Raw genomic sequence first — 71,644 nt, 5'->3', positions numbered from 1 at the left:
ACTACTATCACTGTCTCCTTCTTAGCAGGGTAAGCTTCTACCCACCCAGAAAACGTATCAACCAAAACTAACAGGTAACGGTACCCATACTTGCCTGGCCTTACCTCAGTGAAATCTATCTCCCAATGATGTCCTGGCCTTTCCCCCTGATATCTTACACCTGTGTGCTGTCCTTTTCCCGGTCTCATCATCTGGCAGGCCTTGCAGGTGCGGACTATATCCTGGATGGTTTTCTTCTGTTGGGGAAACCGCAGCTGCGCTGTTTGTAGGAGTGTCGAAGTCTTTTTCTCTCCCAAATGGGTAGTTTGATGTAAATGGGTACAGAGATGCCTGCCCAGGTTGGCAGGAAGCAACAAGTTGTCATCTTGGTCCTGATACCATTCGTTTGTGCCAGCAGGACGGGTGGTATTATCTTGCACCCAGCGTAAATCAGAGGGGGAGTATATGGGGCTTGGGGGGAGCATTCCCATCCCCGGCGGTGGCAATCCCACAGTCAGTATATGGGCTTCGTGGCCTCCAGCAGCTGCCTCACAGGCTGCTGCATCGGCAGCATGGTTGCCTCGGGCCCTGGCACCCTCTCCTTTCTGGTATCCCGGGACATGCACTATGGACACTGCCCGGGGCAAGTGGACCGCTGCCAAGAGTCTGTGAATCTCAGGCACGTTTTTAATCTCTTTTCCCTCCGCCGTCAAGAGCCCTGCTCTTTATATATGGGGTCTTGAATGTGCACAGTGCCGAATGCATATCGGCTGTCAGTGTAAATAGTGATTCTTTTTCCTTTTGCCCTCTCTAGTGCTTGTATCATAGCTATCAGTTCTGCTTTTTGGGCTGATGTTCCAGGGTGCAAGGCCTCAGCCCAGATGGTCCTTCCAGTGTCATCTACTATGGCTGCCCCCGCTTTTCTCTGTCCATCCTTTATATAACTGCTCCCATCCGTGAACCATACCAGCTCACTGTTTCCTTTTTTTTTTTCAGCTCACTGTTTTCTAATGGCAAGTCGCTGAGGTCTTTTCGTATGGCAGTTACCTCAGCTAACACTTGGGGCCCATCCTCCTCTGGGATGGGTAGCAAAGTGGCAGGGTTCAGAAAACAAGGTGTTTGAAAGTGTATCAGGGGAGCATCCAGCAGCAGGGCCTGGTAATGGGTTAAGCGAGCATTAGAAATCCACTTACCCGGTGGCTGTTTGAGGATCCCCTCTATGGTGTGAGGAGTGTAGACCAGGAGACGCTGTCCATAAGTCAGCTTGTCAGCATCATGGACAAGGAGAGCAATGGCCGCAATGATATGGAGACAGGGTGGCCATCCCGCAGCTACTGGATCCAGTCGTTTAGAGAGATATGCCACAGGCCGTCTCCATGGTCCCCATTGCTGCGTCAGGACTCCCTTCCCTACTCCCTGCTTTTCATCCACAAACAGTTGAAACGGCTTTAGCTGGGTCCGGAAGAGCAAGGGCTGGGGCTTCCAGTAACGCCTGTCGAAGTTCCTGAAATGCCTGCCTGATTGGCTCAGTCCAAGTCCAGTCTCTATTTTCTCTGCTTCCTTCATATAGAGGTCGGGCCTTTTCAGCAAACCCCATAATCCATAGCCTGCAGTACCCAACCATCCCTAAAAACTCCCTCACCTGCCGGGGAGTTGTTGGCTCGGGGATCCATAGAATAGTCTCTTTCATAGCCTGAGTCAACCATCTTTGTCCCTGTTTTATTTTATATCCCAAATAAATGACTTCCTGTCTAGCAATTTGGGCCTTCTTCACACTTGCCCGGTACCCCAGTGTCCCCAAAGTCTGGAGGAGATCGCCTGTGGTCTTTAGGCATACCTCCTTAGTCGTAGCGGCCAGCATTAGGTCATCTACATACTGCAACAGAACGACTTCGGGGTGGCTGGTTCGATACTCACAGAGATCTTCGCCTAGAGCCTCATTGAACAACGTCGTTGGCGAGTTTTTGAACCCCTGTGGGAGGCAAGTCCAGGTCAGCTGCCCCACAGTTTGGCTGTCCTCGTCAGCCCATTCAAATGCAAAGATTTCCTGGCTCTGGGGTGCCAAAGGCAAGCTGAAAAAGGCATCTTTCAAGTCTAAAATTTTATACCAGACATAGTCTGGTGGCAAGCTGCTCAGGAGGGTGTATGGGTTAGGGACAGTGGGATGAATGTCACTCACCCGTTTGTTGACTTCACGAAGATCTTGGACTGGTCTAAAGTCTGCTCCCCCGGGCTTTTTCACAGGCAACAGGGGAGTATGCCATGGGGACCCACACTTTTTGAGAATTCCTGCCTTTAGGAGGCGCTGGATGTGTGGCATAATTCCTTGCCGGGCCTCCTGGCTCATGGGATACTGTTTCACCCTCACAGGAATAGCATTTGCTTTTAATTCAACAACAATGGGAGGTCTTTGTTTAGCCAGTCCCATTCCCGCTATCTCTGCCCAGGCCAGAGGGTATTTCTGAATCCACTGTTGCATAGCAGGATCCACCGCTGCAGGGGGTTTTGGTGAATATAGTCTGTATTCATCTCTCAGTGCCAGGGATAAAACATGAATTGGTTGTCCAAGCCCGTCTGTGACTGATATCCCCCCAGAGTCAAAGTTAATTTGCGCATTGACTTTGGCCAATAGGTCTCTTCCTAATAAAGGGGCCGGACATTCCAGGATCACCAGAAATGAGTGGGACACCCGTTGGGCTCCCAAGTCCACTTTTCGTTTAGTAGTCCAGTAATATCTCTTTGTCCCAGTGGCTCCCTGGACCAAGCTAGTCTTTTTGGACATCGGCCCAAATTTTTGGTTGAGAACTGAGTATTGGGCTCCCGTATCCACCATGAAGCCGACCGGTTTCCCCTCCACATTAATAGTTACCCAGGACTCAGGGAGAGGTGCCGGGCCCTGACCCCCCTAATCACTATCTTCCCCTGCATATAAGGCGTGGGTCCCCAGGGAAGAGTCTTCCTGTCTTACAGTCTTTTTCTTCAGCTCTCTCTTGGGGCACTCATTTTCCCAGTGTCCCTGCTCTTTGCAGTACGCGCACTGGTCTCTCTTTAGGGCAGGTCTAGCTGCCTTTTCCTTTCCTCCCGACCGGGTGTCTTTAGTTCTTGGGGCTTTGGGCCCCTTTCTCATCCCCGCAAAAAGGATCTGAGCCAGCTCTTTCTGATTTCTCCAGTTTTCTTCAGCCCTATATTCCCTTTCCTCCCATCTAATCCGTTCCTCATATTCTCTTTCTTCCCGTCTAATCCGTTCCTCCCTCTCCTCAGGGGTCTCTCTGTTATTAAACACTGTCTCAGCTGCCCTCACCAGATCCTGTATTGACAGTTCCCCCAGCCCTTCTATCTTCTGTAACTTTCTCCTGATATCTGGAGCTGCCTGGTTCACCAAAGCTAACAGAACTGCTGCGCGTGACTCATCAGCCTGGGGGCCCATGGGCATATACTGCCTAAAGGCTTTCATTAACCTCTCTAAGAAGGCTGCTGGGCTCTCGTTTGGCTCCTGTCTTATCAGATTCACCTTAGATAAATTTGTCGGTTTCCTGGCCATTAGAGTCTGGCGAAAGACCCGAAGATGCTCCCTACCTTCCGCACGCTCAAAGTCCCAGTTCGGCCGCATAGAAGGAAACCCTTCCTCCACTAGGTGGGGCTGCATGGTCGGTCTCCCATCTGCTCCTGGAACGTGTTTCCTCGCTTCCGACAGAATTCGCTCCCGTTCCTCTGTGGTGAAAAGCACCTGTAACAGCTGCTGACAATCATCCCAAGTAGGATTGTGAGTAAACAGGATAGTGTCTAAAAGATCAATAAGGCCTTGGGGCTTTTCAGAAAAAGAGGGGTTTTGAGCTTTCCAGTTATATAAGTCGCTGGTAGAGAACGGCCAATATTGGTAATTCCGTTCTCCGTCAGGATTTACCCACCCGACCCAGACAGGAAGCGCTCGAATGGTAGGCGAAGGGGCCTCTCGGCTCCTGTAGTCAGATGAGTCCCCGCCCCCTCGGGTCCTTCCGCGAGTTCCCTGGGCTGGCCCCCCTTCCTGCTGAGGAGCCGAGTGTTCTGAGTTCCCTCTTTGTTCTCCGGACGACACCTGAGGTACCTGCGGGAGCAGGGGTGGCGGGATATACGGGGGAGGCAAGATTTCAGTGTCTAAATCAATCAGACTAGGGTATAGAGAAGATTCCTGGGGTATCGGTTTCTTCCGGCTCTCCTGTGCCTCCCAGTTTTCTTCCTTAGAGCTCTCCATGACCAGGACCTGTGGAACAGAAGCACTGGGTGGGGGGGGGGGGGTGTGAATAAAGGGTTTCAGCCAGACAGGAGGGTCTTCTACTAGATTTTCCCAGACCAGGATGTAAGGAGCTCGGTCCGGATGGCCCCGAGGGTCAGGAGCCATTATCTTTTCTTTAACAGCCTGGATGACCGGCAGTTCCCTCCAGCAGCCAGCCAACCTGAAATGTCAGCCACTCAGATGAGCATAGGGTTTTTAGCTTGCTCTTCTTTACTAGCAGGGATAGATTCTGAGCCTTGGACTTAAAATCGGGAAAATGGTCAGTCATTACAGATAGCGGTGTAGAATAACTTTGACCCATGGCGGCGACACCCACAATAAACACACAAAAAGCACGGCACCAGCACACAAAGACAAGCGACAGACAGTAGACAAACAAATATCGGCCGAAAACACTGAACTAGGTTTATCCCGGGTTGCTGTTGTCCTGTTCCCCAAAATTACCTTACCGAAGGGTGTCCACTGCCCACCAGACTCAGGATCGGGAGAAACGTTTTCCCCCATTCCTTTACAGAACAGCTAACAGAACCAGCTGCCTTCCAGCTCGAATGCTGGGCCCCAGACTTATGCTGGCTGGGCGACTCTTTCCCCCCTTGACCTGATGCCAGTGTCCAGATATACTTCCTACTAGTGAGGCTTCCCTTATGTCTGGAAAGTGTTGTTCTTCTCAGTCAGGGGATCCCGGACGAGCCCCCAAATGTTATGCCCAAGGTCCCAATCCCAAGAACTGAGAGAACAAGACATCCACAGCAATGCAAACGCAAAAAGGGAATTTATTGCTAGCTCGAGCCAGGGCCCAAGTTTCATCCAACGCAGTGGAGTGGAACAAGGGCCCCGAGCCCTGAATTACAGCAGTATTTATAGGGTTAAGACAAAGACAGGCAATTGGCAGGGGCGGATTGGTTGCAAGGGTTCCTTAGCATCTACTAACTGGCTAGATTTTCTCGCGCAGGCTTTCTCGGGGGGTTTTCGTCCTTGTCCTGATAAGCTTGAACCAGGCTACAGGGAGTATACTGATTGGTCGAGTTCTGGTGCCGGTGGAGGATGATCTCAGCTCCTCCTTGAGAATAACTCAGCCCCTCTGTGAAGGAGACTTAGGCCTACCTTGGCCCCCTGAAGCCTGTCATGGTGTCTATTTGATCCTAACAATGGTCTCATGAGGTCCTCTCCCACAAGCGAAAGAGAGCTTGCTTCCAGGCAGAGTTGGCCAAAGAGGAAATGGACTGCTTCTTAAGATGCTGAATTTCCGCATTGGAAAATTTTTCTGAGGATATGCGATGATGTTTGGGGGCAGGACTATTTGAACAATGAATAGGGTGTTGGCTACTTTCAATGAGCCCTTCAGGGAGCCTCTAAAAAGCACTTCATGACCTGTGTTTAGCTTCCTTCCAGCTCTGTGCAAGCAGAGGAGCAGGGACAGCTTGCACGGCAATGAGCATGAACAAACATGAGCTGGGATTTGCCTTGAATCTCATTCTGTGACATCAAGTATTTCCTATATCTCAGCCCTCACAGTCTCTCCGGGGGGCAAATGTTATAGCCGTTTTTTGTTGTTCTTGTCCAGCTCTTTGCCACCTCATGGACTGCAGCACGCCAGGCTTCCCTGTCCTTTACCATCTCCCAGAGTTTGCTCAAACTCGCATCCATCGAGTCGATGATGCCATACAACCATCTCATCCTCTGTCGTCCCCTTTTCCTCCTGCTCTCAGTCTTTCCCAGCATCAGGGTCTTTTCCAATGAGTCAGCTCTTTGCAGCAGGTGGCCAAAGTATTGGCGTTTCAGCTTCAGCATCAGTCCTTCCAGTGAATATTCAGGACTGGTTTCCTTTAGGATTGACTCATTTGATCTCCTTGCTGACCAAGGGACTCTTGAGAGTCTTCTGCAGCACCAGAGTTTACAAATAAGGAAACTGAGGCTTTAAAAAACTGAAAGATTTGCCCAATATCGCACAAAAGACAAGCAGTTCAAACCCAGGTTTCCTAACTTTTAATCTGATGTTCATAGTATAATATCATGATCTCTATTCCATTCAGACACAGTAAGAGCTGGAAAAATCCCCGAGTATTTATTTAAGAAAGAAAATGATCTCAAAGAAATGGATTTGGTGGAATGGAATGGTGGTTAGCTCAAGGCAATGTCATGAGTCGCCAGCAGAGGGCAGAAGCCTGCCATTCTAGATGCTTACATCCTTGAAAGCCCACAGGCACCTGGGAATGAGTGAAGTAAGAATTTTTCACTGAGAGGGCACCCAAAGAAAGAGCAGAAAAGCGCCAGAGTGGACTGCTGTAATTTCAGATGGCATCTGGGAGCCAGGGGCACTGAAAGAAAATCCCTCCCCACTCTGGTCCCCTGCACCCAGAAGGAAAGAGGCCTGCAGCAGCAAAAGACACTGGAACACGAGCAGGATTCTAACGAGAACAATCTAAGGTTTGGGTCTGAGTCTAGCTAGGGTCACTTTCCTTCTGGATGCCTGCCTATGCACCCATGAAAAGAAGATGACGACTGCCTCGTAGGAGTCTTAGGACAATCAGCTAAAGCGTTAAGAAAACTGTTAAATGTGCTGACAGGTTAGTGGAGGTGGGTTTGAAGGAAGGTTGCTCCCTCTAGTCTCTGACTAGCACGTGAGCTGTTGACAAGGAGGCCAGGTTGACACCTGTGGTGGGAGGTGGGTGAGGGACGCGGGGCTGGCACGAGGTGGTAGGCAGAGGAGGGGATGCCACTGCCCCCATTCTCTGGTTTACGTCACTCTGACCTCAGGACACTGCTCTCCAGTTGGCACGCTTCACATGGGCTGCCTGTCCCTGGGGTCCTGTGTCCTCAGAGGAGAGCCCAGAACGTCCCAGGTAGCAGCTGGGTTCAATGATGTGGCCTAACTCCCTCAGCCCCACGGGTGCTGGGCAGAGTCCCCTCCCAGCCAGACATCTCAGAACTGAAATGCCGCTGGTAAGGCTGAGTACAGCAGACCAAGGGCCCCATGGCTGCTCACCCCCAACCCGGCACTTGTCATGTAACAGCACTTTACAGTTCTTCCCAGGAGCACAACCTCCTGTCTCATTCGTGATTTTGTTCATCAGCCCAACAGTCCTGAGAAGACAATAGGACAGATACGGTTTAATTCCCATTTTTTAAGATAAAAGAGATTCTCAGCCAGCTTAATGATTTGCCCAAAGTCATGCAGTGGTTAAACAAAACCCAGAAAATCCCAAACTCAGAATCTGGTCTTATGGCCCTAAAGATACCACCTTGTGCCAATGATTCAAATCAGAGATCTTCCATCTCTCTCCGTCTGCTCTCCCTCTTTTTAAACTCCTGGGATTCCCAGATGGCTCGGTGGTCAAGAATCCGCCTGCCAATGCAGGAGACACAGTACGATCCCTGAGTCGGGAGTATCCTCTAGAGAAGGAAACTAGCAACCCCTCCAGCATTTTTGCCTGGGAAATCCCACCAACAGAGGAGCCTGGAAGGCTATGGTCCATGGAGTTGCAAAGAAGTCTGACACAACTTAGTAACTGAGCAACAAAAACAACATAGACATAAAGATCGTCATTCTCAACTTGTCAAGCTAGGCAAAGACCTCTTGTTTTATTTGATTTAATTTTCTCATCATCCCCAATTTGTGTTCCTATTCAACACCTCTTCTTACCCGCTAAACGGGCACCACATCCCATTTGGTTGATTGGTTCTTTCATTGATTGATTGAGTTATTCATTCATTCATTTGTAGGCTTGAGTCAGAAACATTTCTAATACTGTGTTTATGATGTTATTAAAACAAGCATTTTTTGTTAGTATTGTTCACAACTCATGGACTCTAACTTTTTTTTTTTTACATTCCTAGTCATTTCCCATTTCTATGTGTATGCTTTACTCATTCCCTGCTTCTGCCATCCCTAATTGTATTACCTGCTACTTGTGCCTACTTAATTTGCTTTATTTTTACTGGCTTCTAATTTTTTTTGTACTATTCTCAACTTTATCACCTCGGAGGTATTTCTCTGCTCGTTTTATATTATTTGCTTATTTGCTATACATGCTTATGAGTCCTGCATCCACATTGGTGATGGTGATGTCCACAGTCAGCCACGTTAGTCAGTCCTCACCATCACCTAAAGTCTGCGTAAACTCCTTACAAGGCTGACAGTAAATCACTTAACTCTTGCTCTGATCTTGATCCTTTTATAAGTTTCACGTACCCCGTAATAGTTGAATGCTGGAACAGTGGTGTTCAGTAGATCTTTCCACGGTAATGGAAATGTTTTATATTGCTGTGCTGTCCAATACGGTAACCACTAGCAATGTGTGGCTATTTAAGCAGCTGCAATGTGGTTTCTGTGACTGAGGAGCTAAAAGTTAATTTTAATTAATTTAAATTAAAATGTAAATAGCCTCATGTGACTACCTAGTAGAATACACAGACCTATCGCATTACTACTCAAAATGTGGTCCCCAGACCAGAAGCATTGCCATCTGGAAGCTGGGAGCTTGTTAGAAATGCGGAATCTCAGGCGTACTGAGGTCTGCTGAATTAGCTCTGCATTTAAACAAGATTCCCCATATGATTTCTAGGCACATGCAATTTTCTGCCCTTCCTCCAGAACTATTGAGATATAATTGACATATAATTGTCTAAGTTTTTAAGATATACAATGGTGTTGATCTGATATACTTGTATATTGAGAATGACCACCAGAGTGCTAACACCTGCATCATGTCACATAATTACCATCTCTTTTTTGTGGTGAGAACATTCGAGTTCTACCCTCTTGGCAACTTTCAAGTGTATAATACAGTATTCTTAACCATAATCACCATACTGTATATTAGATTTGCAGAACCATTTCATATTATTACCAGAAGTTTGTACTCTTCAAGCAACATTTCCCCATTTCCCTCACCCCCAGCCCTGGGAACCACCACTGTAGTCTATTTCCATGAGTTCAGCTCTTTAGATTCCACATATAAGTGATATACAGTATTTGTCTTTCTCCGTCTGACTTGTTAGTCACTTAGCATAATGCCCCCAAGTCCTATCCATATTGTCACAAATGACAGGATGTCCCTCTTTCTCATGGCCAAGTAGCATTCATAGATCTGTATTTCACATACAAATGGTTAGAGGAGATGTGAGATTATATCTGTATCACATCTTCTCTATCCATTCATCTGTTGATAGACACTTAGATGCTTTTCAATTTGGGCTATTTCGAATAAAATACTGAAAGGAACATGAGAATGCAGATTTCTTTTTGAAAGCCTATTTCCATTTCCTTTGGATATATACCTAGAAGTGGGGTTGTTGGGACCATATGGTAGTTCAATTTTTAATTTTTTTGAGGAACTTCTATAGTGGCTGTACCAATTAACAAGCTTACCAATAGTACAAAATGATAGCTATCTTTTGCCTTTTGGAGGATAGTCATTCTAACAAGAGTGAGGTAATATCTTACTGTTGTTTTGATATGAATTTCCTTGATGATTGGGGCTTCCCTCATAGCTCAGTCAGTAAAGAAGAGTCTGCCTGCAATGCAGGAGACCCAGGTTCAATCCCTGGGTTGGGAAGATCCCCTGGAGAAGGAAATGGCAACCCACTCCAGTATTCTTACCTGGGGAAATCCCATGGACAAATGAACCTGGCAGGCCACCATGGGGTTGCAAAAATTGGACATGACTTGGTGTCTAAACTACCACCTTTCCTTGATGACTAGTGATGTTGAATGCCTTTTCACCTGTTGGCCATTTATGTGTCTTCTCTAGAAAGATGTCTTTTTTTAAAAAAGAAAAAAAAAAAAGAGTGGCTCTTCTGTTTGTTTTTGCCATTGAGTTGTATGAACTCTTTACACTTTGGGATTCTGCTGCTGCTGCTGCTGCTAAGTCACGTCAGTCATGTCCAGCCCCTTATCAAATACATGATTTGCAAATATTTTCTCCCGTTCTATAGGTTTAAATTTTTTTGTTTAATTTTTTTCTTCTCTTTAAAGGTGTGATGCTTTTTTGTAAGACTGATACTCAAATACCCCATCGTTTGTTTTGGCTATTCTGAAGAAAACAGTATGCTTTTCATATATTTTCTATTTTAATATAATTTTTGGTGATGTAGAAGAAAGATATTTGTGATAGCTTTATCGAGCAAACTTGCTGAGCTGTCTAATTAGTTCTAATAATATAGTGGATTTTCAATGTGATTGGTCACCATTCTCTCTCTTTCCTTCCTACAGCTCTTTTTTATTCTTCTGATAAATGCTTTGGCTAAGTCTCTAGTATTCAGCTGAACCATAATAGTTATAATAGCCACCCTTGGTTGTGGGGATGAGTCTAACTTTCTTCATGTAACATCTGTAACCTGGGTCTCCTGCATTGCAGGTAGATTCTTTACCATCTGACCCACCAGGGAAGCCCCAGATACTTAATATAAAGGCTTCATCAAGTTGAGAAAATATACATTTATTCTAACTTAGTGAGAGACTTAAAAAAATTCAGAAGTGTTTATTTGATATAAATGCTTTTCAAATTAAAAGTTCAAATATTTTAAAAAACATTTATTGAGATAATCATGGGAATTTTCTTCTTCAGCACATTAATGGTAAAAATTACATTAATAGTTTTTCCTCACACCATACTTTCCCATGTTCTAAAAATAAACCTTACTTTGGAAATAACTTTATAAATATATTGTGGATAAAGTTAGCTAATATTTTATTTAGAATTTTGTATCCATATTCCAACATGAAATAGCTGTATATAGTTTTCTGTTTGTTTTTAACATCTTTATCTCACTTTGCTATGAAGGTTAGACCTATGTTATAGCAAAGGAGAAACTGACTTCTATTTTCTGGAACAATTTGTATATATCAATATCATCTCATTCTTACAAGTGGATAGAGCTTATCTATAAAATCATTGGAGCCTAGGGCTTTTCAGGAATAGGGGACATCTTTGATTATATTGTAATTCTTAATTAACCCTTGACAATTCAGTTTGCTATTTAATGTTGCAATTTTAGAATTTCATATTTTTCCAAAATTGTATCAGTTTTACTGTCTCCAAATTATAATTCTTCATGACATTGTTAATCCAAAATTTTTCATGTTCATGCTTCTTTCGATATTAATTGCATATTTACATCTTCTCTTCCTTTCCTTCACTAATTTTGTTACATATTATTTGTATATTTTATAACCTTTTAAAGAAACCAGCTTGTTTTATGTCTTGTTGTTTCTGCACTCTTTGTTTATCATATCTCTGATATTATATGTATGTTTTCTTTCCCTCTCCTCCTCCTTCTTCTAGGTTTATTTTGGAGCTTTTTTCTAGTTTCCTGCATTGAAAACTTAGCTCTAAGAATGTTTCAAAAAGGGTTTGGATATAAACTATCTTAATAATTATATACTTGATATGATTTTAATTGCATCTTTTAAACTTGCATTTGAATGATATATTCATTGGATATAAAGCTCTAGGTTTGAAGTCTTTCTCCATCAACATTTAAAATATTACTTCATTGTCTTCTTATATCCATTTTCGTTATTGTGGCTTCATGTTATTCTGATTCTTTTTCCTTTTTACTTCATCTATTTTCTGTTTATAAATACTTTGAGAATTTTCCTTGTTGTTAATATTCTTAAATTTCATTACAATATTTCTAGGTGTGACTTCCTTTTTCATCTGTCTTGTTTAGATACACTGAATCCTTTCAACAGAAGCTTTTTATTTATACAAAATCCTCAGTTATTATACTTTCAAATTTATCCTCTCCCCTTAATTCATTTCCCATTCTGACTTCAAAGCCTGTGATACTAACCACTACAGTGTCCTCCCTCTCTGAAAATTTAAGCCAACATTTTGTTGCTCTTGTCTGTTTAGGCATGGCTTCCCTCCCCGACACCATGAAAGGCAGTGGTAGGGGCTTGTTTTGCCTCAGTATTCTTATTGCATCTGTGCTCACTGTGTGTTGAATGAATGAATGAATTTAGAGAACAGAGGAGTGGCAGTGGCCGCAGGATTGGAGTAGGAGCTGCTGTGGAGCCAGGGCAGCAACCAAGCTTCGTGACACTGTGCCCACACCGGGCTGTATCTCCTCTACAGGGTGGCAGCCCCTTTAGCAGACCCCTCCCTCTGGGAGGAAACACCTGCAGCACCCAGCACAGCCCAGTCACTCTCCAAGATAATGACCTGGGATAAGAGTCAGCATATCTTCAAGCAGCTCTCCACTCGGCCCAAAGCTCCTTTCAGACAGCCATGGGGATCCCAATGGGTTGCTGGTCTGAGTCCTCCCTGTCCAGCTGTGGGATCTATGGCAAACTGCCCTCCTCTTTGATCCTCAGTTTTCTTTTTCATAATTTGGGGATAATGTCACTATCCTATCCAGCTTCCAGGGGAGTAAGGAGCAGCAAAATAGATGTTTAAGTGTCTGTGAACAGGGTGCTGCTGTCCTCAAGGACATAGTATAGTGTACGTAAAAAATCTCTGACCCTGGAGCCTGTGTTCTGAAGGGAGCGCCCACATGGTGCTACATAGTTCTTGATAAAATCCTGCTTCCTTGGAGAGGAGCAAGACTCCCCACAGGTCTGTGGCTTTCCAGATCACTTGAAACTTCTGAGAGCTAGAGCCAACTCCAGGTGGATGATTCCAATCACTCTTCACCCTCCCCTTCCACACCTTCACTCATACCTCTAACCCTAACTCCATCCCCTCACCGTCCTGCTCTGGTTTCATTGAGTTTCCATTCTGGCCTTCTCTGCTTGTAAGAGGGTCCCACATTCTGAGCATTTTCTTTCCCCTCTGCCCAGAAGAACTGCCTTTGCTATGTATATATCTTATGACCTGCTCTCAGGTAGGCCTAAGCTGAGGAATTCAATCTAAGAGTTCCTTGGATGACATGGGTTTACTCCTCACAAAGTATATATATTTTATTTCCATAGGAGACCCAAAGTCTTAACACAAAAGGTAGAAATACCAGGTCTCTCGGCAGCCTGGTAGCAGAAAGAGAGGAGAGGGTTGTTCCAAGCCCTTCAACTAACCCAGTTAGGCAATAATGTGGACTCTTGAGAATATGCCCTTGGTTTCCCAGGCACAGACATCTTTCTGAATGAGATTCTTTCTTTTGGACTAAGGCTATCAGCTCTCTAGAACCATGCCCTTACTTTCAACTTCTCTGAGTGGCCAACGTCAGAAAATTTTTTCCTTTTTTTGGCTACACTGGGTCTTCACTGCTGCACGCAGGCTTTCTGTAGTTGTGAAATTCAGGCTTCTCATTGCAGAGGCTTCTTTTGGTGCAGAACACTGGCCGTAGGCGTGGACTTCAGTAGTTGTGGCGCATGGATTCAGTTGCTCCAAGGCATGTAGGATCTTCCCGGACCAGGGATAGAATCCATGTCCCCTGCATTGGCAGGAGGATTCTTAACCATTGGACCACCAGGAAAGTCCTCTTCAGTTTTAGTTTTTAAGTAGATCTGATGCCCTTTTAGTATTCCTGCTTTTCTAATCTTTTTTCATAAATGTCTTCCTCTTCTATAGCTTTAAGAGGTTTCAAGCATGAGATAAGAAATTGGATTTGATTTTCTTGGGCACCATCCAACCCTGAATTCAATGATTCTTTGAAATTTGCAAACATGATTAACACTAAACCGGCACCACTGAGGACCACTAGTGATTAAACCACAGCGATGTGGATGGTAACCATCTACTTGATGAGAAGAAACAAACCTAACCAGTAAGTTATTTATCTGGTGTTAAGAGATGGGAATACCAGACCACCTGACCTGCCTCTTGAGAAACCTATATGCAGGTCAAGAAGCAACAGTTAGAACTGGACATGGAACAACAGACTGGTTCCAAATAGGAAAAGGCTGTATACATCAAGGCTGTATACTGTCACCCTGCTTGTTTAACTTATATGCAGAATACATCATGAGAAACGCTGGGCTGGAAGAAGCACAAGCTGGAATCAAGATTGCCAGAAGAAATATCAATAACCTCAAATATGCAGATGACACCACCCTTATGGCAGAAAGTGAAGAGAAACTAAAAAGCCTCTTGATGAAAGTGAAAGTGGAGAGTGAAAAAGTTGGAGTTAAATGTTAAAGCTCAACATTCAGAAAACTAAGATCATGGCATCTGGTCCCATCACTTCATGGGAAATAGATGGGGAAACAGTGGAAACAGTGTCAGACTTTATTTTGGGGGGCTCCAAAATCACTGCAGATGGTGACTGTAGTCATGAAATTAAAAGATGCTTACTCCTTGGAAGGAAAGTTATGACCAACCTAGATAGTATATTGAAAAGCAGAGACATTACTTTGCCAACAAAGGTCTGTCTAGTCAAGGCTATGGTTTTTCCAGTAGTCATGTATGGATGTGAGAGTTGGACTGTGAAGAAGGCTGAGTGCTTCTCAAAGAAGCACTCAAAGCACTCTTCTTCAAAAGAATTGATGCTTTTGAACTGTGGTGTTGGAGAAGACTCTTGAGAGTCCCTTGGACTGCAAGGAGATCCAACCAGTCCATTCTGAAGGAGATCAGTCCTAGGTGTTCCTTGGAAGGAATGATGCTAAAGCTGAAACTCCAGTACTTTGGCCACCTCATGCGGAGAGCAGACTCATTGGAAAAGACCCTGATGCTGGGAGAGATTGGGGGCAGGAGGAGAAGGGGACAGCAGAGGATGAGATGGCTGCATGGCATCACCGACTCGATGGACATGAGTTTGAATGAACTCTGGGAGTTGGTGATGGACAGGGAGGCCTGGCGTGCTGCAATTCATGGGGTTGCAAAGAGTTGGACACGACTGAGTGACTGAACTGAACTGAACTGAAGATTATTGAGTTTCTCTGACATTATCTAGGTTAAATATTCAAACTGACTACATTCCTAGTGTGCCATGGAAATTCTTAGTAATGACAACCATAGATAACACACAATAAACCAGGCACTGTCCCAAGTACATTACATTCATTAACTTATTTATTTCTCGTAATACTACTTTGAGATAATTAATACTTTCATCCCTACATGACAGAAGGGAAAACAGGCCAAGTAAGGTTAAGTCATTTGCCCAAAAGTGAAGCTGGTAAATGACAGACTCAGCTTAGCAGAATGGCTTCTTTCCCACTATGCATAGTTCCTCCTGAAGCTCAGAAGAGGTTATTGTGCACCCCCTGTATGTAATTATGCTCTTATATTTCCTCATATGAGACTACTGGAACCCTTTTCTTTGCCTCTTGTCATTTTGTGTATGGGTTTTAGCTTTTGCACACCAGGAACAGTTGGAAGAATTAGGAGACCTTCGAAGGAGGTAAGAACTGCAAGTGCAAATTATGAAGCTGCAATAAGAAGTAAGCAATGTTTGAATCAAAGTGAGAAAGGTTAGAGAGGGGAGTGAAGGAGGAAATGAGGGGTCTTATGGAGAGTCTGGAATCATAATCACATGTCATACAAAATGAAATGAATAAATAGGAACATTCAAAATCATAAGGATGTCAAATTATCTGTGGAATTTTAATCAAAGTCCAACAGGGGGTTTTGTTTCATTTGGAACTAGACAATCTGATCCCAAAAGTGATTTGGAAGAGGAAAGAGCCAAGAATAATGGAGAAGCAATTTTGAAAAAGTACAGGGTAAAACTTGCCCTACCAGATATCAAGACTTATTATCAAAATATTTAGTAATGAAGACACTATTGTTTGGGCAAAAAGATACACCAGTGGAACAGAATAGAGAGCCCCGCCACTGGCTTACCCATACTTGGAGACAATACAAGACAGAAATGTCACAAATCAGTGTACATCTATTTAATCAATGAGTCTAAGGAGCAACTGTTACCCATATGGAAAATACAGAATTAGATTTCTACCCTAGATCAACTCCAGGTAGATTAAGGAACTAAAAACAAAAAGCACAAGTTTAAAATACAAGATGAAAGTATGGAAAAATTCTTCATGACTTCAAGATAAAGATTTCTTTCAGAAACATACACATACAAATAGAAACCATAAAAAAAAGGATAATCTTGGCTGCTACAGTAAAATTAACTTCTCTATAACAAAAGGCCACTATAACAAAGGGAAAATCAAACCATAGTCTGGGAGAAGATATTCACAGTGACTATAACATGTAGAGAAATCTCTAAGATTAATTAGAAAAAGATAAACAACACATGGAGGGAAATGGGCAAAGAATATAAACTATCGATTTGCAGACAGGAACTCTGGAAGGTCAATAAAAATACAGAAAGATGCTTGCTCTCACTATTAATCAAAGAAATACCAATTAAAATAGTAATGTAATACCGTACACACCCACCAGATCAGCAAAAATTTATGTTAGCCAATGCCAGGTGCTGGCAAAGATGCTAAGTTATGGAGCCTCATTCACTGCCAGTGGGATTGTAAACTGATACAAGTACGCTGGAGAGCAATTTGGCAGTGACTAGTAAAGTTGTAGGTGGTCACGTCCAGAAATTCCACTTCTAGGCGTATTGTCTTGTATGTGTGCACAAGGAGATATGCATTAAGATGTTCGCTGCAGCATGCCCATCAAGAGAATGGATGAAAAAATTGTATTATAGTTATACAATGGAATACAATACAGTGTGTGTCAGCACAGATAAAAATCTCATAATTGCAATGCTAGGGGAGACATACACATTGCAGAAGATTATGATAATATATATGTTCACACACATACATATATTAAAAGCTGGCTCAGCATAATAACAGTTTATAATGTTTATGTATACATAAAAATGCAATAAATATAGTAAAAAATATAAAAACATGCAGAAAGATGATCTAACACTGAATTCAAAATGGTGCTTCAGCCTGGGAAATGTGGGAGGAGAATGGGGTGGGGAAGAGTATGGAGGGAAACTCAGTTGTGTCTCTAATATTTACTTTCTTTGAAGTAAAAAGACCTGAAGCAAATAAGACAATATGCTAATATTTGCTAAAGCTGATGTGGCCATTATTAATGCTGTCTACCAAATATTTCTGGCTCTCTGCCTTCCAGGCCCACGGTCAGATTGCATTTTCCATTCACTTTGAAGTTAGGGGTGGCCTGGAGCCTTTGGCCAATGAACTGGAGTGGAAGTGACTTGCATTTCTGGTCTCATGAGCCCGCACACGAAAGTGTTGCCCAACATGGTAGCCTAGGGGCAAAGCCTCAGGCCCTAAGCAGACATGATATCTCCAGGTAACCTGGGAAGGACAGGTAGATGAGTGAGAAATGAACTTTTGTTCCTTTCAGTCACTGAGATTTGGGGATGTTTGCTATCACAGCACAACAAACTCTGTCCTGACTGATATAGCTGGAAAGTATGTCCACAGGGGTTCACTGTATTAGTCTCTGATTTTATCTACATGTTGAAATACTACAAAGACATTTTAAAAACAGCTTTCACATTGGACTGGATTAATCACATTTCTCAGTTCATGACATTATCTTTATTGGTCTGCATAGGTCTCCTCTCTTAGTTTATCAATGCTTGTTTTCTTAGTGTCTCAGACTGTGGACGGAAGCAATGCTGAATGACAGGAGATCTAGATCCCTTGACAGGGGGAATGAATGATGGGCTTGCCTTCCTAGCCTGAGTCCAGAGTTCCTGCAGCTCTGTTTGGTAGCCTAGAGCATCTCTCATCAGCTTGTGGGAGTCAGAAATTCAATTAGAAAGTCTCAGCTCTTCTCCAGCGAAATGTAAATAAGAATTATGCTGAATGCAATGGTTCCAACTGTTGCTGACTCTTTGTCTGGTTTTAGAAAAATCATTTCACCCTTTGTTCCTAATTCTCTGATGTGTCAGAAAACGCTAACCTTGCCCCCAGGGAGTCCTTCCCCTACCCCCTCAGAGCCCAACGTCTGCCCTCCATCCCCACCAATCAGCAACTGTTTCCCCAGACGCAGGTCATCTCTGCAAGAAAGGCTAAGAGAACTTTCCCACACTTTGTGGCTCCCAGGTTGCTTTTCAGGGCTGCCTCCAGGGACAGGGGACAGAATGCTGGCAGAAGGAAGAGAAACTCGTGCTTCTGGACAATTCTGCCCTGTACCATGCAGCGAAACCCAAGTGGTGCCTGGAAGTCACCGTGAAATGCGATGCCTTTGAGAAGTTCCGTGGAAAGAATGACATCATGACCAACCACTCCCCCCACCCCACCTTTTTTCCAGTGGGAGTGAGAAATAAATAGACTGACACATTTTCCAGTCAGGGAGCGATTCTGGAGAGCAAGTTTACCTTGGCACAGGAGCTCAGGTGGGGCTGTGAGAAACCTTATCTGTGCTTGCCCTGTAAACAAGGAGCCTTCCAGCTCCCCGGAGCCTTGGCCACTGGACAGGTGACTGCGGCAGGCAGGTGAGCAAGGTGAGCCATGGGCTGGCTGGAGTCAGTGCAGAGTCAGCTTGGCCCCGAGCAGGCCATGTTAAGTAAATATTGCCTAGATTTGACTGACGGACTCATTTACTGACTGTCGGTTGCCAAGAGAAATGCCATCAACTCCACCAGATTCAAAGGTAAAACTGATTTCCTTTAATTTGATGTTTTTCCACCTGTAATGTGCATATGGCTCCCCATGGGGATCTCATTAAAATGCAGCTTCTGATGCAGCAGGTAAGGGCAGGGCTCAGAAACTGCATGTCTAACAAGCTGCTAGGTGATGCTGATAGTGCTGGCCTGTGGACCACATGGTGAGCTAGCAAAGCCTGAATGTTTCAATGACTGTACATTTTACAGTCGAAATAGTTACCATTTAAGGAGCTCTGTCTGACTCTGTGACAAGTGTTTGCTAGGTGTTTTCTGTCCTCAGGCTTTTTTAATCTTCTTACCAGTTCTACAAGGTGGGCATTGTTATCCCTACTCCTTCCTTGGCAGGCAAGGAAGTTGAGGTCTAAGAGAGGTTAATTCCTGCTATGTAAGTGTCATTTCCAAGAGCTTTCATTGCTGCCTTCCCTCCCCTTCGCAGCCATCTGAAATAACCCAAAGACAAAGGATAACAAACACCCCATGGAAGGGCCGGGCGTTGTCTGCTTGTGGTGATCGGCCCTCTTGACAACCAGAGAATGAGTAATACATTTTGTTCAGAGTCAACAGGGCCAAGTACGGGAATTCAGGAATCCTGGAATGAATGTTTGGCCCATAATCCCTGGTCTCAGTAGAGACAGTTGCTCAGAAAGGTGGACATGTCTGGATTTCAGATCCCTCTGGTATTGATGTGTTCGCCCCTAGGACATGCGGTTTGAGATTCTTAATACCAGGAGGAGACGCTTTGATGTGTCAGCTTGGAAAGAATGCCTCTTAAGGGCCATTCAGTACTGCAGGAGGGGGAAAAAAAATGCCCCAGCTTGTGGAAACACCAGAGTGAAGGCAATTATAACTGACTGACCCACCTGGAGATATTTAAATACCTCGAAGAACTGTGATGTGCCCTTGTAAAACCTAGACAGCTTCCTGGTAGGCACTTGCATCACGTCTGCATCTCAAGAAGCAAGGCAGTCTGACTCGTCCCCACCACACACAGGCAAAGTAGGAAAAACATGAAACTCTCTCCCAGACCCTTGGAAGACCTATATTCTGTGACCATTCAGGAAACTGGACTGCTGTAGGACTCCCATTAGTATCTGAACCTCATCCATGGTGGTTCTAAGAGGCAACTGCAATTTGTACTGCAGGGTGGAGAAGGCCAGGTTCAGGCCCTCTGGCCTGCAAGGAGATCAAATCAGGCTATTATAACTCCATCACAGAAGAAAATACTCCGAGAAACAAGTCCCAAGACAAACTGAAGCCCTCCAAACTATGAGCAAAGCTAGCGGAGGTGATGGAATTCCAGTTGAGCTGTTTCAAATCCTATAAGATGATGCTGTGAAAGTGCTACACAATCTGCCAGCAAATTTGGAAAACTCAGCAGTAGCCACAGAACTGGAAAAGGTCAGTTTTCATTCCAATCCCAAAGAAAGGCAATGCCAAAGAATGCTCAAACTACCGCACAGTTGCACTCATCTCACAACCTACCAAAGTAATGCTCAAAATTCTCCAAAGCCAGGCTTCAACAATACATGAACCGTGAGCTTCCAGATGTTCAAGCTGGATTTAGAAAAGGCAGAGGAACCAGAAATCAAATTGCCAACATCTGTTGAATCATCAAAAAAGCAAGAGAGTTCCAGAAAAACATCTACTTCTGCTTTATTGACTATGCCAAAGCCTTTGACTGTGTAGATCACAACAAACTGAGGAAAATTCTTAAAGAGATGGGAATCCCAGACCACCTGACCTGCCTCCTGAGAAATCTGTATGCAGGTCAAGAAGCAACAGTTAGAACTGGACATGGAACAACAGACTGGCTTCAAATTGGGAAAGGAATATGTCAAGGCTGTATATTGTCACCCTGCCTATTTAACTTATATGCAGAGTACATCATGTGAAATGCTGGGCTGGAAGAAGCACAAGCTGGAATCAAGATTGCTGGGAGAAATATCAGTAACCTCAGATATGCAGATGACACCACCCTCATGGCAGAAAGCAAAGAAGAACTAAAAAGCCTCTTGATAAAAGTGAAAGAGGAGAGTGAAAAAGTTGGCTTAAAACTCAACATTCAAAAAACTAAGATCATGACATCTAGTTCCATCACTTCATGGCAAATAGATGGGAAACAATGGAAACAGTGAGAAACAATCTTTTTGGGCTCCAAAATCACTGCAGATGGTGACTTCAGCCATGAAATTAAAAGATGCTTGCTCCTCTGAAGAAGTTATGACCAACCTAGACAGCATAGTAAAAAGCAGAGACATTACTTGGCTGACAAAGGTCTATCTAGTCAAAGCTATGACTTTTCCAGTAGTCATGTATGGATGTGAGAGTTGGACTATAAAAAATGCTGAGTATCAAAGAATTGATGCTTTTGAATTGTGGTGTTGGAGAAGACTCTTGAGAGTCCCTTGGACTGCAAGGAGATCAAACCAGTCCAACATAAAGGAAATCAGTCCTGAATATTCACTGGAAGGACTGATGCTGAAGCTGAAGCTCCAATACATGGCCACCTGATGTAAAGAACTGACTCACTGGAAAAGACCCTGATGTCGGGAAAGGTTGAAGGCAGGAGGAGAAAGGGACAACAGAGGATGAGATGGTTGGATGGCATCACGGACTTGATGGACATGAGTTTGAGCAAGCTCTGGGAGTTGGTGATGGACAGGGAAGCTGGCATGCTGCAGTTCATGGGGTCGCAAGGAGTCGGACATGACTGAGAGACTGAACTGAAAAATTCATACTTAATTTGGCTATTTACATATTACATCATCCCAGAAAGAAATGATATTTGAAGGAGTTTTCAGAAACCATATAAAATAGAACAAAATAGGAAAAAAAAAAAAGCAGTGGAACTATGAGAGGAAGGGAAAGTAAAAGATAAAAGAGGATTAAGTCCAATGCGGTCAATAACTTAACAGATGTTTTAAGGTCCCATGCGCAGGACTTAGGTATCTTAAATCCAGCTGTGACATCCTAACCTACAAAGCAAAAAAGAAAAACACCGACAGTATTTACTATACCTACGCTGTAAAAATGAAGCAGTGGCTGCTCCTGGTGTTGAGGCTCCCCCATGGGGCTTCAGGATAGAGAATCAAGACACAGCAGAATGTCATAGACAGTGTCCTCAACACCAGCTCTATGGGGAATCCCACAGGCTGTTTCCTGGGGACGTTTCCTCTACTGCAGCCAGTGTGGGCTGATGGCTGTGCCAGTGCCTAATCCATTGAGAGCAACTGTGAAAGATTCCAGAGTGACCCCTTCAGAGCTGGCTTAGTCCCAGGATAAAAATCAGAGGCAAAGAACTGCTCTGGGAATCTGACAGTGTGCTTTCTAAGCACTCCCCAGGCCTGACTCTCTGGGAAAATGAATTCTGTCTGTCCTCCAGGTCTCCTGCCCACCTCACTCAATGCCCTGGCGTGTGAGTCCTTAGCACTCCTGGTAAATCTGCAGACAATGAAGGCGATGGAGCCCTTCCCTGAACTGGGAGTGGTGTGCCCCCATGGCTCGCTGGGCACGGAGCAGTCTCTTTTCCTAGCAAGCACAGGCCGAGGAGCCAAGGGCCAGGGCTGGTCCTGAGTTCATGCTGTCAGAACTGAGGAAAGTCAGCTCCTTTCTCTGGGCCTTAGCTCTGCTGCCAGCAAAACGGAGAAGGTGGGCTGGCATCTAATCTGCCCCTTCCCGGAGGATTCCTCCAGCCGCTGTTCTATGTGATGCATGGCAGACTGAAGAGCAGTCAGAAAGCAGGGCTGCTAGCTTTGGGGTCTGTGGTGGAAATGGAAACGTGCCACCTGGATCGCCTTCAGGAAAGGACCTGCTGCCAGCTGCTGCAAGCGGGGTGAGCAGACTCTCGCCAGCTGCTGACTCCTGCAAGGTCAGCCCCAAGCCTCCTCTCCCAAGATCAGGCCCTCCTCAGGACAACTCACACTGCAGATGCAGGAGGAAAAAGGCCCAGGTAAGTTTTGTCCCAGTGTAGGACACTCTAAGGGCTTCCCTGATGTCTCAGCAGGTAAAGAATCCGCCTGCAATGCACAAGAAGCAAGAGATGCTGATTCGATCCCTGGGTCAAAAAGATCCTCTGGAGGAGGGCATGGCAACCCACTCCAGATTTCTTGTCTGGAGAATCCCATGGACAGAGGAGCCTGGAAGACTGCAGTCCATGAGGTCACAAAGAGTCGGACGGGACTGAAGTGACTAAGCGCAGCACAGCACAGGATACTCTAACAGGCAATATTTGCCCCAAAGCTCCCCATAGGCTTGGCTGAGATCTGTTGAGGCTGCATCAATGTCAGACTTCTTTCTCAGCCCAAGTCGACTTCTTCCCCCTCCTTTCATCAGTGTTGGTCCCAAGTCCTCTCTCCACAGCTGTCTCTGAAGAACCTAATCAGAAACACGTTCAAAGCACTCACAGCATAGAGACTTGCCAGGCACTTGACCTTCAGAACAGAAGCCTTAGTCACCAAGGACCAGAGGGAGAGAAATAGCTAGTGTTGATGGTATGACAGCACTCGCAGCCACAGCTGCATCTCAACACACAGTCATCACATGGACACCCCACCCATCTAAAAACCAACATGACTCTCTTCCCCCCAAGACCAGCCCCTTCTGGGCTTTGCTTTTCCAGCAGATGGTAACAGTTTTCCAGTCATGCAAGCTCAAGGACTCCAAGACTCTTCCAATTCCCTCTGCCTTCTGCTCCTACCTCCAAACAATCACTGAGTTCTAAAGCCTTCATCTTTGTATGGCCTCTCACCTTGTCATCTGCATCTCCCATGGACACAACCTCCCTCTTGGGCCATCACACCAGATCTCCTTCTGACCTCCCTTTCTCCAACTTGCCCCTCCTTTCTTACTGTTGGATGGTTATCCCCATGCGGGCTCCTGTCAAGAAGACAGCCCCGGCTGCTCCCCATCATCGCTCTACAGAAGGGAGAGAACATTAGAGAGAGCGGAGTCACACTGATCCTTCACACCTGTTTCCCCTGAAGTCACTGGGAGGTATTTGCTGCTGCTTGTGACAAAGACTCAGACACAAACAAAGGTGGTTAAACGACATGAATTGGATAAGAAGTTTCTGTTTCTATCTGGACTGAGGTCAGCGTTATTTCCCTACCTTAGACCCAGAAAACAGAGCACTTGTTCAACAGCCGAGGTGCCCCTGGCACGTAAGTGTATGTGCCTGTGTGGACATGTGGAGGTCCCAAGAACAAAAGAAGAGCTGGGTGACTTGCTGGCATTCGATACCAGGGTATTTCTTAATGTTCTTTGTTGAATGAATAGCTTTCATCTGCCCATGTCCCTGTGTGCCAAAGGGCAGGCTGGCTGTGAAGGTGGGAAGCCATTTGCCTGCCAATGAAGGCCAGTGGAACCTCCCTGGGCTTTGATGGAAATGCAGCAGTTCATATACCATGCGCTTCTAGCTAAGACACTGGCAAGTGTGAGACCAGCGCAAATATTCCATGAAATGTGCTGGGAAGAAGGAGAAATGGGTTATCAACAATTATATTTGGCATCATTCTCTTCTAAGACAACTGCCTTGGCCTTTCTGTCTCAGGAAATAAGAAAAGGGTTGCTGCCTTTACTATGTTTTCCTGTTAACAAGCAACAGAATGAAATAATTGATGCAGGTTTTACTTTCCCTTCTTTTTCCTGCTCATCTTTAAGCAGATCCAGTAGAGGCTAATTTACACCACACCACCAAGGAAGCTGAGTGTCAGCCCCTGCATGCATGCTCAGTTGCTTCAGTCGTGTCCGATGCTTTGCAACCCCAGGGACCTGTCAGGCTCCTCTATCCACTGGATTCTCCAGGCAAGAACACTGGAGTGGGTTGCCATGCCCTCTTCCAGGGGGTCTTTCTGACCCAGGGATTGAACCCACATCTCCTGTTTCTCCTGCACACCAGGTGGATTCTTTATCACTGAGCCATCAGGGAAGTCCATGTCTGCCATTACTGTACCCTTATGTGTGAGGAGCTGATGACGGCGAATATCAGGCCTATTTTACAGAGGGGCAAACTGAGGCCAGACTAGTGACGTGACCTATTTGTTCTCTTGTTAAGAATGTCAGACAACATCATACCTGGTGTGTAATTCATTAGTCTTTATGTTTTCTGCTTTTTAAATGAGGAGATTAGTAATTACTGTGGGAGATTAGGGTCCCGCAGATGGAGGCAATAATGTGAGAATAACCCTGGGGAGTAGGTGTGGAGGGGACCCCTCTAGTGAGGAAAGGGATGTGAAGTGGATCAGGGCTTTCACTGCTGGGCTCTCCACCTACTCCTAAATAAAAAAAGAGCACGTGGCTAGGGGTAGGGAACCCCACTCCCACACCCTCCCCCACCCTCCAGAAGGACTCAAACACACCTCATGCTCCAGCTGCCCTCAATAGTAACATCAAGGGCATTAAATTTAGAAAATAGCCTCTGAAGAATCTCTTTCCCCCTTTCTGGTTTTCCTTTCCTCAGAGAAGGCCAGGGTAACAAGCAACAAGACAGCCAGGTGCTTATTCAGAGGGCAAACGGAGATGCAAGGCAAGACTCCTGCAGGAGTTCAGGCGTCACACGTCAGGACTGGGGTCATGGAGGCCAGATGCCCACTGTACCCAGTAGCTGGTGAGCAGCGCTGTTCCCTGCTTTGCCTGAGTTCACGTGCCACACTGTCTGCTGGCTAGGCTTAGAAACCTTCACAGAAGCCTCTGCCCCCACCACCCCCCCCCACCCCGGGGCCTCAGCAAGCAGGTGAAAGGGCACTTGTTTTTCTCATCATCCCGATCTGTCATCGGCTTTGCTCAGGCTGGTGCAGGATTTCAGCAGTGACGTCAGGGCCACCTCTATCCTGGTGCACACCTGAGCTGCTTGGCCTGGCCTGGGCCTGACCAGAGGCACTGGGTGCCTGGGGTCCACTTGGAGAAATTCCCTTTGGTCTGAAGTTCCATCCCATCCCTTCTTAGTAAAAAGGAAGGAGGAAAATGATCTGTCCAGACATTTTGTTGACCCCTCCTCGCTGGTGTTAATCTGCTACTATGCTGTCGGCAGGTTAGAGCTGGGGACCAGGATTTGCATCAGATCCTTCCAGAAGGGCTGTGGCCGACTATGGAAATCATTTTCCACATGTGCCTGTGGTTGCACCCGCCCAGACTCTCTGAGGGGTGCACTTCCCTCTCTGTTCCCAGCCTTCGACCAGCAGCCATCATCCAGCATTCGAGCCCACAGAGATCTTCCTTCTCCCTCACTCAGCCCGCCTGAAATGACACTATTAGACGGAGACCCTGGAGGTACTTCGAGCATGCCATTCTCACAATAGTGGGAATTTATTTGGCAGATCAAGTTTGCTTGCCTGGAAGCTGCCTGAGATTAGGAGGTGAAGGGCAGACATTTCAATGGAAAATAAAAAGATGGTTTTGGAGTTTGGAGGCTGTTATGAAGGAGGGAGCATGGGTTTCTTAAGATCAGTGGGTGTCCGAGGCGGGTCATAAAAAGGTGAGAAACAGGAGGAGATGTAAGGGGAAGTCTCAGAAGACCCAATTTCACATAAACTCAATCTGACCTACTTAACACTTCTACATAGGCCCCACGCAGCTGGAGGAGAAATGCTGATATTAACTCAAATAACAGAGAGGCGAGGACAACTGGACTGGTTTGGCTAGTAGAAGTGACAGACTGTTTTTCTGCCAGAAATTCCGGGCACAGTCCACTCTGCAGAGCATACGGCCCTTTCCTAATGAATAAGCATCCAATTAGCATGCAGACTTGGGGTCCCAGGGGCCTCCAACGCCCCTTCCCAAGATCTCGATTCTTTGGTTCATTCCTGGTTCCCAGCACATGCTGCCACTTTCTCACCCCTCGTCTTTGCTTATGCCACTCTTTTGCTAGGATTTCCCTTCTCTGACTTTTCCCCATCCTGGAAATGGCAATCCACTCCAGTACTCTTGCCTGGAAAATCTCATGGACAGAGGAGCCTGGTAGGCTACAGTCTATGGGGTCGCAAAGAGTCGGACACAACTGAGCGACTTCACTTCTGAGGCCAGCTCAGTTCAGTTCAGCTCAGTCGCTCAGTCGTGTCTGACTCAGTAGCATCCTTTCCCTTTAGCTTCTCCAGATAACATTCAGTCGATCATTCAACCACTATTTCTTGAGTGCCTGCTATGTACCAGGTACCTTTCCAGGTAGTGAAGGTACAGAAGGAAATGAAACAGACTCAATCCTTACCCTTATAGAGCTTATGTTCTGGTGGTCAGCACCCATCTTCCCAAGACAAGAGCAATCACAACAACCCCCCATGCTCACATCTCTATCACCCTATCAGATGGTTCTAGAAGGTGCTGGCCTCGCCCCATCTCCCCAGGGACAGACACCATGCCAAGCACCAGAGGCAGCCCCTGATTTCTTTATATAAGGAACTCAGGGACAGAAAATCTGGTAGGAAGGGTAGAGGCTAGGGGTCTTATATGCAAACTGTACTTGCGTAGCTCGTGTGCTGTTTTTATTCAGTTTTATCGTTGTTTAGAGGATCACTAAAGCAATTTAGAATCGATGCTTTTGAAATGTGCTGGAGAAGACTCTTGAGAGTCCCTTGGACTGCAAGGAAACCAATCCTGAATATTCATTGGAAAGACTGATGCTGAATCTGAAGCCCCAATACTTTGGCCACTTGATGCAAAGAACTGACTCATTGGGAAAGACCCTGATGCTGGGAAAGATTGAAGGCAGGAAGAGAAGGGGGTGACAGAGGATGAGATGGTTGGATGACATCACCAATTCAATGGACACAAGTTTGAGCAAGCTGCAGGAGTTGGTGATGGACAGGGAAGCCTGGTGTGCTGCAGTCCATGCGGTCGCAAAGAGTCAGACACGACTGAGTGACTGAACTGAACTGAAAGCAATTTAGTGATTTGTCTTAGAGCTGTGTTGGCCTGTCAGATCCCTTGTTATCACGTAGTTTGTGTGTCTGTTTGGGATGGTTTTCAAGGGTGATGGAGGTGGGAGAGAACTGAAGATCTCCGGAAGTAATTCCTTAGAACTCCACCATCTGGCACATAGTAAGTGCTCATTACCTCCTAATTCTACCTGTTGGTAGAGTTGTTGAAAGGTCAGGAAGGTGTAACATGGACCCAGCTATCTGATCCCGAGACTGGGCACCATGTGGGTGTGAAGCACACCAGGGACTCCAGCGTTCTGGTGTTAGCTCGGATTACTGAGTTGGCAGGGGCCTTCCGAAGGAGCTGCTCCTTGTGCATAATTCACTGCTTGTTCCTCCAAGGAGGAGCAGTGGGTGTGAAATCAACAGGGACGCCGCTGCCCCTGGAGGAAGCTAGCTGACATCCTGTATACTCGAAAAGAAAACTGAAAGCGCTTTTCTTCACAAGAAACCATTGTAAGTGTTTTCCTCTTTTTCTCCTAACCCCTCAGGTACCACGGAGCTTCTGGGGTCCAGAGTTGTGGGTGAAACAGTGAGGGGTGGGGGGTGGAGTGTAGGGTGGTATGAAGGGAATCTGGGTTGTTCTGTGGTGCGTGCTCTTTGTCTGGTTTGAGGGAGGTATCAGCCTACTGGAGCCCACCCCGAGGAGCCCTCAGCTATATGATCTGTGATCTGCATCCTGGTGATAGTAACCTCTTTTCTGGCTGTTAAAATGCATTCCTGTGTAGATGGGGAAAGAGAGAAAGCAAGCTAGGGCCAGAGCCGGGACAGGAATGTGACTATTTCCTTAATTGGACATAAGAGCCTTGAACTGGTTCCAATTTCAGTGTTTTCTTTTAAGAGCCTGGACCCTAAAGATTCCATAGAGTTTTCTTTCTCTGAAAAATCCCTTTGGTTCGTTCAAAGGCCCCTTGATAGAAATAAAGAATAAGCCAGGGTTGAATGTCTTTGATATTTAGGAAGGCAAGAGTTCACGGGCTGCCAGACCCCAGGCTTCTCTGGTTGGAGGGTGGGGGCAGTGAGAGCAATCTGGGCAGAACAATGAAGGCTCCTCTCACGATGGCACACGGCAAGAGCATCCACGGGCTTTATACTGGGCTGCAGAGCTCTGAGGGGAGGATGCAAAGCACTTCCCTCTTGAGCATTTATAGAAGCAATTTCTCTCGGCCTTATTAGCACCCTGAGAGCCAAAAAGAGATGCTATTGCCTGCTTTATTGCTTTAAGAGCCTGAGACCGAGAGTTCACACAATGTGCTGAGGACTTACAGCAAAGTCAGAGGAAGGCTAGAGGGTGCTGTCTGCTGGGTTAGGGTTGCTCTGCATGGTGGGCTGCTAAGTCCCTAGTGGGTGAGGTGGGAAAGTGTGTCCGCACTCTCAGGCCTGCTCATTCATCGTGTGCCCAGAACCCAGCTGAATGCTTGCTGGGAGGCACCAAAAACTCCAGGGGATGTTGAGGCGAGCTGCTGTGCTGCTGGGGCCATAGCAATGCCCACCAGGCAGAGCTTCTCCGCTTGCCTCTGATGTCTGCCCTCCCCCACCGCCCCCAAAGCTGGAAATTTCAGTCAAGGGGCTCCAGGGGAAAATGGGGCAGTCTGTGGTTGAACTAAGTGAGAAAATGAAGCGTATGCAATCATGTCTGCTGAACACCCCTTTCCTCCGCCCGCCCCACACCTTAAAAACAAGCTGCGCGTCTGCTCAGGGCTTTCCAACTCACCAAGTGTTTTCATAACATTATCTCATTTCATCCTCACATCAACCCACACACATTCTTGCCTTTCAGATTTCTTATACACTCAAATGAGTTTCACTGAAAAAGGCTAGAAACTCCCCATCTCCCACTCACTTTTTTTTTTTAAGCCCTAAGCCTTTGATGGATACCTTGAGAAGTTCCTGGATCCCCAGGGTAGGAAATTTGTTTATTCTGCCAGCTGTAGCCCACTGGATGGACACAAAGTAGTCCTGATCTTTGCTATTAGAATCAACACTTTTGTATTCAGTTTATAGATTAGTAGTTAAATAAAACCACAGAGGCCAGAATAAACGTTGTATTGTGGGGAACACATAGGCTTTAGACCCAACAAGCCCCAAAGTCAAATTTTAGTTGAGCCATTTGAGAGTCATGTTACTTAACCTTTCAGACTCTCTCTTTTTTAGCTATAAAATGAAGCAATAGTGCCACTGTCTTCAAGCTGTTTATGAAGAATAAGGGTTTTAACAGATGAGTGTACCTCAGCATGCAAAGTGACTTAGCAGCAGCAGCAGCATGCTTACATTGTGAAGTCCCTTCTAACTCCACCAGTAAGGACCAGCTCCACCATTTCTAGCAAATGACAAGCAATACTGCCTTTTGGCAAAGCTAGAGGGAGATAATGTGTGGAAGTATTTTGCTAAATGAATGTGGATGGAGACTTTTTCTCCTCAATGAATAATCAGCTACGTGTCCTGCATACATGGCACAGTGCTGCCTGAGATAGCTCTAATGAGAAATAAAGCTAAGTACTTTTATTCTTTTTTTTTTTTTCCAATTCTTATTTTAGGCAAGGGGAGAAAGAGCTGGGAAACTGGATTTATGTAATGTTGGAAAGCAAGGCAGTTCTGATTATGCTTTATCAAAGCATAATTGCAATTCACCTCTCTAGTTCCTGGGGATAAAGACAGGAGAAGGGGAATACGGAAGAGTATTTAGTTCCCTGTTCTGCACATAGTAAATGCTTGGTAAATGTTGGTGGTGGACTGAGAGGGTTTTGAGAGACCAGATTATGTGTTTGATTTCTGCCGCTGACTTCCTGGCAAGTGCAATGCAAGGTGTGGGGTTGTAGTGGAAAGAACATTTGACCAGCAGTCTGAAGGCCTGCGTTCAGTTTCCATCTATACCCCCTTAACAGCCTGGCAACCTAGGACATGCCACTTAATCTTCGATGTCTTCTTACCCGTAAAATGAGGAGACTGGACTCGGTGATTTGGAAAGTCTGTTTCAGCTTTAAAGTTTTGGGCCTCTACACAACTTCATGCATTTGTGTTCCTGTTTCTTCATTTATTCAAAGGTGATAGAAACCTATCACATGGGATATTGGGAAGAAACAGTCAGCCTGCAGGTTAAAATAACCTATGTCTCTACCCACAGCAGTGTAGCTGAGTGGCTGTGTAATCCTTGGAAAACCCCTTCATTTGTTTCAGATTCAGTTGGAATGTTTGTAAAGTTGTGCTGTGGTAATCTTTCTATTGATATGTTCTCTTGAGAGTTGAGATCATGGAAATGCCTTGAAAACCTGCAAGGTACTATATAGAGTATTCTAATTGAGAAACAGTATAGCTGTTATGGGCTTCCCAGTTTGCGCTAGTGGTAAAGAACTCAACTGCCAATGCAGGAGACAGAGATGCTGGTTTGATCCCTGGGTCAGAAAGATGCCCTGCAGGAGGACATGGCAACCCACTGCAGTATTCTTGCCTGGAGAATCCTATGGACAGAGGAGCCTGACGGGCTACAGTCTATAAGGTTGCGAAGAGTCAGATACTGACTGAAGCGACTTAGCATTCATATGCATGCACGCATGGCCGCTATACTTGTATCAGCGTTTAGCCCCCTGCTTCCCATATTTTCAAATGAATGAATATGTCACAAGGACCCAGAGGAGAAACGGAAAGTATAGATTTGGGGTCCCAACCCAAAGATTACTTTCAACTCCATCCTAAGAAATGGATGAAATTTAGCTAAAACTGGTATTAATACAAAGTTTCCCCAAGAGGAGCATAAGATAATTACCTCAATGTTCTCCAATGTAGGAAAATTTTCCAGAGACCAGATAGGCCAGATATCTGCTGGTGGGGGCCTTACTTCCCATCCTTTTCTCCAAATGAAGCCATTTTGACACTAAGGAGTGTATAAGTGTGTGTGTGTGTGGGGGGGTGGGTAGCTTTCTGAGTTTTGAGAGTTTCATAAAGCAATAATGACAAAGATTCAACACAGGGCTGTTGGTTGTATAAGTGGTAAGACAGCCCTTCATGCCAGGCCTTGCCACTGATCGTTACTGAGGAGAGATGGCAGAGAGCACCCAGGCCCTGGCTCAGGAACTCTTGTTTAGGTGCCCAGAAAGTCCAGGCTGGAAACCAGGTCTCCAATCACCGGCCTCTATTTGGGTGGAGTAGATGACATGTAGCACTCACAGGCATCCTTTGAGAAGCTTCCCTACCTTGCAGACAAGGCACAAACAGCGCCCCCTGTCGGCAGTAAGCGCACACTTGGAGTCTGACCCCCACCCACCCCCATGACACCTGTCCAGAGAAGCATCATCACTCTCAGCAGGATACTACCGTCAAAGGAGCAGAATGAAGGTGGTACTTGGCAGCTGAAATCAATTTCTGATAGATCTTGTGGGGTAGGAGTGGAGGACAAGTTGGTGAGAAGCTCCTGAGTTTCTCTGGTTGGGAAGAGCAACTAGGGATCTGGCCTGGAGGCACATTTTCACAGGAAGTCCTTTGTTTTTATTCAGATTATATATATGAATGACTAAAAAGAGCAAAATTGGTTTTCATGTAGTTATTCTTGTACATTCTTATCAATTATTTTTATTTGGGTTGGCTTGAGAGAGTTGATCAAATTACAAGGGCGCCCTCATGACACTGCCACTGTCAAAACCTCACCATTAATCCTATCCTCCTTTACCCGAGATAAACCTGATGTTTCTACTTTTAAGCACAAACATATGGACCCAATACATTCACTATCTTTCAAAGAGCTGAGTTCAACATACACTTCATTTTACCTAGTTTGGGATACCTTCCTCCCCCACCTCCCCCTACTGCCCCACAGACATCCTCTGTACACTTGTCAGGGTTATGAAGCTATTTTACAGGAGTCTTTGAGGCAGAGGTGTGAAGCAACGCACTCCAGCCACAGAGGGGCAGACTCCACCCCTGCTATGGGGGCTGCTCTGCAGCCTGAGAGCCCTAGAGCCTCCCGGCGGCGGCACCGCAATTCCTGGGCAGAGTGGGAGGGTTCGGCTGAAGCTCTTTTGTTTCTTCTCCTTGGAGCAGATCTGCGAGCCCAGGTTGGTGGGTGGTGTGTTCTTGTGCGGCGCGTTCCCCAGCACCCCCGGTCCCCCGCCCGCCGGCCGAGTGTGTATGTGTCCAATGGAAAAAAACCCTACGACGACACCACATCTTTTCTCACCCAGATCAAACCCTCCACGGCTCCCAGCGCTGCAGACCAGCCCCTTGCAAGCTAAATTGACCCGCCGCGGTCGCCCCAGCTCCGCGCACCCTCCCACCTTCCCACCGCCTCTTTTGGAGTTGTGCTCTCATTTCCACGCAGCTTCCCGGGGGACAAAAGAGACGCGCCTCGCCTCGGGCGCAGAGATCCAGGTGCTGCGGGCGAGGATGCCAGGGAAAGGCCTAATCTGGGGGAGCGGGGGTGAACTCCAGGTGTGGGCTGGGGACGGCGCGTGGGTGCAAAAGAGGGCGCTGGTTGAGGGATGGCGCCCTCCCCCAGGGCAGGGCGGCCGCGGAGCGGTAGTGTCCAGAGCGGGCCCCGGCGCCCTCCTCACGCCACAGTCCTCAGCCCAGAAGACCCTGGGGTGTGTGCAGCGAGAGGGGCGCGGACGCCTGCGGGATTGTTAAGCGGGTAGCGGCGTTGACATTGAACTCAGGTCCTAGCGCGTGCGTGCGGGTGTGCGCGTGCCCATGTCCACGCGCGTGTTTGCGTGTGTGAGTGGTGGGGTGGGGGCCGGGCTAGAAAGCTGCAGCAAACCATGGCCCTCGGGGAGCGGAGCCGAGCGCGCCCCCCAGCCGCCGCCAGCCGGAGCTGCGAGCGCTGAAGCCATTCATGATTTTGGTGACGTTATTCCAGGAGTGGGAGAGGGAGGGCGTGGCCTCCTGGAGCCGAGCCCCGCCCCCGCCCCTATAAATACCGCTTCCCGGGCTCTTTGTGGGGCCGCGAGCTCGTCTGCGCTGCCGGCATCGCTGGTAGTGGGGCTGTCTCCCGGAGGCGGACCAGCGAACGCCCAGTGCCGGCGCCCGGCAGCCTGGCGCCCCTCTCTGCGCCCCTGACATCCTTACCCAGGACGCAGTGACCGTGTTTAAATCACAAGGGCGTGGGTCAGGCTACCCTAGGACTTCATGTCTGTTTATTTCCCCATTCACTGGTGAGTATCTTCTGCACTCTCGGCGGGCATCAGTCTCGCGGCCGTGGCTGCTGGGCCCGGGGCGTCTGCTCGTACCGGCTGGGTTGGGAGGGCAGCGGGCGGCATGCGGGCACCGGGCACTAACCAGCCGCCCAAGCCCGTGCAAGAGTCAACGTCAAGGTTGCCTAGGTGGGGGTGGTGGTGGTGCTGCTGAGAGCATCCAGACAAAGGAAGTGAACTCGCAGCCTTCACTTAAGTGACGGCTGGGAGGGTGTGTGTACGGTCGCGGTGGGGTGGAAGAAGAACCAGAGGCCAGGGCTGAACCCGACTAATAAAACCCCCTCTCTGCGGAGGGCTGCGCCCGGCCTGGCGCAGGGGGCTCCAGCTCTTCCTGGCCCCTCCCCTTCTCCTTTTTGTTTGCATGCAAGTCTTGGCGTCGAGGCCCGCGGCCGCCAGGCTGAGCTGGTGCAGCGGCCGTGTTTGCAGAGCTCCGAGGGGTGGGGAAAACGCCCTCTCCACACAGAACTCGACTGAAGCCACAAGCAGCCGCACAATCACTTGCTACATCTCTCGATCCCTTTCCTCTCCACAGCCCCTTAACCCGACGCGCCTTTCTGGGGGCCGAGGCTGGGGAGGAGCCGCCCTCCCCGCTCCCCGGGCTCGCCTGGCTGAGCCCGGGCCGGGCAGCGGAAGGCGGAGGTTTGCACCAAACCTGAGATCGGGGCTGGGAGGGATGCGTCCTAGGTGCCCGGCGGGTTGAAGAGCTAGCCCCTGGCCGCTGGGACTTGCGTGCCGGCTGCTGCTTCCTTCCTGCGCTGAGAAGAGGAAGAGCGGTCAGGGGGCGAGCGCCGGAGGCCCCGAGCGCGCTCTCAGGTGCGGGCGCAGAGAGCCCGGCCCCGCAGACTCCAGCTCCGCGCAGTCCTGCTCAGCTCAGAAACCGGAAAGTTCATGCTTCTTGCTTCAACTTTTCGGCCCGGCGCCGAGAGAGGAGTGAACGCTGGGACATCAGGCTGAGAGCCCGGCGAGAGTCGGGTGGGCACTAGCCTTTCCCGAACCTAGGAAGAAACTGACTTTGGAGTCCTAGTCCCTGACCTCAGACTTGCCCGGAAGCCTAGCATCCTCTCTTAGTCTCCCCTCCCTCAACCCAGCCTGCTTGTTTAGAAAAGAGACTGCATTCTCAAAAGAGAGTGAAAATCCCCTCACCCCTGAGGCTTGCTGTGCCCTCCTGCGGAGGACCCCTTCCCTCCTACCTCCAGGTGCCATATGGGTGAGACTCGCAAGGCCTTTGGAGGCTGTGTTCCCCTGACCACTCAAAACTCACCGAGTTGTGTGTCAAGGCCCATCAGGGTTATTGTCCCCTGAGAGATGAAGGTTGGGCCTCACTTTACAGTTGATTAGCATTTCATGGTTGTAGTGCCCCACCCCCACCCTGTGGAGCCCTGTGAGCATAACTGTGAAACTGTGAGCTCTGCATTAGTGTCATGGTAACTAACAGGGCACCTGTGGCTCAGAGAGGGTGTATGACTTGTTCAGAATCACACAGCACTTGAGTGGCTTACCTTGGACCAGAACCTATTGCTTTTGTTTCCAAATCCAGTGCCATTTCTACGCTATGTAGAAACTGTAAAGTGAAAACGAGTTTGGTACCCCTGTTTCCTTAGCTGTGGTCTTTCTAAAGCTTACCCTACTTTTTATTTTTAACCATGTATAAAGGCATGATGGTGAAAATGTTGAGTGTTGTGTAGCGAGTACGTTGGCATTACACATTCGGGACCCTGTACGTGCCCATGGCTTGTGTGAGGATAATGGAACGCTTGTATCCTGCTTACAGAGTACAAAGCACTTTCACATGTCAGCCATTGGTGGGCCAACTTGGCCCCTCTGGAAATTTCCTTTGCAATCAGAGTCCGGGCATCCTTAAGGCTTTTAATCCAGGGGATGTTTTTCAAGCTGTGAGCTTTCAGCTGCTGTGGCAAGGGCTAGAGAAAGGGCTTGGATGGCAGATATGAAGCTTGGGGAAAGCTGACCCCTTGGGGCTTTATGTGGGACATTTTGCAAAAAGGAACACTAGAGAGACATAGAAATTTAGGAAGGCAGCAGTACTGGACTTGGTTTCCCTGAGGTTGGCCTATTATCATTATGTAATAGCAATATTCGTTTTCAATAGAGATGGGTTGAATTGGTTTTAATGTAGACAGACGGCCTCCGCTACTTACTGTTTTGGGGTTTTTTCTAGTTCTGTCACTTAAAAGAAAATTCAGAGTCATTTTGTGCCAGTGGGGACTAGTACAGGAGAGGAGGAAAGAGGAGGTTTGCCAGAGTGGTTTTCAGACAATGGGCTTTTTTGAGAGCCCTGATGCTCTGGGCTTGTAAGGCTCTTCCTCAGGGTATGAGCTTGTTTTTCTGTGAGATCTGTTTTGAACACCTCTCATCCTCCTTCCAGACAGTTTGCTGATTTAACAGCAGAAGGCACGAGAGGAGGAATGTGAAAGTGTGTATGTTTGTTGACTTTTGTTCTGGGTTTCTTGGCAGCCCTGACTATCTGAGATCGGCCGAGATGACTGAAGTGATGATGAACACCCCATCCATGGAAGAAATTGGCCTCAACCCCCGAAAAGATGGCCTTTCCTACCAGGTGAGTTCAGTACAGGTTCCCTTCTGGCTTCTTAGAGCCTAGTGGCTTTTGCTGGGGCTGGTGGTAGACTTGGTTCTGTATCCCACTGCTGTTTGTAAGATCTATGTGCCCTTGAGAAAGTTCCCGAATGCCAATAAGCCTCAATTTCTTCATCTGTAAAATGGGACAACAGTCGTTCTTACCTCATAGAATTGTGAAGATTCAACATGATGAAATAACATGGGTAAGGCAGTCACAGTACCTGGGACACAGTAAGTGTTCAGAAAGCGTGAGCCAGTTCTTAATTAGTCATCCTGGCTGCTGTGAACTCTTCCCTTTATGGTGGCAAAGGGGGAGGTGATTTGTGTAGTCAGTTCAGACCAGAACTTCCCTCCCCAGGGAAGCCTTGGGCAGTAGTCACATTGCTGTGAGGGGCATCTTATGAAGAAGGATGGTTTGGTGGAGGAATTGCTGTGTCAAATGCTGCTCTCTTCCTCTGGCTGATGGTTGATCAACTGATTCCAACACGGTTAGTGTTCAAACTACTTAGAGTTGAAGAGACCTTTCCCCAAAGGGTAGCTCTCTCAAGGATGTGATTGCCAGCATCCAACACAGAGATTATCCTGTGTGGTGGATCCAGAATATATAAGGACCGAAAGAGTGGTCTGAGTAATGCCTTCAGATTCTCAGGCCTGTGCTCTTTCTGGCCTACCATATGCTTTCCACTGCTCCTGGCCCACTGCAGAGACCTTCAGATACCTTCAGGGCAGTTAACTGTTTTCAGATTTCTGAGGAGAGTGCCTAGGTCATTACATATGGGGAAGGAAAGAGTCTGTTTTTAAGGGAAGATCTTGGAAACTGTGGCATGCCTGAATGGGAAAATGAATGGGGTGCAGTGGGCTCATTCAGCAGATACTAGCTGAACGCTGCTATGGGCCACGCACTTTACAAACAGTGCTTGTTCAGTCTTGACTATAACTCTGAGGTGGGAATTATTGTTCTGTTTCACAGATGAGGAAACAGGCTCAGACTGACTGGATGACTTGGGTCTCGAATTCCAAAGCCTTACTCTTCTGGTGCGTCATATGTCTGTGCCTTAGGGTTGGTTCTTGGCTAGAACTGAGACTTTGCTCTGGCTAGTCACTCCTTAGAACCATTCTAGGTTTGTTTTTTGTGAAGAAAGAGAAAACAGAAAGCTGGGTGGGTGTGATGGAGGGAGGGTGATCAAAGAGAGCCGAGATGAAAGCTGAGGTTGGCGATGCTGCCTAAGCAAAGGGCCCTCAGATCTTCGCTTGTGACGCTAGACTAAGGGCCCAGTTTTTACAGCCTTTCAGGGGGTCTGTTCCTGCTACCTTGAAGCAGACTACTGCCCAGTTCCAAAATATCTTATCTTGAACTCCAGTGCAGTCCATCACAAGATTTCAGAAAGGTCTTCCTGGGGAAGAGAGAGGGGAGTGGTGGTTCTCTTCAAGTAATCAGCATTTAGTGGACACTTGCTGTATGTAACATGCTATGCTGGGCATTGTGAGGAGGGTCCAAGGCTTATGGGGGAGACCAACATGCACATAACTGGAATATAGGCCATCTGGTGGAGCAGTTGGAAAGCTATGGTCAGTCTGGGGATGTGTGGCAGTGGGAAGGCTTGGAAGGAGAAAGTCAGACTGGGGCCTTGAAAGAAAATTAAGACTTTGAGAGGACACTTCCATCTCTAATTTTGTAGGCAAACCTTTGGCTTGCCCCTGTTTGGGCCAGGCTCAGGGCTCTGCAGCTAGTTGGTCTGACAATTGTCACCTAACCAGTATTCTCTGGATCCACTCAAAGCCACTGCCATCCAATTAAACACATTCCCACCAGAGCTCTGGGGACTGGCCGAGGTCTGTCCATTGTACATGCTCAGGCTGGGCTTGGATCTGGGGGCAGCAGAGCTTTGAGCTCTGTCCTTGGCATTCTTCCCGAGGGTAATAATAGTACGTGGCTTTTACTGTGACCTGCTTTTCCCAGGAACTAAAAGTGGGATGGAGACATCAATCTCGACTTAGCAGTTGAAACAGAATCTCAGACTTGTGGTTTGACCTTGAAATAAGGTCGTAAAATAAATAAGCACACTGGAATTTGTCAGTTGTTCCCCCCACCTTCCAGACCTCCCCAGAACGAAGCTTTGCTGATTTCTCTGCCCCAGATGTGGCATCTTTCTTCTCCAGTGCCTGTGGCATTTGAGCTTAAATGATGCTGCCGTGGTCTTGCCTAACCTTCTCCCTGCCCAGGTCTCCAAGGCAAGAGGATGCCTTATTCCCTCTTTGTGCCTATCACCCATCACCCTTCCAGTAGCCCTCCCCAAACTGAGGTGCCTGCTGGCTTGGGGCCTTGACAAAGCAGGTGCTAAGTGAATGGTGGTAGTTTCAGTAAAATTGAGTCTCTTGATTCTAAAGCTGCTCACCTGCACTTTTGCTTTAGAATTTTTAAAGGGCCTCCTCAGCCTCAAATCTCTCTCTGCTCAGTCATATCTGACACTTTGCAACCCCATGGACTGTAGCCCGCCAGGCTCTTCTGGGCATTTGGATTCTCCAGGCAAAAATACTGAAGTGGGTTTGTTGTTTCTTCCTCCAGGGGACCCTCCCCATCCAGGGATCAAACCTGCATCCCCTACACAGGCTCAGACAGATGTCTTTTTATCCCCTAAGAGATCTGGGGAAGCCCTATCTCTTGTGCTTGGGGAGTTAGTGCTGTTTTATGAGCATGTATAAAAATTGACAGAGCCAGTACCCTGTTTTATCTTAACATTTACTTAGAGAGTCAATTCAATATGTGCAGTCCATATCTGCTTTCTCACTTGGCATGAATTATGACACCCTCCCAGGTGGGTGAATGAACAGTTAATAGAAAGTAGAGTACATTTTGGGCAGGGCTGTAAGTGATGGCCAGCACACAGGGGGCTGAGTGGGAGGGTCTTCAGAAGGAGGATGGGGTTCTGTCCCTGCTGGGCTGCAGCTCCCTCCCCACCCTGCATCTGTCAGCGTTTTGTTCTCTGGCTCGATGGATAGATGGATAGGGATGTTTGCCTAATGCCTTCCTACTTTCTCTAATTCAGGGAAGCAGGTCAGTGGCTGCCTTGCAGGCTCCCTGCAACCCCACTGATTGTGACATTTTGGAATGCCTCTCTGACTGGATCTTCTTCTGTGCTGTGCCTGAGTTGGTCTGGGCCCTGAATAGGGCAGGGTCCTGGGCGTTCACCTCTGGTCATGGATGTTGCTGCAACCCAAAGGTTGTGCATTTCAGCCTGGCCACCCAGCTTCCCCAGCACAGCTTGCTGAGGCTTCTGCAGTTTTTAATCCCCTTTGCTGAGTTCTAGACAGAGATTTGGCTCTTCGGTCTTCATTTAAATCTGCCCCCTCTCAAGCAACTGGACCAAGATCTGATAACTTTTACCCTTGCTAGGCTCTTGAAATTCCCCTCTGATCATCACCCGGTCCTTCCCTGGCCGCCCGTGTTCCTCCTGCTGTTCTTGGCTTCATGCTCCTACCGTTTGACGTCCACCCACCAGGCAGAGGAGTAGCGGACTCCCCTCCTTCTCAGGGAAGCCAGGGAGGATGCGCCGTGAACAGGAGCACTGATTCTGTATGCACCACAGTGCCTCGTGTTCTGGGCTTTCCCTTTGATCCGCAGCGCTGAGAGCTTTCCTGCATCTTCCCCTGCATTTCCCGAGACAGGAGGGAGGGATGTCCTGGCTTTTGTAGGACAGGGAGGGGGGACAGTGGTGGGTGACCTTTTCCTGCCACAGTCCTGTCATTTGCTTCTTGCAGTCTGAGCCTCTCTTTCAGCTCTGCATTAGGACAGGTCTGGAGCACCGGGCTGGCTGAGACCTGGCCCCTCCTGGGTCAGGCTTTCTCTGTCTCTTCCACCTCCAAGGCCAGCATTTTGCCAACTCCCTTTCCTCCCCCTCCTCACTCTTCATCAGAAGCAACAACTCCTGTCTCAAAGAGCAGGCTCAGCTGAACCTCTACAATCAGACAGCAGCTCAGAAACGCTTGCTCGTCACTCACCTGTCTACTGAGCCTTTCTTGATGAGACCCCTGCGCCTGGCTCTCCTGTCCCCTCCTGTGTAAGTGTAGGTGTGGAAATCCGTGACAGGCTGGGGTTCCTGCATGTGTCTCTGCTCTCTTTCCCTCAAGCCCCTGCTCACAAAGCCACTCCAGGCATGTCATCAGCCCCCTTTGTCTCCTCCTCCTGGCACCACTGTCTCATTGGTTACCCCCAGCTGCAGTACCCCCCACGTGGTTCTCAGGAGTTTGGGAGCCCTGGCTGAGCAGGCTCATAGAAGTCCCCTGGTCACCAGGAAATCATCTTTCACATCAGACTTAAAAAGCCTCAGTTGTCTCTGGAGGGACATAAAGCTAAAATTCCAAAGCACTTGGCAAAAGACGTCCAGCCATGAACATGACATATTCCTGGAATCCCAGCATGTTTTCTCTCTCCTGTCCCTACCCCGTCCACTCCACTCCCTGCTTGGCACAATTCATAAGAATATGAGGCAGAACAAGGCAGCTAGAGCCACAAGGTTCAGAAGCAGAGGGAGTCTGTTTCTTTGAGCAGCACTGGGGCTGCGTCTGCACGTGCTGCCTCTTTCTGAGCCAGCACCCAGGTCACGTCAGTGTTCAGGTTATGTCTACTTTGTGTGGGGGATCCAACACCTTCCTTCCATGCCCAGGGCCTTGACACACACATACACGCACACACACACACACAAACACACACACACACACACGGCATTCACTGTTTTGGAATGCCCCTGGGTGAGAGCCTGCAGAGGGCTGGACTTATTCCCACGGGGGCCCCCCGACAACGCACACACCGTGGTCACAGCAGTGAGTCTGTAGCACCGCCAGGGAGAGAACAAGCTTGCTTCACTTCCCCAGCCAACGTGACGCACACTGGAGCCATACAACCCGGCCTTCTCTCAAAGGGCCTGTGTTGGGCCTGAGGCCTCTCAAGCGGTGGTGTGTGCATCGCTCTCCAGGCCCAGGGTTTGTGTCTTAGACGGCTCTTTGTTCCCACACAGCCAGGCACAGAGTCCGGCCAATCGTTGTTTACTGGATGCTGTGTGATTGATTGGCCCCTTCTTCTCTCCCTTTCCTGAGCTGAGAATTCTCTCTCCATCTTGGCCACCCCATGGCGTGGGTTCTCATAGGATCAGCATTTTTCTCTATGCTGACCTAGTCTCCCAGGTGGGATAGAGAGGAGGATTGTACCATGAGGAAAAGGGATGAGTTTGGGTGGCAAATCTTGTGACTAGAGCCAAGAGCTATTCCTGGGTGTCTAGTGAATGTCCTGAAATGATCTCTCAGGCCCAAGTCCTGCAATAATCCTCTCAGGATGAAAGCAGGCCCTCATTCACACGGGGATCAGAGCTTCCCGCGCTTCACTCCTTTGCAGTCTCATAGCCACGGGGTCCCCTCAGCCATCGCTCATCTCGCCACTTGCCTTCCCTTGTCCCTGAGCCCAGCTCAGGAGGATCTTTATCAGTCAGTCAAAATCTGGTGTCTACTCCTCACTCCTTGACTGAAGGAGATCCCTTTGTTGCACAGACCTGTCTTAGAAAAAGAATTAAAATTTCCCAAAAGTTGCAAATTGACTTGACTTTTTTGACCTCAAGGGAAGTTTGGGAGCTCCATCAGCCCCCTCTCTGCTAGAATTAACTGCCTTGCACTGTGAGAAGCTCCTTTTACATAAACTGTATAGAAGAAACACTCAAACATTTAGCTGCAGTGACACTGACTGTCTATAACTCAGCCAGGGATTGTATTGGAGCCAATAGGAAGGAAGGTTCCAGATCTCTCACCATCAGGAGAATTGCCCTGAGCAAGGAGAGCAGTCACAAACCTCAGTCCAGTGTGTGTGTTGGGGAGTGTCTCTAGGTCTGACTTTCTCCTAACTTGAACCTGAAGGTGGTTCCCAGGCAGAATTAATTAGTGTGCCTTGAATTCATCTCCTGTGTAGAGCTTGAGACATCTCTGGATTTGAGAGGAATCCTTGATTTTCCCAAATTGCTAAACATTTTCTCCAGACACAGCCCTGTGTGTCAGCTCTAATTTTTCAGCAGGCGAGTGTGTGTGGGTAGCACCAGGCTTAGCCGCTGATTCCCGGGGACTGAGCCTGAGATGCCTACACGACTGCACGCGCACGCACACACACATTCGCCTCCGCTTACATGAACTCTCACACACATGAGCACACTTACACACTCACTTATGACCAAAATGGCAGATGGCAGAATGTTAATAGCAGTTATTTTAGATCAGAATTCTATAACTGTAGGAAAACTTTCTTTTCCTTCCCCACTTTTTGAGTAATTTCACATTTTCACTGGGTATATATTTTATTATTCTTATGCTTACTTTTCAAATTTTTAAAGTAATGCATACCCCCTGTGGAATTTTTATTTTCTTCTTTAAAGTTTTCTTTTCCAAGTCACCATAATCTGACCATGCATAAATTGCAACTGTTAACATTTTAGCATCTTTTCCTTTCTTTTCCAAGGCACTTGTATTTTTATGTGCTCAAGATACTGAATTGTGTTCTGCTTTTTCACTTAATGGTATGTAAGTCATCAGCATCACATTATCATAACTTATCATAAAAATGCCTCAAAGCCAGCATTTTAACAACTGTGTGATATTTTACCATAAAGTTACAATATGATTTTTTTACCATTCTCTAATTGTTTAGTTTTTTAGATTGTATACATTTTTATTTTATAAATAATATGATAATTTATATATAATTTTAGATATAAATCTATATTTGGAGTTTATATTATTTCTTAGAATAGGGTCTTAGAAGTAGAATTTCTGAGTCAAAAGGTGTAACAGTGTCTGTGTGTGTGTTATAATTTATAAAGGTGATACTAATTCCTTCTAGAAATTTAGAGAAATATAGAGAAGTACAAAGGAAATTTTAAATGCCCACATTCCTATCACTGAAACATTTTGATCTTTTACTTCTAGTTTTATATTTATTTTTGTTAAAAAATAAAATTGAGGAAATACTGTGTGTGCTAGAGTGAATCTAGTGTCTTTTTTCATTTCATATGATATTGTGACTATGTTCCTGTCATTTGGTTCTCTTTGTAAACTGGCGTTTCATTGTGTTACGTACAACTTACTACTGAATGTTTAGGTTGTGGCATATTTTGTTCTTACAGAGAACACTGCTTTGAACATCATTTTACACAAAGCTCTGCACAAGTCTGATTCGTTTCCAGAAATTCCTGGAAATAGAATTACTGAATCAAAGAGATTCAACATCATTAAGTTTCTTGATTATATATTACCTAAAAAACAGAAAACAAAAGAGTTTATCATAATATCCCAGCTCCCAGCATTGAAAGCTTTAGCACATAGAATCTCTGGGGGTATAAAATCTATACAGGTAGGATGATGGAGGGGCTTTGTGGAGAGAGTCAGAAAGGTGTTCGATTATTTTAAAGTGTTTGAGAGATGCTGTACATCTTTGTTGGAGAAGGCAATGGCACCCCACTCCAGTACTCTTGCCTGGCAAATCCCATGGACTGAGGAGCCTGGTAAGCTGCAGCCCATGGGGTTGCTAGGATTCGGACACACGACTGAGCGACTTCACTTTCACTTTTCACTGTCATGCACTGGAGAAGGAAATGGCAACCCACTCTAGTATTCTTGCCTGGAGACTCCCAGGGATGGGGGAGCCTGGTGGGCTGCCGTCTCTGGGGTCGCACAGAGTCGGACACGACTGCAGCGGCTTAGCAGCAGCGGCAGCAGTACATCTTCCTCTAGTTTATTAATTGCTTATTCTGAGCAGAGATGATAGCAGTTAATGATGTTTGGATACCATTTAGCCAGCATTCTAAAATAGCCAGCGACATTCTTGTCCTATAGTAGATATGTTGACACACTTTATGGATTATGAATGTATGTGAGTTGGCGATTCCCCTATTTATCTCCTTTGTTAAGGACGTTGGAGCACTGTGCGACCTTGAGGAAGATGGGGGAAGTTGCCTTGGTCTGGAGACCAACGAAGGTTGAACAGATCCACGTTTAGTCCCCTGAACCCTCTGGGTTTTCCTGGGGTTTCAGGTCTGGCTCATGGAATGGTCATGGTTTAGAAATATTGCTTCCCCTACTCTGCTCAACATTGTGTGGCAGCCTGGATGGGAGAGGAGTTTGGGGGAGAATGAATACATCTATATGTGTGGCTGAGTCCATTTGCTGTCTACCTGAAACTGTCACAACATTGTTAAGCAGCTATGTTTCAATATAAAAGTAAAAAAAAAAAAAAAAAAGAAATATAGCTTCTCTGGAATCAAGGATACACTGGGCTCTTAGAAGTCGATCTGAACATCATAGAAGTCTTGGGCCAGCGTTCAAGGGCCTTCCATCAAACAGCACTGCAAACTCCTGGTTCTTTGCAACAGGTAAATAGCCTAGGCCAGCATTACAGTAGGGCCACCCGTATGCCTGGTGGTTTGCAAAGTTAATGTGTTATACAGACAAACTTTGAAAGTGTATTTTATGGTTACCATCTATGATAAGTAATACTAGTTTTCTTTTTTTTTTTTTAATATGTTTTAGACAAGCAAGTAAAGAAAAAATATAATTGAGCCACAGTGTGTGTGTGGACAGGAAAGAGTAACAGAGGTGGTGCCTGGCTTCTGTGGCGGGTGTCACTGTTGTTACCATGAAGAACTGCTTTCTTCCAGAGTGGAAGATACACTCTTAGATGCAAGCATTCTTAAAGATCAGTTAATACTAAATTATGATTTCTGTATGTGTGTGTTTCATTTAGCCCCTTGGATACAGCAGTTAAAGCCATATCAGAAATATTTTTGGCTGTTTTCCTTGGCACCCTAATATTGGAGGTTTTAATGCCAAATTACTTATTAATAAATGTTCTGTGTATATACCACGTCTTGTTTCAGCAAAGTGTTAAAACCAGAGGACAGCTGGCCCTGGGGTTCACAGAAACTTTCCAAGGGATGTGACAGCAGAGAGCATTTGGGGAAAAATCAGTTTCTACATCTTTGGCTTCCCTCTGTTGCTTTCTAAAACTGTGTTTCCTGAAGGCAGATCTCACCAGTTCTCTTTTCCTACCCTTCTGGTCAAGATTGCCCTCCATCCTCTTCGTAAGAGGACCTGCTTCTCACCAACTTGAATCTTTTAAGGTGCTTCCCCAGCATGTAGAAACTTTCAGGGCATCAACAAATGGACCATTTAAAAATGTTACTGTCTAAAAAGCTTCATAAGTCCCACTTGTCTATAGGAAACCAATGAAAAATTGCCTTTGTCTTTAATAATTATTTGTGGTATGTTTATTGATCACTTATATACTATTAGCTGCAATAAGACAATCCAGAATTTTGTTTTTTTAAAACCTTAAGGTCACAGGACATAAAAACATTAAAAGTCACTTTATATGCAATAAAGACATACTATTCCTGAGAAGTATGAAAAAGCTAATGACTAAAAACTTTCAAACAGGAAAATATATTAAGATAAACTTCTATGGAGCAGTAGAATGGACATACATTTTCAAGTAGAGAAAGGAATATGATTTGACTTAAGAGCTTGTTCATGAGGTTTTTTTTAAATAGGTGATGGTTGCTATCAAATTGTTATGGTGTTTATAAGCCATTGAGTACACATTTAAAAGAGTAGCATAAAAGTTTTATTTTAAAATGGTGGTGTTTATAATATAGCAAAAGTTCTAGGTGTCAGTTTTAAAAGGTGTGAAAGGAGACAATTTTTCAAAATTCTTTTAAAGTATATACCATATTTAGAGATCGTGGATATAGATATTCTCCTTGGGATCAAAACTGTGGTACTGTAGCATCTCTGATGGGATGGGGGAGACTGGACCACCTTTGAGACTTGGACCAGTCTCTGTCCTTGTGGGGATGCACTCAAATGCCAGTAGCATGACATTGGGTCACCTATGTGTTCTTTGGACACTGTTAGTGATATGGAGCTCAGAACCTCTCAGCACAGCAGGGTTTTAGACTATTAATCTGGACAACTGGTTTCTAAGCTTGGCTTTGCTCCTGTCTACGTCATCTCAGGTGACTCCCAGCATCTCTTTGGGCCTTGCCTTCCCCCATGTGTCATGGAGAGAGTTGATTCTATCATTTTTTGTTAAAATGTTATATAATGAGGTGAAATCCTCCATCCTAATCTTAGTTGGCCCCTGGAGTTAAAGAAAATCTTCTCTCTCTTAGACTTCATGTCAGCCTTTCAATTATTTGAAGGTACCTTTTTTGTTCCCCTCAAGTCTTTTCCAGTTTTAAAACTTATTATCCTTCAACCTTGACTTATGCAGTCATCTTTATGAAGGTATTCTTTTCTCTAGGCCATTGGCTTTCAAACTTTTTAATCCTAGCCTCTTTTACATTCCTAAAAATTATTTAGGACCCCCAGAGATACATTTGTTTATGTAGGTTATATCTTTTGACATTAAGAGAGTGTTTAAAATTTTTATTATTAACTCCTTTAAAATAACAATTAAAACCATTAATTAATATAACTAATGATTTTAATAAAAGTAAATATATTTTCTAAAACAAAGAAAAGTGTTCACTTTTTTTTGCAAATCTGTTTGATATCTGTCTTAACACAAAACAGCTAGAGCCTTCACTTTATTGTGATTTGATATGTGTTGATTGAAGTCAATGAAAGAAATCTGGCCTATGCAGATATGTACTTAGAATATTTTGTCAAAACTGAATAAGTGGTAGTTTCTTGAAGGTTAGTGGTAATGTGGAATCTGAAACCTTATCAGTGACCTTTCTGTACTTCTATATAAAATTCATTAGCCTATCTTGCACTTTGAAAGACTCTTTTACCCATGCTTGGTTTCACAACCTGATGTACTGATCATTTGGAAAATATAGGTTCACCAAGTTATGCAGATCTTCCAAATGTTAATACATTTTGTTACATAATATTAAAAAAAAATCACATTAGTTAGTATCTCCACTGGTCTCATCAGAAATTCTTCAAGTGATAGGAAACTGTCAAGCTTATGATGGCTGATACAAGTTTTCCAAAATTCTAATTTCTGCTTGAGACCTCAGTTTTTACCATTGGTAACAAACATCATCAGACATTTTTTTTGAAATACCAGTCTTATGTCTGCCAAATATCCAAGTCTGAATAACCATGGTTTGTTGGTCAATAATTCTTTCAACTGAAATGGTGTTCCATGGAAAAAAGTAGCTAGTTCAGCTTGCAACTCAATCCCATAAGTGTTTTTCTGTGAGACAACTGTTGTGCTCTGACATGCACCAGAAATATTGTATTCCAATTTTGCAATGGCACCCGACTCTGGTGCTCTTGCCTGGAGGATCCCACGGACGGAGGAGCCTGGTAGGCTGCAGTCCATGGGGTCACGAAGAGTCAGACACGACGGAGTGACTTCACTTTCACTTTTCACTTTCATGCATTGGAGAAGGAAATGGCAACCCACTCCAGTATTCTTGCCTGGAGAATCCCAGGGACCGGGGAGCCTGGTGGGCGGCCGTCTATGGGGTCACACAGAGTCGGCGACACTGAAGTGACTTAGCAGCAGCAGCAGCAACTTTGCATAGTGTATTAAAACACATGTACTTAAAGAATCAGTGTTTAATAAAAGTTAATCTTTACTGCTTCATCAAGGACATGGAGAATTTTGTTTTCATTGTGAGTGGGGAATGGTGAAGAATACATTGACTACCAGTTTGCTGCTACTGCCATCAATAATTCTTGCATCGTATTAGTATTAGTCACTCAGTTGTGTCCAACTCTTTGCAACTCCATGGACTTATAGCCCACCAGGCTCCTCTGTCCAAGGAATTCTACAGGCTTAGACTACTGGAGTGAGTAACTATTTCCTTCTCCAAGGTATCTTCCTGACACAAGGATTGAACCCGGGTCTCCACATTGCAGGCAGATTATTTAACGTTGGAGCCACCCGTACCAGGAATTTCACCCACTGTTGTTTTTCATACCATTAGTGCAGGTATCAACATGAGCAAAAAAGCAAATAACATCTTAGGATTATGAAGAAAGTATTTTAACTGCATGGACACTCTCCCTAAAAGGACCTGAGAACTGAGCTTTGAGAACCACTGCTCTCAGCTGAACAGACATCAGAGGGCCGCAGGAGGGCAACTCAGTGCAGATGGCGTAGATGAGCTCCATGAGAGGAGCAGACCTCTAGGAACATAGCCCTGCTTCTTTCAATGTTTTTGCATCAACACTGTAGTTATGATCAACTAAAATCTCCAGATCTCTTTTATTGGACCTACTATCAAGCTTCCTGTTTGGGAGGGGGCAGAAAACTCTTAAAGACATACATTAGCTGATAACCTCACTTTGGGAAAAGGTGAGTGGGAGGTGATGGATGTCATCCAAGTGGACACTTTTCACAGATGGTGGAAAGACATGGATAGCTGTGGATTGGGGGATCCTCAGTCTAAGACGGGCAGTTGAAGCCAGAAAGCTGCCTTGAGTCCAGAGAAAAACCTAAGGGGATACTGAGTCCGGAGAGGGCACAGGGAAGGTGATGTTAGACAGGTCAGGCAAACCCGAGCCAGATCATGAGAATAAGGAGAGAGTGTGAGTCCTGAAGCAGGCCAGCCTCATAATGTGCTGCAAAGGTGGTGATGACTGAAGGCCAAGCAGAGGCCCTGGAGTGGGGCTGTAAGCAAGTCCTTGGAGACCTGAAAGTTGTTTCCATCCAGTGATGGGTTTGGAAGCCATGTAGTAGCAGAGCCCCAGACAAGAATGGGAAGGCTATGGGACCAGGCCAAATATTCAAGATTTTTGTCTCTAAAACAAAGAGTGAGGAAATGGTTGGAGACAGCAGCCCTGTCAGTCTGGGCTTTCTGAGAAAGGGGTGTGTGGCTGTGGGACACTTGGGTAGAACAAATGGGAGAGAGAGAGAAGCCATTCCCCAAACCCTGAGATGACTGAGAAGCTTGTCTTCTTTTCAAAGGGCAATAATGATATACACAATAGGATGTGGGTATGTGAAATTATCCTATGCCAGATAGCTGCAGTGTTTTCTTACCACCCTGGAGAACTTTGAGAGACATTCTTTAATATTCCGAAAGCCCCATCAGCTCACTGGACCCAGAATTATCAGCAGCAATTAGTGCTAATTAGTTGGAATTTGGAACTCGGCTTGCAGGATGGGTGTGTGTTGGAGAGATGTTTATGAAAGATGGTGTTTATCCAGAGGATTTCCTTTTCTTTTAAGTTTCAAGCCTAGAGGCTTAAGCATCTTTAATTCAAAGGAAGGAGATCCAATAGTTGTTATGAAGCCCCAAATCTCTACTCAAGTCTCCTTTAGGATTAGAGACACCAGGGAATGGTAGGAGAGGGTGAGGTGGATATTCCATAACTCTGTCCAGGGGAGATTCGAGTGAGGTGAGTCTCAAGGATGGAGAATGAGGTCACTAGCATCCCAGTGGAGATGGGAGATTGTTCTTCCTTGTCGGCTGCATCCATCAGTGGCCACTGTGCCCCTAAGCTCTAATTCTTTCTGTTCTTAACCGGCCACATTTCACTTTGAAAAGTCAGTAAACTGCAAGTGGTGATAAAGCAAGTTGCACTTTTTTTTTTTTTTTTTTTAATTAGCTGCCTCTCATTCACTTAGCCTTTGGCAGAGCAGGATGCTGGTAGAGATCTGCCCATTGTTATAAACCAGCCCCTCCTAGGGAGGAATAAACACACAAGGCCAATCCATTGTTGTTCTCCAGGAAAAATAAGAAACCTGGGCAGCAGGACCTGGGAGTAGGCTGGGGGAGGGAGAGAAGGATGCATAAACGGGAGACTTCCAGCTGCAGGAGCTTCCAGTGAAAGGCCAGGATCTGGACCAGGCAGTGGCTTTCATTCCAGCTGGCCTGACTCACGCCCCGGGAGAAGAGAGGCACTGGGGAGGAAGTGATGAAGTCACAACCATTTCTCCAAAGAACCCGGCCTAGAATTTGTGAGCACAAGCCCAGGAGTGCTGCTGATTTCCTTCTGTCCCAAGCCACAGCCACAGACTTTCCAGCCCCTCAATCTAAATGTTCCCTGGGGACCCCAGCTTTCCCTAATAAGAACCATCATTAGGAATTTTAAATTTACAGAACATGTTCGCACATACCTGTATTTAGTTCTCTCCAAAGCCCTGTAAGACGGGAATGAGCATTAATCCCAATTTATAAATGAGGAAAGGAGGGGGTGGGCCTCCACATCTTTGAGCCTATTGGGTACCACGCTGGCACTCAATCTGAAGCATCATGTAATCCTTCCAACAATACAGTAAGAGTGGGAACTCCTTCCTCATTTTACTTGGGAGGCAGCTGAGGCTCAGGGAAATTAAAATGACTTGACCCCAGTCATAGAGATAATAAGATCCAGGGACTAGGGAAAAGCCAGATCTTTCAGACTCCTGGTCTACCTGCGAGAGTGGAAATTTTCCATCGCAGGTTTGAGGTTGATTTTTTTTTCCCCCATTCAGGGAGGGAAGAGGCTCACTGTGTGGTTTTGGATGCTCAGGGCCTTGGAGAGGCCACCTGGTTATTCATTTCAGACTCTATCCCACCTCCCCTCCTCCCCTTCCCACCCCAACATGCCTCTTCCTTCTATTCCTCTCCAGCAAAGAGGAACCGGATGGCCAAGCTCCCTGGATCTCAGCTTGCAGAACTGGTAATTACCCCTTTGTGTCTAGTTAACCACCTTTCATCTCCTCTACTTGCTGGTGTCCACTTTCCCTTATTAGCATCTTTCAACTCTTTGCCAAGCCCTCCGCCCTGTTTGTGGCCAGCTCGGGTTGTGGTTGTTTGTCGGGGTGATGGCTGAGGGATGAGTGTACATGGTGGGGTGGCAGAGGGGAGGGGGAGCTGCTCCAACCAGAATCACTCACATTTTCCATCCTAGGTGCCAGGCATCTCTCTCCTCTCCCACCCCAGAGGCAGCCAGGTTTAGGTCACCTGGCTTAGAGGTAGACAGTTGATAGCTAGGCCTCCAAATTTCAGGCCTTTGGAACTTGGATATTACCTTTCAGTTCCCTTGCGTGGGTGAAATGGGAGCTGTCTGACCGGCAACTTTTATACTTTCAACAAAAGCCTGCTGACTAATTCCTCATCTCCAGGAGCTCACCTTCAACCCCAGATTTCCCTGCTCCGAGGCAGCCCATGTCGGCCCATCAGCCAAACATCCTGAGCTTTCCCAGACAGTCCTACTTCCGCTGTCCTCATATTTAACCATTTACTTGTGTAGCAATTTATATTTACTTGACTTTACATGTTTCATATGTTTATATTAATAAAAATTAAAGGAAAAAATTTAAACTTAGCCTCAATTCAAGTGCTTAAGAGCCACACGTGGCTGGTGCCATTGGACAGTGCTAGTAGAAGACATTTCCATTATTGTGGGAAACATATTCCAAATACTGTTCTATTGGACAGCTCTGATATACACAGGCAGAAATTCCAGCATCCAAACTACAGCTCGCAGATCGTTTGTTCCTTGAAGGTCCTAAAGCTCCTCTGACCTTTTGAGTGAACTCATTGGAGTTCCCAAAATGTCAGAGCCTGTTGGGATTGGAGGCGACCCGGCAAAGGATGCCTTTGAAGAAATGCCCCTTATGAAATTCACCATTATCAAGTTTGGAATACCTGCTGTTCCTCCACAGTGAGACAGGTGGGGCCTGGGATGTTCTTGGTGCATGTGATCACCAAGACTTCGTGTGCAAAGAAGGGAACTTGGTGTCTCTTAGTTTCATCCAAGCCATTGGCCTTGGCAGCCAAGGGGACAGCTGGTTGTAGAGTGCAGTCTTGGTGGACAGAGCAAGGGGCAGGGTTGAGAGAATTCCAGCTGTGAGGGATGCATCTTGACCTGTCCTGCCTGGAGGGTGAGGGTGGGAAGTACCTCTCAGAGCGTCCCCATAGTCCTTTCCGGACTTCTTGGAGGGCAGCCTTTGCTGCAGAGAGAAGAGAAAAGGAGTTTTCCCCCTTCCCCAGTCCAGGAAGAAGGGGCGCTTTGGGGTAAGAGGTTTAGCCAGAAGCCTTTTCTTTCTGGAACAGGGGCAATTGGTTTATCCCTTGCCAGTTCCTGCAGGCAAACAGCATGCTGGCCTGGCCTGCCGCCCCAGCCCTACCTGTCATGTGCTTAGCAAGTCTGACTTGAGTCCTTTTTTCCACTGCCTTCCCCACCCCATCAAATTGCCGTTGCAACCTCTCATTTTTCTGCTGCCTAGATGATTAAAAAGCATGACTTAGTGGAAAAATCTTGACCTCCTTGGGGTCAGCCTCTTAGGCAGCTGTCAGAGATAAGATTGTACTGGCAAAATACTCAGCTATGCTTTGCAAGGCTTTCTGTCTGGATGTAAGGAAATGAGAAGCTGTTTGGTTCTGGGTGCATCCTGTTTGTCTTTGGAGAGAGCTACAATTTTCAGAGACATAAATTGGTATTATCTGATAATAAAATATAATCTCTGATGGGAAGGTTAGATTATTATAGTGATTTTTTTAAGTAATTAACAGGCTTTGTTATAAAAAAAAATTTTTTTTCCCCATGGTGCCTGCTCTGAGCAATTTAGGGAGCAAAGTTCTCTGGCAACTAAGCAGTATCAGAAGTTCAATGCTCAGACTTCCCCCAGGGACTTAAAAGACTTAATTGTGTGGCTCCTGGTATGAAATTGTTTGGAGTTATTTTAATTATTGTGTTAGTATTGCTACCTCTTGCTTGGAGGTTGAATACTTACCATAGTCCTGTTGAAACTGCTCCAAAGAGGACATTCCAATTTGAATTTAACATATGTCCTCAAAGCATTTTATCATCTTTGTATTTGCCCAGGATTTGTATCCATTTAGTAAGACCAGAGGTCACTTCACTTCTTAAATGGAGAAACTCAGGCCCAGGTGGTTGAGAGGTCTTGGTTAGGTAGGGTTGGACAAGTGATGTCAAGGACATAGTGAGAACCTGGGGTCTGTGGCGTGACCCTTTGTGTTATCAAATGGGCGCCTCTTTTGAAGTCCTGTGGGTCTGAGTTTGGGTCCCCGTTCAGCCACTTCCTAGCTCTGTGGCCTTGAGTGAGTCAGTTGCCCTCTGTGTGCTTCAGTTTTCTCATCTATAAATAGTGATCACACCACTGCATACTTCAGAGGATTATTGTGATCTGCGATTCTGCTCAGCAAATGTGCCTGCCGTATCTTCCATCAGCAGCAGCATCATCCTTATCTTCACATTTTCCCTACTTTTAATGAGAGACCCCCTCCCAGCTCAGAACGAAGTCACCTGCTCTCCACCACATGCCCTTTCCTTGTCCTCCTCTTCCTTTTGCTAGCCTTGCTGCTACGTGTCCCTTCGGCTTTTCCTCAGCATGGGCGACTGTAATTAGAAGCCAGTCACCACCTCTCTCAGCTGGGGAGTCGCAGCATAGGTACAGCCCCAGGCTTGAGGTCAGAGGGTAGAGGCAGGGGTCCAGGGCTGTCCTGGGCCTGGTGTCCATCCCCTCCTGATATTTCGCAGCTCTGTCCTTGAAGATGAAGAACAACTGTCCAGACTCGACAGTTCATCTTTTGGACCTGTCTGCCCAAGATGGTCATCTTGAGGCCTGAACTGCCAGATGGGCCATTAAAGCCCAGGGTCTTACCCACCATCCCTGCTCAGCTTTCCAGGAAATGGGCATGTTGGCTCAGTGGCATCCATTCATTGTTCAGAAGATGTAGGTGCTGAAAACAGCAGATCTGGTTTGAATCCTGGCTCTTCCTTGTAGCCCTCAGAGTCCCAGGGTCTCTCTGCTCCTGGTGGGGGGGTGTGGTATGTGGTGTGGTGGCAGTAAGGCCTAAGGCAGGTGATGTCTGAAAGAGCTTTGTAAACTGTAGCATACTTTCCACTGTGGGGTTCCCCTCACTCACGCCCAAGGCTTGTGCTTGGAAGGGCATCTGGTTCCCCCTCGCAGGGAGGGGCTCCAGCTCCACATGAGAGAAGTGAGGAGGGGCCCAAGTAAGCCCCGTGACCTTCTCCCTGCTCGGCCCTGGAGTCTAGTGCGCAGCCCAGTCCAGGGGCAGACCTGCGGGCTGGCTGCCTCGGGAGGAGGACGCCTGTGGTGGTGGTGGGGGGGTCATCTTTCCCCACGCCTCCCTTCACCACCACCCCCAGCCGAGCCCCTCCTTTCCTTGTTTTCCTCCTGGCTGCCATTAGGATACTTTTTATAAGCCTCGTTAAATCTTTAATGATGCCTGGTTGTGCAGCTGGCTTAAGACTTAATCCCCAGCAATAGGGCTTTATTGGATAAATGGTTAATAATCACTCGTCTGCAGGGACTGGAGAGGTTGTGTTGAGGCCCATGAAGCCCCACGTGGCCCCTTGACATGGTCAGGGGACCACACTTCATGAGGTCAGGTGCAGTAAGACTGGGCACCCTCCTCACACCCCAGAAGTTGGGCAGGCCTGAGGTTCTAGGAGAGCCCTTTTAGTACCTCCAAGGAACAGAGCAAGGCACAGGGAGCCCCCAGGTTCTCTTCGAATGTGTCTCTACCCCATCCTTGTTTCACTTTCCTTTCTTTTGCCATGAACAAGCTGTGTGACCCTAAGCAAGTCTCCTGACCCCGCTGCCTCAGTTTCTGTATCTATTATAAGGACAGGTTGGGAAGAGATGAACTTATAGATGCTGTGTGATTCTGTAAGCCCCAGGAGCCCAGACAGTCTCTTCTCTCCAGCTCTCTGGTGTGTGCCCGAGGGCTGTGTGTGGCAGGGGACCAGCAGCCCTTGGGATTAAGCACTTAAGCTGCTGGGCAAAGAATTGGGTCATCTGTAGTCACAGGGCAGCGCGCGCAAAGGGAAGCCACAGAGCCTGGATTTTATAGCCTAGTTTAGGGTTTCCCCTGGCTCTGGGCAAGACACACAGTAGGCTTAGAAAAAGGAACCTTGTGGACAGGACTTTGGAAAGAGAAGTAGACTCTTTCAGGTATAGAATTGTCAAGATGGGTGTTGTTCAGTCGCTCAGCCTTGTCCGACTCTTTGGAACCCCATGGACTGCAGCATGCCAGGCTTCCCTGTCCTTCACTATCTTCTGGAGTTTGCTCAAACTCAAGTCCATTGAGTCAGCGATGCCATCCAACCATCTCATCCACTGTCACTCCCTCCTCCTCCTGCCTTCAATCCTTCCCAGCATCAGGGTCTTTTCCAATGAGTCAGTTCTTTACATCACATGGCCAAAGTATTGGAGCTTCAGCTTTAGCGTCAGTCCTTCCAATGAATATTCAGGGTTGATTTCCTTTAGGACTGACTGGTTTGATCTCCTTGCTGTCAAGGAGCCAGGGGTTGTTCACAGGTGGAAAGGGAGCCTGGGATTGTGTTCCCACGTGCCCGTGTCTGGGACCATGCATTCAACTCTGATTTGACTTCAACTTCACAGCTGTAATGAGATTAGAACCTGTCTCCTTAGGGGGCAGATGGTATTGGGCATGGACTTGGGAGTCAAACGGACTTGGGTTTGAATCCCATTCTACCACTGCACATTTCTAGGCTGAATGGTTTGGGCACTCTCCTTCTCCAGGTATCTCCTGAGTGGCATTAGCAGCACCTGTGTTTCAACATGACTGTGTTGGGTGCAAATAACCTACATAAAATACCTGGTATCTGGCTCACATCAAGTGCTGATAATTATCTTGGGAGGAATTTGCTGTTGTGGCACCTGTTGTATGCATTGTACTTGTAGTTAAAATGCTTGCCACAATTGGAGATGTTACTGTGGAGGACATGGTCTTGAGTTCTTTTATCTGAAAACAAAACCAAAAAGGACAAACACCAGTTTGGTAGCACTGCCACAAAAGCCTTCAGCCTCAGGATTAGTCGGCTGAGGGCTGATTTCCTCTGTTGCCCTGGAGTTTGCTCCCTGCCCCCTGCCTGATGCTCCTCAGGGCATAGCATGGTCCCTGGTGTACAGTGGGGGCTCAGTCCTGCACATGAACGTGACTGGGTTCTCTGCTTTTATTTCAGATCTTCCCTGACCCGTCAGACTTTGACCGCTGCTGCAAACTGAAGGACCGTCTGCCGTCCATCGTGGTGGAGCCCACAGAGGGGGAGGTGGAGAGTGGGGAGCTCCGGTGGCCCCCCGAGGAGTTCTTGGTCCAGGAGGACGCGCAGGACAACTGTGAAGAGACAGCGAGTGAAAACAAGGAGCAGTAGAGTCCACGCTGGCTCCCGCGGGGTCACACCAGACAGCCTCTGTACCTGAACTGTGTTCTTTCCCACTACCATGGACGGAGAGCGTGTGTGAGCCACTGCAGTTCTGCACACGTCAGATGATGGCTTCCGTTCTGCACCTGCAAATCACTGAGTTGGTTTTCTTTTCTTTTCTTTTCCTTTTTTGAGATGTTGGGCAGCGGAGCCCTCTGCGACTATGTGCCAGGCCTTTGAGAAAGGAAGCTTCTTAGAGCAGGGGTGGGGTGCGGGGAGGCGGGCGTCTTGGAGATCGTTATCTGAACTCAGGCGGGCTGGGAGCAGCCCTGGGACTCCAGTGGGCTCCGGGGAAGGGCGTCTGGGGCCAGAAAAACAAACAGGAGATGAAAGAGAAAATACACATTTGAGAGAAAACATTGAGCAGAGAAGTGCGGCCAGGAAGGATGGACCCAGCAGCACACACTGGCTACCGAGACATCACCCCATAAAGTCTTCATCTCTCTCTCTAGTTTTGCCCACTGCCCGCCTTTGTTTTTATTTCTGGTGTGTTGGTCTGTAATGGGAGGCAGGTGAAGGAGAGCCGTGGAGCCTGGCTTCCTGCAGAGCCAGCCAGAGGTAATGCCGGGAAAGAGAAAAGTCTCCTGGTTCCTTCTCCAGACCCTCCCCTCGGGCCCTGGCAGGTGCACCTGCCTGCTGTGATCTGGAGGTTTTTTAAGAGGCTGCACTTTTGAGCGTTACCCTGATTTATCCTCTTTGCCCCCAACCCTAGACCTTTTGGAAATAGCGAGGGCCTTTCCTGCCCTTGTTGGGGGGCCAAGATAGATGCTTGGACACCGAGGTCCGTCCCCCGCTGCTCTCCCCAGACTCGCTCTCCCTCTGGGTGGAGGCATAGCGTGGCGGGGCCTCCCCCCAGGGCTGGCCCTTCCTCCTCCTGACCCCCACCCTCCCAGCCCCAGCACAGCCATTTGGGTGGCTGCTAGCCCCGCGTGGGTTCGAGCCAGCCTGACCAGCCGCAGTACCCACTCCCACGTGGGATTTTGGCTTCTTTTTCCGGTGGGGGCTGAGTGGCCAGCAGGGGAGACTTTCTCTGTTTCTCACTGGGAAGTGAGCATGAAGGCAGGTCCTGAGAGCTGGCAGAGCCCGGGAGCTGTGAATGGCGGTGACAGGTAGCCCGGGGATGGAATTTGAAACTCAAGGGTGTCTTGAGATCCTGGGCTTTGTCCCTGGTGTTCCTGGATGCGGAGGGTGGGTGGCGTGGGGAGGGAGCTGCATCCCTTCCTGCTTGACCCCTGCGAGGGCTACAGTTGCAGAGAAAGCTACCCTGGACTTAGAGCTTCTTATAGTTAAGAACCGTCTGGAGCTGCAGAGATTGCAGAACGAAACCCTTCACACATCTCTATCTCAGAGCAGGACTGTGCAGCCAAGAAGCGAGCTCAAGTCCCTCCCTGGGGCTGAACACAGCCAACTGAGGCACCCACCTCGTCCCCTCAGGGCCCCAGGCCGTCCAGGCTGAGCCCCTTTAGTTGGGACACGCGTGTAGACTTGTACTTAATACCTCAAGGTTAGTGTGGCTCTGGGGAACGCTGGGGCGAGAGGACCAGCGTGGCTAACTAGTATCAGCAGGACTTGGTTCTGGGCAGCCGATGCTCATCCCCTCGCCCCTCCGCCCCCACCCTCTGTGTTGTCTGTTCATGTTGCATACACCGATGGCAATAACTTCTTCCAGCTCCTCGGGCAAGTGGGAGAGGCCTGCAGCCGGCCCTGCGAGGGAGCGTGTCTCTCTCTTTCTCTCTCTCTCTCTCTCTCTCTCTCTCTCTCTCTCTCGTTCTCCCTCTCCTCCTGTTTCAGCCGCAGGGAGCCTTTCCCCATTCCTCTCCCCCATCACAGCTGCAGTTCTCATCCCATGCCTCCCTCCGTGGATGGGGTCTTGCCTTTGAAAATCCCGTGTTTCTGTGTCCCTGTCTCATGCTCCCCTGTATCATCTGTCCCAGTCTTGCCGTGTGATGGGAACGTGCTTGTAAACTGCATAACAAATCTGCTTCGTGTATATGTGTGTTTATGGGGGTGGTTTATTATTTTTTGCTGGTCGCTAGATCCCATTGTATGACCACATGGAGTCTGAGCAGGCCAGGGGCTGAGAGCTTAAGTCAGGACCCTCAGCGGTGAGCCTGCTGTGGGGACCCAGCTGCTCTTCAACAAGTGGCTGAGCTCCTGTCTGGCCTCCTCTCTCTCTCTCTTTTGTTTTTTTTAAGTAACTTGTGTGTATTTCTAACTGATCCTATTGGGGGAAAAAAAAACCAACCCTAGTATTTCAGTAAAAATGCCTGTTGTAAGATGAACCTCCTGTAACTTCTATCTGTTCTTTTTTGAGGCTCAGGGAGAAACTAGCATTTTTTTTTCAAACTACTTTTTGTCACTGTGACAGTTGTAAATAAAGTTTGAAAATGCTTTCCACTCTGGTCTGGTTTCTTTTTTTCTTGCTGCTCTGTTGGAACCGACAAAGCGTAGGAGCTACTCTCGCAAGAGGCTGAGTTCAGCATAGCCGCCCCGTGTGAGGGTCCTTATGTACCTCACCTGTTGGCCCTTCTGGGATGAACCCATTCGTGGTTTTTATCAGCTGGTTGAATGAAAACAGCTTTTTTCTTCTACACTAGTGGTTCTAACTCTAGATGCACGTCAGAGTCACCAGCAGAGCTCTAAAAAGTTATAAATACCTGCATCCTACCCCCCATAGACTTGGATTTGAATGGTCTGGGGTGAGGTTCAGGCATTAGGATTTTTTAAATCACCTGAAGAAGATTTTAACACACAGCTGTGGTTTTAAACCACCTTTCTAAGAGAAGAGAAAGTGTTAAGTCACTCAGTCATTTCCGACTCTTTGTGACCCCATGGACTGTAGCTCACCAGGCTCCTTTGTCCATGGGATTCTCCAGGCAAGAATACTGGAGTGGGTTGCCATTCCCTTCTCCAGGGGATCTTCCCGACCCAGGAAAAGAAACACCCCCAATATATTGATTGCGAAGTTTTCCACAAAGACTGAGAGTGGATGAATGAATGTGTATGTAGCTCAAGAAAACTCCAGGAATCATTCAAACCATTGACTGAGTGCCTAGGACCTATCAGGCATTGTTAAGAGGCTGGGTGAACAAAGTAGCGTCCCAGCCCTCTCTGCACTGCTTTAGTATGAAATTAAAGGACAAATGTGGTGAGCGCAAGGCAGGAAAAACATAGCAAGTGTCTTGGAAGGGTCAGGAGAGGCGTCTGAAGAAGTGACAAGGAGCAGGCGAGGCGCTTGGAGAGAGTGCTTCCAGCAGAGAAGGTTTGAGATGAGCTTGACTGGAGGGATAGGGGAGGAGGAAATAGTGCAAGAAGGGCTTCTCAGACCTGGGTGAGGAGTTTGGGCTTTTATTTTAAGAGCAGGGCCTAGGATAGTAACATTTACATTTTTACACAATCTGGCTCAGTGGAGAGGGAATTGGAGGGGGCAAGATGGAAGGCCCAGAGACCAGGAAGGGGGCTACGTGGAGATCAGAGTGAGAGATGGTGGTGCTTTGTGGAAAAGGATTTTGGACACTTTGAACCTGGGGCTGGATATTTTTGCCTTTACTCAGCCCATATCTGGGCTCTTAACCATGGAGTGTATAGATAATCAAGTGATCTGTGCTGAGAATTTATATTAATGAAAGATTTATCCATTTTAACATTAGCCTGTCAGACCATTTGCTCTATGGATCTGCTGCCCTGATGATAAAGTTCAAGTCTTGACCATCCTCATCTTGGATTGTCCCTCTGTGTCTCCCCAACAGTTGAGGATGGAGTTTATTAGGACACAGCCTCCTAAAAGTAGCCCCACAGAAAACTATCTCTATTCACAGATGACATCATTTGTGTAGAAAAATCCTATGAAATCTACCCAAAAGGTCTACTAGAGCTGACCTGTGAGTTCAGCATGGTTGCAGGACCTAAGATCAATGTACAAAAATTGGGTATATTTCTATACACCAGCAATGAATAACTGGAAATTAAAATTTAAAATACCACTTATATTAGCATAAAAAACTACTTAGGGAGAAATCTGACCAAAGGGGTACAAAACCCGTTCAATAACAACTATGAAACACTAGTGAGAAAAGTAAAATAATACAATAATACAAAAATAATAAAAACCTACATAATCAGAGGAACCTGGTAGGTTACAGTTCATGGGATCACAAAGAGTCAGACACGACTGAGCAACTATCACTCACACTTAATCAGACAGATATATCATCTTCATGGGCCTAAACACACAATGTTGTTAAGATGTCAGTTCTCTCCAGATTGACCTGTAGATTCAACACAAAATAACAACAAGCTTTTTTTTTTTTTTCCAGAAATTGACAATCTGATCCTAAAATTCATGTGAAAATGCAAAGGATCTAGAATAGCCAAAACAACAAGGAGCAAACTTAGAGAACCCAAATCTCAACTTTAAACTCTATTACAAAGTTTAAGTATTCAAAACATTTAGTATTGGCATCGATAGACAAATAGATCCATGGAACAGAATAGAGTCTATAAATGGACCCAAACATAAATGGTCGATTGATTTTTTTTTAAAGTAGTTGTAACATTTTTAAAATTTATTTTTAATCGAGGGATAATTGCTTTACAGTATTGCATTGGTTTCTACCAAACATCAAGAATCAACCATAGGTTTACCCATGCTCAATTGATTTTTGACAAAGGGGCCAAGGCAACCCAGTGAAAAAAGGATGATCTTTTCAACAGTTGGTGCTAGAAAAATTGTATATCCTCATGCAAATATCCCCTGGGGATGGAAACATGAGTCTTTACTTCTGCCTCCTATTGTCTCCATGTGACTTTCTAAATAGAATAATTACTCATTTAGGAAAAAAAAAATTGTTTTTCACGGTTGGTCAGTGGCTTCAATGCTGCCCCACTCCACCGCAGGTCGCCTCCTCTCTCCCTAAAGGAGGAACATTGGTGGCAACTGGTGAACTCTGCTGTGTTATTTGGGATGACTTGTATTCCCATCCTGCTCAGTCCATATGTTATCTGGGGCCAGATTCTTAATGTCCAAGATCTTCAGGTTTCTTTTCTAGTACCTCTTGTGCAGGGATGTGAAGGTTGAACACTCAGTAGGCACTCCACAAGTCAAGGTTTTACCTCTCTTCCCCTTGAAAGATGGGGTACCTAAGGAACTAGCCTCTGCCTTTCCCCTGCTTTCACACTGAGTCCTGTGTGCACACCAAGAGTCAAGAAGAGCTTCAAAGTGAAGACAACTCTCTATCCACAAATGCTGAAATTAATTGATTGGTGATGAGATTAATTGATCTTCCGTTCAGTTCAGTTCAGTCGTTCAGTCGTGTCCGACTCTTTGTGACCCCATGAATTGCAGCACGCCAGGCCTCCATGTCCATCACCAACTCCCAGAGTTCACTCAGACTCGCGTTCATCGAGTCAGTGATGCCATCCAGCCATCTCATCCTGGGTCGTCCCCTTCTTCTCCTGCCCCCAGTCCCTCCCTGCATCAGAGTCTTTTCCAATGAGTCAACTCTTCGCATGAGGTGGCCAAAGTACTAGAGTTTCAGCTTTAGCATCATTCCTTCCAAAGAAATCCCAGGGCTGATCTCCTTCAGAATGGACTGGTTGGATCTCCTTGCAGTCCAAGGGACTCTCAAGAGTCTTCTCCAACACCACAGTTCAAAAGCATCAATCCTTCGGCACTCAGCCTTCTTTATAGTCCAACTCTCACATCCATACACGACTACTGGAAAAACCATAGCCTTGACTAGATGGACCTTAGCCGGCAAAGTAATGTCTCTGCTTTTGAATATGCTATCTAGGTTGGTCATAACTTTTCTTCCAAGGAGTAAGCGTCTTTTAATTTCATGGCTGCAATCACCATCTGCAGTGATTTTGGAGCCCCCCAAAATAAAGTCTGACATTGTTTCCACTGTTTCTCCATCTATTTCCCATGGAGTGATGGGACTGGATGCCATGATCTTCATTTTCTGAATGTTGAGCTTGAAGCCAACTGTTTCACTCTCCTCTTTCACTTTCATCAAGAGGCTTTTTAGTTCCTCTTCACTTTCTGCCATAAGGGTGGTGTCATCTGCATATCTGAGGTTATTGATATTTCTCCTGGCAATCTTGATTCCAGCTTGCGCCTCTTCCAGCCCAGCGTTTCTCATGATGTACTCTGCATATAAGTTAAATAAGCAGGGTGACAATATATAGCCTTGACGTACGAAGATAAATGCATTTTAATATTTTTTTTTACAATTCAGAGTTGCTTTCTTTTTCAAAGCAAATTTAAACAGAAAAAAATTTCCTCCCTTAGTTTGCCCCTTCTATCTATCACTATGAGGGGGTAGAAAGTAGGGAAATGAAGGGAACATTAAAGCCTCTGTCCACCGAACTTTGGAGAGGGGAGAGGGAGACATCTCCCATCAAGCTAGGCCTGATGTCTGGCTCCTTTTTAAATAAGAGGAAATCCTTGGGCAGAGACCTGTTGGAAGTGATGGTTTTGTGTGAAATGGAGAGAGATTCAATATGTGGGTGACAGTAAGTGCAAAGACCCTGCGGTAGAGGCATTGACTTGACTTTTTTGGAGAAATGTCTGTGAAGCCAGCAGGGCTAGAGCAGAGGAAAAAAAAAGTTGCTGAGGTCAGATACCACAGAGTGGAGTTTAGAATCCCTATTGCCCACTGTGAGAAGCCCACTGGGGAAGGAAGCAGGCTCATCAGGCATCCCAGCCCCTAGAAATCCACTGCTCAGCCCATTCAAAGATGTCTCACCGGTGCAAATGGCGGTCAGCATTGATGGACCTGAGGCAGTGTCATAGCCTGAAGGGGTTTCTGGATCATCAAAGGAGGATTAAACCAGAAGTCTGTTTGTACGTCTGTCCTCCAGTTACTGAAAAGTGGTTATGGTTAAGAGAATGGGCACTGAGCTCAGGCCCCTGGATCTGTATGTAGCTCAGCCCTGCCTTTTATTATTTGTGTGACCTTAGGCAAGTTACTTTCCTTCTCTGGGCCTCACTTTCCTCCTCTGTAAAGTGGGTACCTACCTCACAGAGTTGAGGTGAGGCTTAAATGCACTGTTACAAGTAGTAACAAGCTTAGAACTGTACCAGGCACAAAGTAAGTTCTCAAATGTTAACCATTGCAGAAGGCAGAATAATACCCTCCCCCGACTCCCCAAAGTTGTCCAATCCTAACCTCAGGAACCTGTGACTCTGTGATGTGACACTGCAGGTGGGAATTAAAGTTGCAGGTGAAATTAATGTTGCTAATCAGCTGACTGACTTTCTAGAGCCTGGATTATCCCGGTGAGCCCAGTCTAATCACACGGGTCTTTATAAGGGGTGGGGGAAAGCAGGTGAGCTAGTGTGGGAGTTAAAGAGAGGTTTGAAGATGGCAGAAGGCACCTCAAGGAGTAAAGGCACCTCTCTGTAGAAGTTGGAAAAGGCAAGGAAACAATTCCTGAAGCCTCCAGAAGGCTGACAGCCCTACCAAATGGTGATTGTAGCCCAGTGATACCTACTTTGGACTTTCAACTTCCAAAACGGTAAGATAATCAATTCAGGTTAAGCCACTAAACTTGTCATAATTTGTTTTGAGCCACAGTAAGAAACCAAAACAGCCATTGTTATAATATGGTGGTGGTGATGATGATATAGACCTGAGGTCCCCGACCTCTGGGCCACAGGCTGGTACCACAGGAGCCAGATCAGCAGCCACGTTAGATTAGAAATAAAGTGCACAATAAAAGTAAAGCACTTGAATCATCCTGAAACCATCCCTCCCCCCCATAACCCTGGTCCATGGGAAAATTGTCTTCCATGAAGTCGGTCCCTAGTGCTGAAAGGTTGGGGACTGCTGAGACAGACTTTTCTTGCGTGGCCTCGGAGAACAGGGTGGCAGGAGGACAGGAGGGGTTCTAAGCAGGCCAAGTCCACTGTCCAGCACTAGAGCCCATGCTGTCTTAAGGCGGGATGTTCTCTCGGTGTCTCCAGGCAGAGGCGTCTGTCAGCTGGAGGGGGCACCACTGTTCTGGACTGGGTAAATCTGAGGCTGTAAAGTGCTTATTCTAGAAATTTGAAAATTGGTGATTGAAATGTTTCCACTAATTTTCAAATTTTTAGAAAGAATAAGAATTAATGATTGATGTGTGGATACATCCCTGGTGGCTCAGATGGTAAAGAATCCGCCTGCAATGTGGGAGACCTGGGTTCGATCCCTGGGTTGGGGAGATCCCCTGAAGAAGGGAAAGGCTACCCACTCCAGTATTCAGGCCTGCAGAATTCCATGGACAGAGGAGCCTTGCGGGTTACAGTTCATGGGGTCGCAAAGAGTCGGACACGACTGAGCGGCTTTCACTTTTCATGTTGGTCATTATAGCCTGCATGTCAGAATATTCATTACAACACTCCCCTTTCCCCATTTATTTGCAAAGAAGGTCCTGCTTGAAATGCAATTTGTTGGCACTACTTCCTTTGCCATTTCCAATTAGGAAAACATGAATTCACTCTTTTCTAATATTGGCTCCCGTTTGTAGAGCACTGGGCTCTAGGTTTACCATCACTTCTAATTCTCACAACAGCTTCTTAAAATGTGGGTTTTTATACAGAGATTTTTTTTTTTCTGTATCAACTACAATTAGCAATGTAGAAGACAGCAGAGGTTGAGGACTTCATCTTTCAAATCCCATCCAGTGGCAAGTGACAGGATGATTTGCATCTTTGTTTCCTTCCAGTCATTGTCCCTCATACTTACCAGAAGGTACTCAATATATTTTTCCCATGAAGTAGACATTTTTAATGTTATTTTACAGATGAGGAAGCTGAGGTCAGAAGCTGAGGTCTGAAAGAGCGGGGTTAGAATCAGTGATGTGCTGGTAAATGTGTAAGAGCTGGCTCTCAAGAGAAGAAAAACAAAAACAAACCTGATTTAAAACTTTTGGCAATTTCCATGGGATAAATGATCCCACTTTGGCTGATTCTGTGCACAAGCTACTCAGCCTGTCAGCCTGAAATTAAAATGAATTTAAATTCAACACCGAGCAGTGCCTAGTTCAGAAGCCCTCTATAAACTCGAGTGCATGCCCTTCCTTCAATCAGAAAAGAGAAATGGCTCCAGAAGATGTATTTGGCACAGTATTTTCACAACGGAATCATGAATCATTATTGGGTTGCGAAATCGATTTATCTGTGAGCTGCAACAAGAAATTTTTAAAAGAAAGACAACAAATAAAAAAGACTAAAATAAAACAGGAAAGAAAAAAAATCAGAGTGTGGCAGACATGGGAAGATTGTGTTATTTCCTGAAGCTTTTATTTCATTCCTACATGTGTGTGGATGTGTGTACTGGATCATGAGAAATTTTTCTTCGTGCTATAGGTTGCCATTAAAATAGAGTCACTGAGTGAATCTGGCTTTCTAGAAAGCAGTGCTTTTACCTTTTAGAGTTGTGGGGTAGAAGAGAGGCAGCTAGAAACAGTGCCTTTTATACCCTTCTCTGCAGAGGAAATGGGGCTGAGGCACCCAAGGGCAGGGCCGGGGTGGCCCAGTGTTGCTGGGAGAAGCCAGAGAAGGCCACGATGCCCTTGGCTTCCTCCAAGGCCAGGGTTAGGCTCCAGGCAGCCCTCAGATTGTCTCCTGAGCGCTGGAAGGAGGGCCCCTTGCATGAGGGAGGAGGAGAAGGAAGCTGCACAGGAAATCCTGGCTGCAAGCTCACCGCTGCTGGGACCCACCACAGCAGCTACCACACAACCAACAATAGCGCCCTTAGATAAAAATAACCCACAGAGTCTGCAGCCCTGCGGTGCGGGGGCAGGGACATGCTATCTCAAGGGCTGGAATGTCACCAGGCTACAGCCGGGGTCGTGCTCCTTGGCGCTGTGCTATACCTTCATTTCCTGATTGCTAATTAGAGGGCAGTTTTCCAGTTGGAGGTCATTTGGGCGGGTGCCAGGAATGGGGCCCCTTGCCCCCAGGGTCTCTGCTCCCCTGCACTCTTACACAGGGTGATATAAAAAATCATTCATGCTGAGGTTTTGATCACAGTGCCCCACCTCTCCCAGGGAGACTTTCATCTTACAAGAGGGCCCCAGCCCAGGAGGGCTTACCTGAAGTTTGTCTCTGGATGCAGGTGGGGGTGAGGACGGAGACCTTCCCTTCAGCTCTCTCCCTTGGCTATAGGCGGGGCCTGACCCCGGCGCACCTCCTCCTATGCCCCAAAAGTCCTCTCTCCAGGCTGAAGAGACAGGCTTCCTGTTCCCCTCAGTGCTTGAACTTGGCCAGTGGTTAGTTTCCTACACATTGGGGAATGGAAGGAGGGGGGTGAGGGTCAGGCCAAATGCTGTTTTAGTGCAGCAAAACCTGGTGAGGATCAGCAGCCAGCTCTGAAACACAGAGACTGGGCACCCCTGTTGGCTTCTGGCCTCGCTGTTTGCTGGCTAATCATCTGCTTTTAGTCTGTTTCTCATCCTCTCCTGCCCATCCCAGAAGAACCCACATCCCCCAAGGATAACAATATTGTACGGGCACTGCACTCTGCAGTAAGTTTACCATACTTACTTCAGATCTTTCATTCGCTTACACAGCACTTTTGGAACCTGGGCACATGGATAGAATTCAGGGGGGGCTCTGAATTTGGAGGGGACAAAAAGAACATCTATATTTTCATTGACTATTAAGTGAAGGGCTTCCCTGATGGTTCAATGGGAAAGAATCTGCCTGCTAATGCAGGAGATGTGAGTTTGATACCTGGTCCAGGAAGATCCCCTGGGGAAGGAAATGGCAACCCACTCTAGTGTTCTTGCCTGGAAAATTCCATGGACAGAGGAACCTGGCGGGGTACAGTCTACTGGGTTGCAAAGGAGTCAGACACTGTTTACGACTGAACAACAATTGAGTAAAAATTTAGCATGTCCTGCTATTAGAGATGTTGGCAACAAATTGCAGGAGTGTCGGCAGCACTGTTGACTGTCACCAACAGAAATCACCGGTATTTTCATTTTCACGGTACACTTGTTGCAGGGATCAGGATTTACCATTTGTAGTCATGGCTACCTCAAAGTCAAACCTGCTGCTGCGTTTTGGTAGGTAAAGCATTAATAAAGGACATTTATGACTTCGTCACAAGTGCATAGCTGTATGTCAGCACAATTGATTTTGTGTGCAACTCTTTGCATTTTATGCATTTATAGCATTATTCTGAAAAGATAAAATTTCCTTTGGGGAGCCAGCGAGGAACCCCCCTTAGGGGCTGGTACTAGGGCCCTGAGCAGAGAGAGAGTTGAACTTGCATAGGCAAGGGAGCCTCATCCATAACCCACAGGGGTGCAAAGCCAAGAGAAAGACTCACAGCAAATAAGTCACTGCAGACCAGCCTGATGGGTACCATGACAGCAGCGATCGGAGAGAAGCCATGTGTAGGGCAGCCATGAAGTAGGTGGCCACTACCTCACATCAGACTCTGGAGTAATAGCCACCTCTGGCCCGAGAGGAGAGAACCCATCTACCTAACCCTCCTGGTGCCCTTGACATGCTCCATTTCCCTGCCAGCTCAGCCCAGGGCCCGGAAGCAGGGTGATGCAGCGTCCCCACTGCCCTGGCCTGAGATGTTTCCTGGAATACAGAACTTTCAGGGCCAAAACCAGGAGTTCTGGGCAAACCAGTACTGTTGTTCACACTACTTGGAAGCCAAACCCCACACTTCTTACCTAGAACAAATTCAACTGCCTGAAATTTGGGTTAGCTTATTCTCCTAAGCATCTCCTCTGTCCATACTCACCCTCACCCCATCTACCCAATCTCTGCTTTAGCTCCCAAGCCAGTCTTCCCAGCCTCTAGCCATCAAGTGATTTGAAAATTTTATTTCCCTGCAAGCCTGCTGAGCACTACTGGCTCTTTGTTTTCAACTGAGATGTAATTTACATAAAGTCTTCAGTTCCCAGGTGAGTAGCTCAGTGAAGGTTTATGCACCCATAAAACCACCACCCAGATCTAGATATAGAATACCATCCCTCCCCAGAAGTCTTCCGAGTGCCGATTTGTTGTCAGTTACTCCTCCAAAGGGTAACCACTCTTCTGACCCCCACAACCTTCCTATAAATGAAATCATATTCTCTGTACCCCTCAGAAGCACACCTGCTCTGCCTGAAGCTGCTTCAGGTCCCCGTGTTGCCAGACCATCTGGGAGAAGCCTTCTTCAGCAGGACCATAAAGCAGGAAGGACAGAAAATATAGGGGAAAACTACACCATATGGCTGGAGGGAATAAATAGCCTCCTTTTCCAGATATGACACCAGGACTCAGAGGGACAGGTCACTTACTTGGCCTTCTTTTGGCCAGCAGTGACTGGACTCAGGGATACAGCCTATTGGGGAAGCAGAGTTGAAATTAGTACCCAAATCTCCTTCCTTTAAACCCTGCATCCTCCTTTGGGCAAAAGCCAGGGCAACACCTTCTGTGGCAAGGAGATTTTATCTGAGAAAGCTGAGCAGGCAACCTGTTTCCTCCATTTCAGCCCCTGCCCAGATGCACCAAGCACCCGAAACCCCAGGGATGCAGAGTGCTGGTTCCTAATGCTGGCTGCATGTTAGAAAAGACTCAGGGCCCAGACCAATGAAATCAGTGTCTCTGGGAGTGAGACCTGGGTGCCAGTAGTTTATAATTTCGACACTCAGGCAAGTATGTAAAGCAACTGAGCTTCTCAAACTTTACAATGCATGTGAGTCTTCTGGGGCTTTTGTTAGGGGTAAGACCTGAGATTCTGCCTTTCTAACAAGATGCAGGGTATGGTTGATGTTACAGTCCAGGAACTATGCCTGAGTAGCAAAGATTTAGAGGACCATTCTGTGTCCCATTTTATCTTCATACAAATACACTTTGCAGTCATGCATTTTTCAGTTTGCCTTTTAAATATAAGGCTCACCTACTGCCCACACCCTAATAATTACATGTTTATCCACCTTGACCAGGAAAGAATACAATGATTTATCATGTGCTTTCCATGTGCCAAACACTGTCCCCCAATAAATTTGAGGATAGAGAAATAAAGAGGCTAATAACATGAAAACATGGAGTAGAAGCCTAGAGAACAGAGCTATAATATCTTATATACATCCAATTGGAGCTTATGAAGGTGATGAGAAGGAAAACAAAAGGGACACAATATTCAACAAGAAAATGGATAAGAAGGGAATAGCCAAGATGGTAGGGTACAAAGGCCCTGAGCTCACCTCCTCCTCTTCCCAAAATTATAACTACTTACAGAGTAACTATAGATGAGCACTAGCAGAAAATATGTTCTGAAAATTAAAGATATGTAAAAATTAAAGAAAAATTAAAGATATAAAGAAGGAACCGCAACAAACTGAGCAGGAGGATGGAGATGTGGTGTGGTCAGGACCCACACTCCTGGATAGATGACTCACAAATGGGAAGAGAAGTACAATTGCCTTGAACTTATCTCCAAGGAGCAAGGGGTCCAAGTCCCATACTGGGATCCCCAGCCCAGGCCTCCTACACAAAGAAGACAAGACTTCAGAATATTTGTTTTGAAAGCCAGGGGAGCTTACTTTCAGGAGACTCAGAGGGCTGTGGGAAATATACATTCCGTTCTTCAAGAGCACGCACAAAATCTCACGTGCTCTGGCTCCCAGGGAAGAGGCAGTAATTTGAAAGGAGCATGCGTCAGACCCACTGGTTGATTTCAGAGAGCCTCCTAGAGAGGCATGGGGCACCTGGAACTTACCCTGAGGACAGAGACACTGGTGGTAGCCATTTGGGGGACATCATTTTACTGTGGGCACCATTGTGGAATCCTCCTTCTAGATTATTAGCACTGGGATGTGGCCCTGGCCACGACTTGGTCATCCCCAGTCCTGGGAAACTCTAGGCCAAATAGATAGATGTGCGGAAGCATAGCCCCACCCACCAGCAGACCCGCTGTCATAGGACCACCCACCAGAGGGCTAAGGACTCAGCCTCACCCACCAGTGGGCCAGGACTAGCCCTAGGACTGCCAGGGCCTCGCAGCCAGCTAACCCAGGACCTGGTCACCCACTGGTGACTCCACAGGCTGTGCAGCCAGCTATGCCAGGACCTGCCATCATTGGCTAGCAGCCTCCACACCAGGCAGGGCCTGGCAACCAACCAGACCAGAGGTCAGCCACGCCTAACAGCATGCTCACAGTAGTCAGCCCAATACAACAGAAGGGCCCATGCGGCCCACACAGAGGGCCTTGCCAGAGTGTGTGGGTCTGGTGACCAGAGGAGAGTGTGTTGCTGGGTTCCAGAGGATGTCTCCTTCATAAGATCACTTCTCCAAGATTGGAAAACATGACTGGCCTGCCTAATATATGGAGATAGAAACAGCAAATTACGCAACATGAGATGACAAAGAAATATGTTCCAAACATCTTTGAGAAACTTGATAAAAACCCAGAAGAAGCAAAGTGGAGAAAAGCAATCTACCCAGTAAAGAGTTCAAGGTAATGACCATAAAGATGCTCAAAAAACTCAGCAGAAGAATGAATGAACACAGTGAAAAGTTTAACAAAGCGTCAGAAGATATAAAGAGCCAAAGATGAAGAATATAACAACTGAAATAAACACACCCAAAGGAATCAACAGTAAATTAGATGTAACAGAGGAATAAATCAACAAACTGGATGACAGAATATTGGAAATTACCCAAACTGAACAGAAAAAAGAGTTTTTAAAATGAGGATAGTTTAAGAGACCTCTGGGACAATATTAAGCATGCTAACATTCACATGGTAGTTGTTTCAGAAGGAGAAGAGAGAGAAAAGGGAACAGAGAACTTATTTGAAGATGCAATAGCTGAAAACTTACCTAACCTAGAAAAGGAAACAGACATCCAGGTTCAGGAAGTAGAGAGTTACAAACAAGATCAACCCAAGGAGGACCACGGTAAAACACTGTATGCAAAAACAAACTCAAAATGGATTAAAGATTTAAACATAAGACCTGAAACCATAAAACTCCTAGAAGAAGACATAGGCAGTACACTCTTTGATACTGGTTTTAG

The 71,644-nt window shown here is 46.6% G+C and overlaps 1 protein-coding gene and 1 pseudogene across 1 annotated transcript; one reads left to right on the top strand and one right to left on the bottom strand.

Moving 5' to 3' along the window:
• The window catches only part of LOC108637090, a 3,515-nt pseudogene extending 754 nt beyond the window's left edge, over window positions 1-2,761 (bottom strand).
• LBH (limb bud and heart development) lies at window positions 33,577-59,030 on the top strand. The gene is made up of 3 exons (XM_018055480.1): window positions 33,577-33,803; window positions 36,315-36,417; window positions 56,394-59,030. The coding sequence occupies exons 1-3, from the start codon at window positions 33,778-33,780 to the stop codon at window positions 56,580-56,582; spliced, it is 318 nt and encodes a 105-aa protein (XP_017910969.1). The 5' UTR covers window positions 33,577-33,777; the 3' UTR covers window positions 56,583-59,030.

Source organism: Capra hircus, chromosome 11 (genome assembly GCF_001704415.2).
Source record: "Capra hircus breed San Clemente chromosome 11, ASM170441v1, whole genome shotgun sequence".
Lineage (NCBI taxonomy): Eukaryota > Metazoa > Chordata > Mammalia > Artiodactyla > Bovidae > Capra > Capra hircus.
This window is presented reverse-complemented; position numbering and strand designations above follow the sequence as displayed.

Bases quoted from the DNA above. Each gene is read 5' to 3' on its own strand.
- LBH (XM_018055480.1), top strand. From the start codon at position 33,778: ATGTCTGTTTATTTCCCCATTCACTG. The intron at 33,804-36,314 runs GTGAGTATCTTC...GTTTCTTGGCAG, and splicing joins GTTTATTTCCCCATTCACTG to CCCTGACTATCTGAGATCGG. The intron at 36,418-56,393 runs GTGAGTTCAGTA...CTTTTATTTCAG, and splicing joins AAGATGGCCTTTCCTACCAG to ATCTTCCCTGACCCGTCAGA.